This window comes from Hypanus sabinus, chromosome 12 (genome assembly GCF_030144855.1).
Source record: "Hypanus sabinus isolate sHypSab1 chromosome 12, sHypSab1.hap1, whole genome shotgun sequence".
In the NCBI taxonomy this organism is placed as follows: domain Eukaryota; kingdom Metazoa; phylum Chordata; class Chondrichthyes; order Myliobatiformes; family Dasyatidae; genus Hypanus; species Hypanus sabinus.
Genome location: NC_082717.1, coordinates 110,723,724 through 110,795,812, shown reverse-complemented (window position 1 = coordinate 110,795,812; position 72,089 = coordinate 110,723,724). Strand labels below are relative to the sequence as shown.

The window sequence follows — 72,089 nt, the reverse complement described above, 5'->3', positions numbered from 1 at the left end:
GGAGTATTCTGTGCAGTTTTGGTCATCTATCTACAGGGTAGATGCAAATAAGTTTAAATGAGTACAGAGTAAAATGTTGCCAGCAATGGAAGACTTGAGTTATCAGGACAGATTAAATACGTTCGGTCTTTATTGCTTGGAAGATAGAACATTGAGAGTGTATTTGATAGTTATTCAAAATTATGAGGGGTATAGATAGAGTAAACACAAGCAAGCGTTTTTCTCCACTGAAGTAAGGTGAGACTACAGCTTTTGTCATTGGTTAAGGGTGGAGGTGAGGTTTAAGAGGGACATGAGAGGAATTTTTTTTCACAGACAGTCATGACTGTATGAAATATGATGCCAGCATAGTGTTTGCACGCAAGCTCTATTTCTATTTTTAAGAGATAGTTTAGATAGTAGGGGTGTGGAAGCCTATAACCCTCCTTTCAACATTCAAAAATGTTTCAAAAAATGGGGCAGAATGTTATGTGTCTCCAGGAAACATTCCTGACATGGTATGTGGATGGGCCAGCTAGATGAGATGCCATACTGTGTCTAGTACTAGGCAGTGAACCTGGTTCGGCGCCAGACCTCTTGGTGGGCTTCCTCTTTGGCGGTAGAGCCCAAACTGAGGTTTATGGTGGGAGGGGGGATATTTAAAAGGGATATGATTCACAACATTTTCACCCAGAGCTTGGTGATTATGTATAGTCAGCTGCCAGAGGAAGTGCTGAGGCACTTGCCATTATGCAGTATTATTTAAGATTCTGTTTGAATTGGGACATAGAGGGTTGAGACCCTGAGCGCTTTGGGACCATCACAGGAAGTTGGGACCATCTCAGTGGTCGTTATGGTCAGAATAGTCTAATTGGGCTGAAGGGACTGTATACGTGCTCTATGACACTATCATTGGGATGTGAACAGACATGGTTTGGAAGAAGGAACTTAATAGGAGAGGAGAGTGGACAATAGGAGAATGGGAAGGAGGCGGGGCCCTGAGATGCTGGAAATCAAAGTGATATACATAAAATGGAAGAGAAACTCAGCAGACCAGGCAGCTTCTACGGAAAAGAGTAAACAGAAACAATCGAACAGTTACAGCACAGGGACGTGGTAAAGAAAATGGTCGAAACACTCTGTAAAGCCTTACCTGTGTGAACAGAACAGGAGGTTCTGAATCGGATGGATGGAGATGAAACACAGACAGGCATAGAACCACAGTTCTGTGAACAATGTCAGAGTCCAGAGAATAGACAGCATCTGTTTCACCCCCACACTGCTCCTAAAGGGAACAGTGCCTCCAACTTGCAATTATAAAAGGCAGCGGATGATGCCTGCAACAATGCCAGGAGTTCACAAATGTGAGAGTATAGTTCAGGTTTTGGAGGGGCGACAATCAATTTCCCATCGGATCTCCTGGTTCCTGTTCGGTGAACATCAGGGGAGTTCCCTGGAGGTGTTTTCTCTGCCGAGCTCAGCACGTTTCCAGTGTAGGGAATTGGGAGTGAAGGCTGGACGGAAGACAATGGGTGAAGCCAGGTAGGTGGGATTGAGAAGCCAGGGCTCGAGAAGAAGGAATCTAATAGGAGAGGAGAGTGGAAAACAGGATAATGGGAAGAAGGCGGGGCCCTGAAGGAAGTTACAGGTCGATGACACGAGGCAAAAAGTCAGAGTGAGGAATAGAGCGGGATTTGTTTATCGGAAGTAGTTGTAGTGTGTAGGCCTCCATTAGTCTCAATAGACCATGGATTTGCACCTTGGAAAGTTTCCAGGGCGCAAGCCTGGGCAAGGGTTTTTTTTAATGGAATACTGGCAGTTACCCAAACTGCAAGTCTCCCCTCTCCACGCAACCGATATTGTCCAAAGGAAGGGCATTAGTATTGGAAGTAGAAATCGATAATCATGCACTCTGTTGAAGGCTAACAAATTGAATAGAAGGTGGAATCAGAAACAAGAGAAAATCTGTAGATGCTGGACATCAAAGTAATATACATAAAACATTATTGGAGCCCAGCCAGACAAGACAGCATCTACAGAAAGAATAAACAGTCGAGGTTTCGGGCCGAGACCTGGAGTCATGATGATGGATTGTCTAATGTTGGAGGTATCTTCAGATCAGTTAACAACAGCCATTGGTTTAATGGTAGTAAATTACAAGAATGGCCATGTTTCTCGATGCCTGTGACATGTCCATGGACCATGTTCCTCACTGCAACAGTCGCTGTGTCTGAACTTCACAACCTCTTTATGTTCAGGGCCAGGAGAGGGAGAGGAATACATCTGTGGCATTCTGCTCACCCCGTCCCCCTTCCTTCCGCCATGAGTTACTATCATCACTCTCTCCTGCAAGACTCTTGTCATTCCCACCACACCAGTCACCTGGATTCCTTGTCTCTTCATTGTCATTTGAATGATCCACTTCCCCATCCCCCTCCACTTGTGAGATCACTTTTTCTCAATCCTCTCCCTCCTGTGGGGATCTCCCTTCCCCATCACCCCCTCCTGCAGAATCCCTGTTATCCATCCCTCTCCTGTGTGAAAAATCCCCTGCGTCCTGTGGATTATTTCCCACCCATATCTCACCCTCTGTAGGACTTTCTCGCATCCGTCCCTCCAGTCCCCTCTGACCCTCTCATGTCAGAAATATTTCCTTCCAACAGGGCATCAGTTTACCGAGCACACTGAAGCTGGGGTGTGAGGGGCATTTACCGTGATGGAAACTTCAGACGGTCATTTCCAGAAAGTTTAATGTTTCATGAATTTTACTTTATTACGTTATAAAGATATAGAAGAGGAAAAGGACTTTTAGGTACAACAATTCCATGCTATCCAATTACACCAATATGGGAAATTAATGTACGAAACTGTACATCTTTGGGAAATGGGAGGAACCTGGAGCACCCGAAGGAAACCCACACAGTCACGGGGAGAATGTACAAACGGACAGTCTCGGAAATTGATCCAGTTGTTGGTGCTTTAATAGTGGATTGCTTACTGCTACACTACTGCTCAGATCCCAAATCATCCAAGACAGAGAATCTCCCTCAGACCCAGGGTTTGAGTCACTTTGTTCCTTTCTTTTCTGTCTGTTTGGAATTGGTCAGGATGACCTGGGTGGTTCAGAGTGGAACCCGACCGAGTCTGTCCCTGGGGGGATCCCAGAATGCAAAATACAGACACTGTGGTTAGCACCAGACTGTGGGAGATTGTGTTTAAAGTCACTGAGTGTATGACACTGAACATCAATGTGATCAGTAACTGTGTTGCTGATAAACACTGGGGATTTGTACCATCTCCTGCCTCTCTGTGTCCTTCACCCTCACTCTCTCTCATCTCCAGGCTCACTGGGGTCAGTCTCTCAGATTCTGGTGCCGAGGATCTCGCCTCCACTCTCAGTACAAACCCATCACTGACGGAGCTGTACCTGAGTCATAATGAACTGGGAGATTCAGGAGCTGAACTGGTGTCTGTGGCTCTGAGAAACCTGGAGTGTGAAATACAGAAACTGGGGTAAGTACCAGACTGTGGGAGATTGTGTTTACAGTCACTGGGTGTCTGACACTGAACATTAATGTGATCAGTCATTGTGTTACTGATAAAACCTCAAGGCTTTATCTCTTCCAGGCTTCAGTGTGGAGAGCCTTCTTTCTGAAAAACAAACATAAATCTGTAGGTAGAATTTTTGCCACATGTTAGTTATAGTTTTTTCTACCATTGTATTTGCTGAGTTAGAACTTATGGATCCCAGGCAGGATCCCCTTACATTGTCTCTTGGGTCCATCATACCTCCGACTGAGTCCTCAGCATTCTTAAATGGGAGGATGTACAGCCAGAAGTTGTGGGCCATGTAGCTACCCATGGTGTAGTTAGGAAGAATGACCAAGTTCTGCAAAGTCTGTTCAGTGAGTTGGGTGCTAAGTTAAAGAGCAGGCCCTCCAGGGCTGTGATCTCAGGATTGCTACTTTGCCACGCGGTATTGAGACCAGAACGTGGCTAAGGAGTTAGTGTAAGATGGAGGGCATAAGATCTTTCAATCATCAGGCTCTCTTCCAGGGAAGGTTGGAATTGTACAGAAAAGTCAGTTTGTACTTGAACTGCAGGTGGAGGGGTGGTGGAATGTGTTTTCTAGAGCTGCAAGGAGCAGTGGGTTGTGGTGGGTGGGAAGGTTTTTAACTGGAGTTTCGGGGCATGGGGACCAGAGTGCTAGAACAGATAGAGGGGATATTCTGGAGACATGTCGTTATGGCCTCAGACAAAGTCAGGAGTCAAAAAGATTAGACTGGTGTGACTTGTGTCCTGAGCTGCATATATTTCAATGGATGACGTAGCAAAGGCAGGTAAATTCAGTTTATGGGTTACCACATGGAATTAAGGTAATGTGGCCATTACAGATGCTTAGTTGCAGGAGGGACTTCACTAACAGCTCAATATTCCCTGGTTTTGTTGTTTTAGGTGCAACAGAGGAGAAGGGAGTTAAGCAGAGGGGGGAGGGGTGGTGGGCGTTACTAGTCAGAGAAAATATCAGACCATTCCTCAGTCAGGACGAACTGAAGAACTTGGCTAATGATGCACTATCGGCAGAGCTGAGATATAAGAATGGCTATGTTACAGACGACCCAGTAGTCCACAGGATTTGTAGAGATTGCAGACTGTTGCAAAAAGCACAAGTTTGTGACAGTATATGAATTATAACTTTCCAGATATCGACTGGGAATCCCATACTGTAAAAGGTCTAAATTGGATGTGTTCAAGAGACTTCTCTTAATCAGAACTGTAGAAGTCCCAACGAGCGAGTGTGAGATACTTCATCTGCTATGAGGGAATGAGACAGGGCGGGTGACCGAAGTTTGTGCTGGGGTACAATTTGAATCCATTGATTATGATTCCATTAGTCTCAATGGAAATATGGAAGAAATAGGTCTAGTGCGTGGGCTGAGATTCTAAGTTGGAGAAAGGCCAATTTTGAAGACATCAGAAAGGATCTGGCAAGTGTGCAACAGGACAGATTGCTTTATTGTAAAGGCGCATGAATAAATGGCAGGCCTTTAAAAGTGAAATTATGAGAGTAAAATGCATGTATGTTCCTGTCAGAGTAAAAGGCAAGGGTAACTGGTTTAGAGAATGTTGTTTTTTTGAGTGATATGGAGGCTCGGTATAAGAAAAAATGGAGGCGTCTATTAGGTATTTACATTTTTTTCCTTTCAGTTGTCCATCGGAATCCGATGACGATGTCCACTCCTGTAACAGTGAGATCTTTGATGACTACACAGTCCTAACCTGGACCCACAAGTTCTATTACAGGAGGAACATATATGTGTGGTAGTGGTGTTAGTGATGGCAACCATGGCTGCATTTCTCCTGGCTCTCTTTTGCTGTCTTCTGGTTGTTCTTTCCATCTCCAGAATACAAACCCCATCCCCACACAACTGTCGCCTAGTGATACGGTCAGCAGCAACATCCTCCATGTCCTCAGGTCTGATCTTGCACTTCCTTAAAGCATTCTTCATCTGATAGCGTTTCTTCGGCCCTCCAGCTGAGCGTCGACCATGATGTAGCTGGCTGTATAACACTCTGCGGGGTAGCCGACATGGGGGCATCCTTATCATGTGCCCCAGCTACTGCAGCTGACACTGGGTGATCATGGCCTCGATACTTCTGCAGTTGGTCTTTACAAGTATTTCAGTGTGAGGCACCTGCTCACGCCAGGTAATTCCCAGGATGCGCTGAAGGCAGCTTATGTGGAAGCGCTCCAAGGACTTGATGTGAGGGCTGTAGGTTACCCAAGCTTCACAGCTATAAAGGAGGGTGGTGACACAGACTGCTTGGTATGCAGCGACCTTTGTGGAGGGACGAAGGCTCCTGTTCTGAAAGACTCTACGTTGAAGTCTCCCAAAGGCATCTGATGCCTATTTAATGTGGCTCTGGATGTCGTTGTCAATGTCGCTATCCTCAGAGAGAATCCTCCCCAGATATTTGAAAGATGGCACAACTGACATCTCTTCATCACCAACAGTGAAGGCAGGTAGGGTGGGTGGGACACTAGCACTCCATTGGCAAACCACTTCTGTCTTGGTGGTATTGACGGTCAGCCCCATCCTGCTGTACGCTCTCACCGCCACAGCAAGGACAGTCTGAAGATCCTCCGGAGTGTGGGCTGCAAGAGCACAGTCATCTGCATACTGCAGCTCCAGGACCCACTCTCTACGGAGTTTGATACTAGGTATAGGCAAGTAGGGAACAGCAAAGGAAGATGGGGGTGGGGGGAGAAGAGGCTAGATCATTGATTCATTTGGAAGATGTGGGTTTCTGTTCTGTGAGACTTGGTGCTCAGTTCTGTGTGTAAACAGCTGCCTATCTGCACACATTCCTCTGGACAAGGAGCAGCCTTTCTGCTGATATCAAATCAAACCGGTTCAATACTTCACCCTAATTTGGGAGTGAACAAAGTCACTTCACCATTGTATCTAACCATGTATCTACAGCGTACAGTGATAGAGAATTTAACGTGATATATAAAAAAACAAATATGTCTTTCCTGATTCCTTTAAAATAATCAGTCCATGGCATTTCCAGCTGCGATATTCCTCAACATAAAGAGCATTACCTCGGGTATGGAGCCCTACAACATTCCCAGTTATAGTTGGTACTAACCTTTTAAATGGCGATGATAAGGGACTGGAGCAGAGTGCAGTGGAGAGTGAGGAGTGATCAAGGGGATGGGAAGGGGCAGGGTGAGTTGGAGAGGGGGAAGCTGAAGGTGATAGAACCATAGAACACTACAGCACAGTACAGACCCTTCAGCCCTCCATGTTGTGCTGACCCATAGAATCATTAAAAAAAAGTACTAATCCCACACTACCCCTTAACCCTCCATTTTTCTTTCATCAATGTGCCTGTGCAAAAGGCGCTTAAATACCCCTAATGTTTTAGCCTCCACCACCATCCCTGGCAAGTCATTCCAGGCACTCAGAACCCTCTGTGTAAAAAAACTTACCCTTGATGTCTTCCCTAAACTTCCCTCCCTTAATTTTGTACATATGCCCTCTGGCATTTGCTATTGGTGCCCTGGGAAACAGGTACTGACTATCCACCCTAACTATGCTGCTCAAAATCTTGTAGACTTCTATCAAGTCCCCTCTCATTCTTCTACACTCCAAAGAGAGAAATCCCAGCTCTGCTAACCTTGCTTCATATGACTTGTTCTTCAAACCAGGCAACATCCTGGTAAATCTCCTCTGCACCCTCTCCACATCCTTCCTATAATGAGGTGACCGGAATTGAACACAATACTCTAAGTGCGGTCTCACCAGAGATTTGCAACATGACCTCTCTACTCTTGAACTCAATCCCTTTGTTAATGAAGCCTAGCATCCCATAGGCCTTCTTAACCACCCTATGATGGTGAATGATTTGAACAGTCATAGGTGGGGAGAGCAGAAGAAGGGAAAATAGATGGGAAGAGCGTGAGTCATGGGTAAAGAGGGTAGGTGGGATAGGAGAGAGAAAGCTGGGCAGAAAGGAGAGAGTGGAGGGAGAGGGTGAAGGAGAGAGTGGGGGATAGGACTGGAGGGTTCGGCAGGATAGGATAGATGAGAATGAAGAAGGTTGCAAGGAGGGTTGGGTGAGAGAGAGGAGTGAGGAAGGAGGGGTGTGCACGAGGGGCAAGTGGGATGGGTGAGTGAGAAGAGCAATGAACAAGGAGCGTAGCGGCTCTCAAGATGGCGCTTATTGGGTGACGCTGCTTTAGGCTTTGCTCCAATCCTTTTACTTTTCTTTTACCCACAATCACCCCCTAACTGACCTATTTATTTCTACTCTAAAGGGGTTGATATTTATGAATTATTTTTCGACATTTTGAATTATTTTTCAACACATCAAAATGTCTAAATCATGAGAAACTGAAGAATCGAAACTGACTAAAGAACCGTTAACTTTGGACGCAATCAGGAAACTTACGGATGAGAGACTTGAGAGACAGGAGAATAAACTCACCCCAAAGTTTTCTTCGCTTGATGAAACTTTAACGATGGTCGACACAAATCTTCAATCACTTACATCGGAGATTCAACAACAACAAGCAAGAATTTTAGCTCTCGAAGATGCCGCTGGTCAGAGAGATCATAAAATTGAAAGTTTGGAACAAAAGCTATCTTCAACTTCTCAACTGTTGGAACATTATAAATCCAAACTTAGTGATCTTGAAAATCGATCTCGAAGACAGAATCTGAGGATAATCAGGCTCCCGGAAAATTTTGAGAAGCGTGATCCGGTTGTATTTTTCTCTAAATTTTTAATGGATGTCTTCAGCTCAGATGTTCTGGATACCCCTCCAATAATCAACCGTGCACATTGCATCTCTCACTTTAAACCAGTTCCAGGTGGGAAACCACGGCCTGTGATTCTCCAACTTGACTCTTCTCATATTAAAGATTCCCTGATTCGAGCTGCCCGACAGAAGGGTATGATCAGCTTTCAAGATTTCAAGTTTCTTATTCTGGAAGACTACAGTCCCGAAGTTCTGAGGGAAAGAATGGCTTTTAAACTGGTTATGTCGGAATTCCATCGGAAAGGCTACAAACAAGTGTTGTTATCCCCAGCACAACTGAGAGTCACTCTTCCTGATGATACTTGTCGGTTGTTTAAATCTCCAGCGGATGCCCAAAGATTTCTTCCACGAGTTGACTAATGTACTGTATTTTTACTATCCGTTTTTAATGGCTTTTTATTTTCTTTAAGCTAATAATTAGCCTACAGATTCAGACCTTTCATAATTTGTTGATCTTTACGTGAAGGCCGATAGTGTATTTTTTACTCGCTTAAGTAAAGGTCTGTTTTTGGTTTACTTTGAGTTCTTTTTTTTTTCTATTATTCTATTAGTTTTGTAAGCAACTAATTAAATGTTTTAAAGTTTGTATACATTTTTGCCTTATATCTTTTATGCTTAAGTATTAAGGTTTTTTCAAACTTTCCTTTTCCAAGATGTAATTTCTCCTTCCCATAAGGCCTCAGTTCTTGGATACGTCACATCCGTTTGGATCTGTCTGAACAAGACTGAGGACCTTCTTTTGAAATATCAGTATAATGTTATCCACTTCTGGGTTTTAAGGGTTTAGTATTTTTCTTTTTTTAATCTTGTTTTTTTATAATATTAATTTTATAGTTTAATCCTTGTTATACTAACCCTTTATTCTTTTTTGAATATGGGTGGTTTGTGTCTGATTTCTTACTTTTTCTTCTGAGTTGCCGTCTTGAGAGATGGGGGTAAAATTAGTGTTAGTTTGCCTGTTTGCCTCTTTCTGGCTTTTTCTTTGGTTTTTGGGGGTGGGGTGAGAGGGATTCTCTTTTGCTTTTGCTTTTTGCTTAGTTTTCACTTCATGGGCTGACTTGAAACTACCAAAATGGCTGAAGTGTCATAACTTCCTGTTCCCTCTTTGTGTTTATGCTTCAAATATTGACTGTCCTGAATTATTTAAGTGTTTATTTACATCCTTCCCTAATTTAAATGAGTATATGTTGATAATGGGTGGGGATTTTAACTGTTGTTTAAATCCCTCAATGGACAGATCTAAATCCACTCAAGTTCTTCTGAATAAATCGACCTCTCTTATTAACCCCTTTATGGTTGATTCTGGAATCTCTGAAATTTGGCAATTTTTACACCCCAACAACAAAAAATTTTCATATTTCTCTCATGTTTATCATAATTACTCAAGACTTGACTACTTCTTTATTGATCATCATTTACTTACAGACATTATTGATTGTAAAGATGATTCTATTACTATCTCTGATCACTCACCTCTGAAGCTATCTATTAAGACAACGGATTCATCCTCAAGTGTTAATTCACAGCAGTTCAACTCTACTTTACTTCAGGACTCAGACTTTCTCAACTTTATTAAACAACAAATTGATTTGTTTTTTTCAACAAACCTTACAGAAGAGATTTCTAGTGGAATATTATGGGACACTTTTAAAGCATTTATCTGTGGACAAATTATTTCATACTCTGCTGGAGTCAGGAAATGAATTAACACTGAAATATTTACATTGGTGGATAAAATTAAAGAAATTGATGACTTACTCTGTGACCCCTAGTAAAGAACTTTATAAAAAGAGACTAGAACTTCAAATGGAGCACAGTTTGTTATTATCCTCCTCGACTGAAAGTCAGTTAATTAAATCTAGAACTCAGTTTTACGTACATGGAGACAAATCTGATAAATTACTGGCCAATCAATTGAAAACTGCTTCGGTTAAACGGCAAATCATTAAGAATCATAAACCAGATGGCACTTTGACGATTGATCATGAAGGGATAAATAAAGCCTTTCAAGATTTCTATAACTCTCTATATCAATCAGAATTTTCTGAAGATTCTTCCAAAATGGATGAATTTTTAAGAAAATTGAATATCCCGAAATTAACAGCTAAAGATTGTATATTACTAGATACACCTATTACAGAAACCGAAATAAAAGGTGGCTATTTTTTAAATGAATTCAGGTAAAGCCCCTGGTCTGGACGGTTATACTGCAGAATTCTTTAAACTTTTGTCTTCTATACTTTCTCCTTGGCTATGTAAAATTTTTAAAGATGCATTAACTGTAGATAAACTACCATAATCTTTTTACGATGCCTCCATTTCTCTAATTCTTAAAAAAGACAAAAACCCTATTGAATGTGCATCCTATTGGCCTATATCTTTGCTGAATATGGATTCCAAGATTTTTATCAAAATTTTGGCCACTAGATTGGAAAATATATTACCTTAAATTATTTCTGAAGACCAGACTGGATTTATTAAAAATCATTATTCATCCTTTAACATTAGAAAATTAATTAATATAGTTTATACTCCTTCATCTAAAATTCCAGAATGTGTAATTTCCTTAGATGTTGAAAAAGCATTTGATAGAGTTGAATCGTCATTTTTATTTAATACACTGTGGAATTTTAATTTCAGCCTGAAATTTATATCATGGATTAAATTAATATATTATAAGCCTTTGGCTTCAGTTCTTACCAATAATCAAAGATCTCCCTTTTTTCAGCTGTTTTGTGGTACGAGGCAAGGCAGTCCTTTAAGTCCACTACTATTTGATATTGCTTTGGAACCCTTAGCCATTGCTATTTGTGACTCACCTAATATTTTTGGTATTACCCATAGGGAAGGGACTTACTAGCTATCACTATATGACAATGATTTGTTACTATTCATCTCTGACCCTGAGAGATCTATTCCTATTATTTTATCCTTGCTTGCTCAGTTTAGTAGCTTTTCTGGCTACAAACTGAATCTTAATAAGAGTGAATTATTCCCATTAAATACATGTTCCAATCTATAATCACTTACCATTTAAAGTTGTCACAGATAACTTTACTTATTTGGTTTTAAAATCACCAAGAAACATAAGGATTTATTTAAAGTTAACTTTTTACCTTTAATTGACCAAATCAAGCAACTTATTACTAGATGGTCCCCATTATCTTTGTCATTGTCTGGTCGAATTAATGCTATTAAGATGATAGTTTTACCCAAATTTTTATATCTATTTCAAGCATTACCAATTTTTATTCCTAAATCTTTTTTTGACATTATTGACTCCAAAATATCCTCATATGTGTGGCAGAATAAAAATCCTAGATGAAGTAACAAAGTATTTGCAGAAGCCTAAGAAGGAAGGTGGTTTGGCTTTGCCAACCCTAAGATTTTACTATTGGGCAGTTAACATTTGATACTTAATACTTTGGACACAAGAATCGGTCACATTACCAAGCCCGCAATGGGTAAATTTGGAATGCAATCTGTACAAGACTTTTCATTGTTTGCTATTTTAGGATCTTTGCTTCCTTTTGTTTTATCTAAATTGAATAAACAAATAACTAATTCGATAGTTAAATATACATTACAAATATGGTTTCAATTCATGGGCTTGAATAAGTTTAACTTATCAAGCCCTATTTTGTCTAACTTCTTTTTTCAGCCCTCTTTTATGGACCAAGCCTTTGAGTTATGGAAAACCAAGGTATAACATGTTTTCGTGATGTATTTTTAGATAATACCTTTATATCCTTTGAACAGTTGTCCAATAAATATAATTTTCCTAAAACCCATTTTTTTAGATACTTACAAATTAGAAAGTTTTTGAATAATATGTTACAGTCCTTTCTGAATTTATGTCCAATGGATATTACGAAAAAAATTCTAGCTCTGAATCCTTGTCAGAAGGGCTTAGTAGCTGTAATTTATAATATGATCATGAAAATACAAGCGGGGTATCAGATAAAATTAAGAAGGAATGGGAAAAAGAACTTCATTGTCTTTTACCCACAGAGCAGTGGGAGAAAATTTTACAGTTAGTTAACTCCTCTTCCATTTGCACTAAACATGCCCTAAAACAATTCAAGGTTGTCCGTAGGGCTCATATGTCCGAGGACAAACTTGCTCAATTTTATTCTCATGTTAATCTGATCTGTGACAGATATTACTCTGAAGTTGCCTCATTGACTCGCATGTTTTGGTCTTGCCCCTGTTTGCAAAATTACTGGAAAGATATTTTTGGTATTATTTCAACAGTTTTGAATATCAAATTTCAGCCTCATCCTATGACTGCAATTTTCGATTTGCCAATGGTGGATAATAGGTTTATCCCCTTCAGCCTGGCGGATGATTGCATTTTTGTCACATTAATGGCTAGAACATCTATCCTATTGAACTGGAAAGAAATTAGTCCTCCAACCACAGTTCAGTGGTTCTCCCAAACTATTTCCTGTTTGAGTTTAGAAATAATTAGAAGTGTAATTTTTGACCCTTCAGTTAAATTTGAAGAAACCTGGAGACCATTTATCCAACATTTTCATATGAGTTGAACTGACCTTTCCCAAACCTTATTCTTATCATCTTTAGTTATTTGGATAGAGGTGCGGAGTTATTGACACTACTGTGTGTTCTTGATATAATGCAATAGCCTATGTCAGTTAGGTTAGTTGTGTTTTTTTTGTTTTTTTTTCTTATTTTTCTATTCTTTGTAACCTTCTATGGGTCTGGGAGGCTATTATATGTAGATTACTTACTGTTTGTATTTGTATTTTAACCTATTAATTATGTACTCTCAAGCTCTCTGTACTTGATGTTTTTCTTATTATGCTTGTTTGAAAATTAATAAAAAGATCTAAAAGGAAAGAAAAGAGCAAGGAGTGCAAGTGACTGGGCAGCATAGGAGAGAGGAATGAGTGAAATGGGAAGCAGGAAGAGGAGGAGGGGTGTGTGGGGAATATGCAGTGAAGAAAGAGGGGTGACTGTGTTCTTCTACGGCTGTCCATTGATTTCGATGTTGACTGTGCTGAGAGTTTAGTCTCTGTAGGCATGTTTATGGGCCACAAGACCAGCATTCGATTGGCACTGTCTCCCACATCGGTTGCATTTGTCATTTGACTGGTCTAGCACCGAATGTCTGTGATCATGACCTGCTTCATATTTCTTCTGCCTTTTCTCTTCGACAGCTGGGATTGACTTCATGACAATGCAGAGCCAACTTTTTCTGTCCAAAGCATCTTCCTCCCAGGTGTTGACATTCATGTCAGTGTTCTTCATATGGTGCTTGAGCACATCTTTGTAGTGCAGCTTCTGACCATCATGCTTCCTCTTTCCTTCATGTAGCTCGCCATAGAAAACAGCTTTGGGTAAATGATCATCGCTCATTCTTGTGACATGACCAGTCCAACGCAGCTGAGAAGCTGTGATGGGCGATTCTGTGTTGACTGTCCCTCCACATCTGGCACCCTCTCTTGCCACTTGATGTGTAATATTTGGGGTAAATGCCTGAGTTGTGTCTTGGTCAATTTCTTGATGTGCTTCCAATACAATGTCATCGTTTCAGTTGAATAAAGCAGAGATGGTAAAACAGTCATGTTATACACTTTGACCTTGGTTGTCATTCTAATGTCGTGGCAAGGCCAGCTGTAGGATGATGAGGAAGGATGAGTGAGTGAGAAGGGCGTGAATGAGAGAGGGGTGAATTTTGAGCCGGAAGGAGGGAAAGTGTGGGATGTGCATGAGGTAGTGCAGAGACAGGACGAGTGACAATGACGGGTGGCGAGGAGTTGGAAGCGGTGAGGGAGAGGTATGGAGAAGCACAGGCAGCAGGAAAGTGGCGGTGAGGCGGCATTGGTGAGTGTGAGAGGCGCTGTGTCTGGTCAGCATTATTAGACTAACCATTTATGCATTCACAGTGTCAAGGATGCTGATCACGTCAGCGAGCAAATCCACTGTGAGAATACGGTTCCTGGTCTCTATTACCCAAACTGGGAACATAAGAACATAAGACATAGGAGCAGGAGTAGGCCAATCGGCCCCTCAAGCCTGTGCCATTCAACAAGATCATGGCTGATCCAATCTTAACTCTAGTTTTCACCGAATCCCACAAGGCAACAGTGCCAACCAACAGGGCACCATGCCGCCCATTTTACTTTATTATTCATCCCGCCCAAACCCATGTGATCACCCGGGGAAAAAAAAAACGATTTGCCAATTGAGGAGAAAAAATCTGGAAAATTCATTTCTGACCCATCCTGGCTATCGAAAACTGGTCCAGGAGATCACATGGCTGATCTAAACCTAGCCTCATGTCCATTTACCTGCTTGCTCACCGTATCCCCTAATGCCATTTTTATCCAGGAAAATGTCTATCTCCATTTTGAATTTATTGAGTGTAGTAGCTTCCACAGCTCTCTGGGGCAGTAAATTCCACAGCCCCACTACCCTCTGAGTGAAGAAATTTCTCCTCATCTTAGTCCTGGAATGGCATCCCCTTATTTTAAGATTATGCCCCCTAGTCCTAGTTTCACCCATCATTGGGAACATTCTCCCCGTATAACGTTCTCCTTCGCGTGTAATGAAACGCCGAATTAAACGTCGAGATAAACCACAGTTAATAAGAACCAGATCGCAGTAAGATTAACCATTTACTGTTCACTCTTCACATTAACATATGGTGAAAACTGTTGATAAAACAATACAAGATTGATACAGTATTTGTTCCTTCCTTAATATCACATTTCAAGTGTAAATACTTGCAAAGGTGACTATAACTACATTACACTAAGGTGCAGTATACAGGGAGAGTTTACCTGCTCCATTGACTACTTTAAATACACTTCCATGCAAACTATCCGCGACTCTTTAACTAACGAAAGCATAAACATTATCTACCGTCGTTACTTCTAACAGGATCGGCATTAACATCTTAGTTCAATATATCGATTATCTATTAACTTACAGCGTTGCTCTCACTGTGATTTCTCATGCCTGCAAAACAACTTCTGCTCGGGTCTGCCTCGTGGTGAGCCCCCACCCTCGCGCTAATTTCAAACCGGTATTTTCCCACAAGACGCGGCGAAACCGGATGTGACGTCATCGCATGCCGATATATATTACATGCAATGAATATACTTTAAACACTTCTAATTCTAACTAGAAAATACTATCGAATGAATTACTAAGCGGAAATATTATAAACTAAATAACTGTCGTAAAGACAGCACACCCCACATCCACCCGATCAAGCCCCTTCACAATCTTATATGTTTCAATAAGATCACCTCTCATTCTTCGGAACTCCAATGAGTAGAGTCCCAATTTACTCACCCTCTCATCATACATCAACCCACCCATCCCCGGAATTAACCTAGTGAACCTTCTCTGCACTGCCTTGAGAGCCAGTATGTCCTTTCTTAAATATGGACACCAGAACTGCACGCAGTACTCCAGGTGCGGTTTCACCAATACCCGGTACAACTGCAGTAAGACCTCCCTGTTCTTATACTCCATCCCCCTAGCAATAAAAGCCAGCATTCCATTGGCCTTCTTGACCACCTGCTGCACTTGCATATTAACTTTTTGTGTTTCCTGCACCAGGACCCCTAGATCCCTTTGTACAGAAGCACTTTCCAGTTTCTCTCCATTTAGATAATAACTTGCTCTATTATTTTTCCTGCCAAAGTGCAAGACCTCACACTTGTCAGTATTATATTTCATCTGCCAAATGTCTGTCCAATCACTCAGCCTATCTATGTCCCCCTGCAGGGTTTCAATGTCCTCCACACTCATTACACTCCCTCCTATCTTTGTGTCATCAGCAAACTTCGATAAGTTGCACTTAGTCCTTTTCTCCAAATCATTAATATAGATTGTAAAGAGTTGGGGTCCCAACACCGACCCCTGCGGAACACCACTAGTCACCAACTGCCAGTCTGAGAATAAACCATTTATCCCAACTCTCTGTTTTCTGTTAGAAAGCCAATCCTCCACCCATGCCAGGATATTATGGCCAATCCCATGATTTTTTACTTTAAGTAATAATCTTTGGTGTGGCACCTTGTCAAATGCCTTTTGGAAGTCCAAATGCACGACATCCACTGGTTCCCCTTTAGCTACCCTATATGTTATGTCCTCAAAGAACTCCAACAAATTTGTCAAACATGACTTCCCTTTTGTAAAGCCATGCTGACTTTGTCCTATTAAGCTATGTTTATCCAAATGCCCTGTCACTGTTTCCTTAATTAGTTTTACCGTACATGATTCCCAGTCTCCATATCCCATAGCTGCAGTTTTACCCTGCATGGTTCCCAGTCTCAGTGTCGTGCTGTTAATCTGTTGGGCCTCATTGACCTGCCCTCTATCCCCTACTTTCCATGAACATTTCCAAGTTTCTCAAACCGATATTCAAGACCTCAGGCAATGTGAGGAATTAAAGGTGAAACAAGCAGCGACTGGTATTTTGAAGGAAAGGTGGATTACCTCAAGGCCTGGATCAACACATGGAATTATGATATTGTCGTCATTAGTGACACTTTTTTTGCAGGAGAGGCAGGACTGGCAGTTTAATATTTTGGGGTTCCATTGAATTAGATGTGACAAAGTGGGATGGATTAAAGGGGGAGGGCTGGAATTAACAGTCAGGGAAAATGCCCCGGCAATACTCAGTCAGGATAGTCTGGAGAATTCGTCTACTGAGGCTTTGTGGGTGGTACTGAGGAATAAGAAAAATATGATCATGTTAATGAGGCTATGTTACAGTGTGGTGAACTATGTGCCTGTCTGGACACGCCCCCTGCTGACTGCTCCTGTGGCTCCTCCCACAGGCCCCTGTATAAAGGCGATCTGAGGCCTGATGCTCGGCCTCAGTCTCCAGGACATTGTATGATAGACACTCACTCCTGGTTCCTTCTTCCAGTCAATAAAAGCCGATATCTCGCCTTACGTCTCAGTGTGAGTTATTGATGGTGCATCATACAGACCACCCAACAGGCCGTTAGATATAGAGGAAAAAATCTGCAGAGAGATTGCAGACTGTTGCAATGTTGCAAGACACATTGTGTTGTGATGGTTGGTGATTTTAACTTTCCACATATTGACTGAGACACAAAGCGCTAGATGGGATAGAGTTTGTCAAATGTATTCAGGAAAGATTCATTAATCAGTACATTGAAGACCCAATGAGTGAACATGTGATACTTGATCTCCTATTAGGGAATGAGACAGGGCAGCTGACAGAAGTTTATGTAGGGGAACGTTTTGCATCTAGTGATCACAATGCCATCAGATTCAAAGGAAATATGGAAATGGGTATCTCCACTCCATGGCTTGATATTCAAAATTGGAGAAAGGTCAATTCTGATGGTATCAAAACTGACCTAGCAAGTGTGGAAAGAGACAGGTTGTTTACGAGCAAATGTATATGAGTAAATGGGAGGCCTAAAAAAGTGAAATTTTAAGAGTACAAATTCTGTATGTGTCAGAACAAAAGGCAAGAAAAACTGGTTCTGGAAACCTTCTTTTTGAGAGATGTCGAGGCTCTGGTTAAGAGATAAAAGGGGTTCATATCAGGTATAGTCAGGTAGGGAGAAATGAGGTACTTATTGAGTCTGCGAAAAGCAAGAGAACACTTAAGAAATTAGGAGTACTAAAAGAATGAATGAGTTGAAGTCCAATACAAATGGACTTTACAGATAAGAGCAAAAGGATTGCAAGGCATAATATTGGCCCTCTGGATGATCAGAACAGTAATCCATACGTGGAGCCAAAAGAGATGGAGGAGATCTTAAATGGACTTTCTGCATCTGTATTTACTCAGGAGACGGATGCAGAGTCTATATAAGTAGAGAGGTACTGGATCCTATGCAGCTGAGGGAGGAGGAGGTGTTTACTTTCTTCCAGCAAATTAGGGAGGATAAATTTCCAGGGCCTGACAAGATGTTCCCTCGGACTGTGTGGAAGGAAAGTGCAAAAATTGCAGGGGCCCTAGAAGAGGTATTTAAATCATCCTTAGCAATGGGTGAGGTTGTGGAGGATTGGAGGATAGCTAATGTTGTTCTCCTTGTTTCCTAAAGGCTCTAAAGCTCTCTCAGAACATTATAGGCAGGGGAGTCTGATATCAGTAGTGGGAAAAGTTATTTGAAGGTATTCTAAGCACCGGTTATAATGAATATTTCGATAGATATTGACTGATTAAGGGTAGTCAGTATGGTGTCATACATTGTTGGTCGTGTCTCAGCAATCTTATAGATTTTTTTGAGGATGTTACCAGGAATGCTGATATGGTGGATATAATCTATTTGGACTTTAGGAAGGCACTTGTCAAGGTCCCGCATGGGAGGTTCAGTCACTCGACATTCGATAAAGTGGATTGTCTTGCTGGGAGAAGCCAGAAGGTAGCAGCAGATGGTTAACTCTCTGACTGGAGGCCTGTGTCTAGTGAATGGCTTCAGGGATCAGTGCTGGCTCAGTTCTTCTTTGTCATCGAAGCCAACAATCTGGATGATAATATGGTTAACTGGATCAGCAAATTTACAGAGAACGCCAAGATTAGAGGTGTAGTGGACAGCAAGGAAAGTTATCATGACTTGCAGTGGGATGTGGACCAGCTGCAAAAATGGGTTCAAAAAAGGTCAAATGTAATTGAATTGAAAAAAAAAACAAGTGCAAGGTGTTGCACTTCGGTAGGATCAGCCAGGGTAGGATTTAAGCAGTGAACAGTAAGGCATTGAGCAGTGTGGAAGAACGAAATGATCTGGGGTTACAGGTCCATAATTCATTGAAAGCAGCATGGCAGATCGATAGGGAGGTAAAGAAAACATTTGAAAACTTTTCATAAGTCTATTTTTATGTCTTTGGATACAGGAGATGGGATGTTGTGCTGAAGTTGTATAAAACATTGGTGAGGTGGACTTTCGAGTATAGTGTGCAGGTTTGGTCACATATCTGCAGTAAAGATGTGAATAAGGTTGTAGGAGTACTGGGAACTTTTACAAGAATGTTGCCGGGTCAGGAAGACCTGAGTTATAAGGACAGATTGAATAGGTTAGAAGATTGAGAGGACATTTGATTGAGGTATACAAAATTATGAGGGGTATAGGCAGGATAAGTGCAAGCTAGGTTTTGTAACTGAAGGTGAGTGGGACTGCAACCAGGGGTGAAGGGTGAAAGATAAAAAGTTTAAGAGGAACATGAGCAGAAACTTCTTCACTCAGAGGGTTGTGGAATGAGCGGCCAGCAAAAGTAGTGCATGCGAACACGATATAGATGTTTAAGAGATCGTTAGGATGGTCGGGGTGTGGTGGGCTATGGCCCCGGTGCAGGTCGATGGGATTAATTATTTGGGTGGTCGTGATACAGTGGGCTATGCCCCCGTTGCAGGTCGATGGGATTAATCATTTGGATGGTCGGGGTATAGTGGGCTATGGCCTTGGCCCAGGTCGATGGGATTAGGCATTTGGATGGTTGGGGTATAGTGGGCTACGGCCCTGGCCCAGGTCGATGGGATTAGGCATTTGGATGATCGGGGTATAGTGGGCTACGGCCCTGGCACAGGTCGATGGGATTAGGCATTTGGATGGTCGGGGTATAGTGGGCTACGGCCCTGGCCCAAGTCGATGGGATTAGGCATTTTAAATTCCTCAGCCGAAGGACCTGTTTCTGTGCTGTACTATTCTATGACTCTATGACTCCTTGATCTCCGATCCATAATACAGACAACGGGCAGATTAAATGATGGTCCAAAATAAACATCAGAGGTTGAATTATTCACACCTTAATTCCCCAAGAATGTTCCGCAGCAATAGTTCAAAACATGTTTTGAAGTCTTTTCACAATGCCCCACACGTTCCCTCGCGCCGATCATTAGTAACCATAGCAACACTCAAGGTGCACGAGGAACTCAGCAGGTTCGGCAGCATCTAGGGAACTGAACGATAAATCGATGTTTCAGGCCAAGCCCCTCAGTGGAATTCGAAAGGAATGAGGAAGAGGCCGGATCATTGATTTGGGAGATGCGGATTGTTGTTCTGTTTGACTCTGAGCTCAGAGTCTGCGTACAAACAGCTGCTGGTCCGCTCACATTCCTCAGAACGGGGCGTGGCCTTTCTGCTGAAATCAAATCTCATCAGTTCGACAATTCACCCTCATGCGGGTGTGAAAATAAAAGTCACATCAATATTGTATTTGAATATTTCTGCTGCACGGTAATGCGATAGAATCTTTAACATGATTTAAAGAAAATTACCGAGGGTCGTGAATCAGCAAAATTACCAGTAAGAGTTGCAGCCCCATTTGCTGCGAGTTTACAGCATTTTATGTTCACCTCAAGCTCGCATCATCTGCTGCTGTTTTAAAAATTATTTTTCATGATGCCTTTAAATATATCAACCCAACTACGACATTCTACAATATAAATGGGCTGAGCAAATTCTTCTAGTCATCCTCATTCCCCTGCCTTCTCCCTGTACCCTTTGATGCCCTGGTTAATCAAGAATCTATCTATCTCTGCCTTAAATATACCCAATGACTTGGCCTCCACAGCCGCTGGTGGCAACAAATTCCACAGATTTACCACCTCTGACTAAAGTAATTCCTCCGCATCTGATTTTTAAAAGGACGTCCTTCAATCCTGAACTCATGCTCTCTTATCCTAGAATCCCCTGCCATGGGAAATAATTTGGCCATATCTATTATGTTCAGGCCTTTTATCATTCAGAATGTTCTTATGAGACTCCCCCCCACCTCCATTCTGATGATCTCCAGGGAATACAGCCCAAGAGCTGTCAGACATTCCTTATATGGTAACATTTTCATTCCTGGAATCATTCTTGTGCATTTTCTCTGAACCCTCTCCAATGTCAGTATATCCTTTCTAAAATAAGGAGCCCAATATTTATAAAGTTACAATATATCTCCTAACTTTTGAACTCAATGACTCAACTAATATAGGCAAACATTCCATAAAACACACAAAATGCTGGTGGAATGCAGCAGGTCAGGCAGCATCTATAGGGCGAAGCGCTGTCGACGTTGCAGGCCGGTGAGGGCATAATTGATGACGGCAGAAGGGAAACCATGATTCTTAAAGAAAGAGGACATTTGAGATATCCTGGAATGGAAAGCCTCATCCCGGGAGCAGATGATGCCTTCACCCGCATCATCTCCATTTCCCGCACTTCGGCCCTCACTCCATCCTCCCATCACCACAACAGGGACTGTGAATCCTTGTCCTCACCTACCACCCCACCAGCCTCTGGGTCCAGCATATTATCGTCCGCAGCTTCCGCCACCTTCAACAGGACCCCACCACTAAAGACATCTTTCCCTCTCTACCCCTCTCTGCTTTTCGCATGGATTGTTCCCTCCATGACTGTCTGGTCCACACGTCCCTCCCCACAGATCTCCCACTGGCAGTTATCCCTGCAAGCGTAAGTGCTACACCTCATCTCTTACCACCATTCAGGGCCTCAAACAGTCCTTCCAGGTGAGGCAACACTTCACTTGTGAGTCTGTTGGGGTCATCTATTGCATCCAGTGCTCCCGGTGCGGCCTCCTCTACATCGGCGAGACCTGACGCAGATTGGGGGACCGCTTTGTCAAGCACCTCCACTCCGTCTGCCACAGCAGACAGGATCTCCCGGTTGCCACTCACTTCAACTCTGCTTCACATTCCTATTCGGGTATGTCCATACATGACCTCCTCTACTGCCATGATGAGGCCAAACTCAGGTTGGAAGAGGAACACCTCATCTACCATCTGGGTTGTCTCCAGCCCCTTGGTATGAACATCAACTTCTGGTAATTCCCTCCCTCTCCCTTCCACCATCCCCACTTTCACTCTGCCTCCTGTTCTAGCTGCCTATCACCTCTCTCATGATTTTGTCTTCTTCTACTACCCATAGTACTTTCCCCTTTCATTCCTTCTTCACCTCTCCAGTCTATCCCTTCCCCCACCACTTTATAGTAGGGATGTTGAAATCTACCATGACAACAACTATTATTATTTCCATACAGTTCCGTAATCTGATTATCTGTCTGTGCCTCGATGTCCCAGTGGCTATGAGGGGTCTGCACTATATCAGTATGATCACACCCTCCCTCTTCCTGAGATCCACCGAAATGGACGCAGTGTCAGACTCCTCTATTATATCTCCCCTGAGTGCAGTTGTGATATTGTCCCTGATTCATCGCGCAACCCCCCTCCCCCCAATTTCACCACCTCCTCTATCTTTTCTAAAACTTGGCTACAATATCTTCGTCGATTCTGAATAGCATCAGCAAACCAACCGGCCAGGATATGGGTTCCCCTTCATTTCAGGTGCAACCCGTCCCTCTTGCACTGGTCTTCCCTTCCCAAGAAAAGGTTCCAATGGTCAAAGAACTTGAAACCCTGTGCCCTGCACCATCTCCCCAACCACTCATTAATCCATGCAATCATCCCATTCCTACCCACAGTAGCCATGGCACAGGGAGTAATCCTGAGATTACAAGCTTGGAGGTCCTTCGCATCTGCCTGTTTCCAACTCTATGTACTCAGTGTGTAAGATCTCTTTCTCATCTCTGACTATGTAATTGGTTCCAATGTGCACCATGTGCTCTGGGATTCTCCTTACCTCCACCTTCAGAATATCCTGCAGATGCTCTGATACATCATGGACCCGAGCAGCTGGGAAGCAACACACCATCACGCTGGCTCATTTCTTGTTCCTTTCCACACTTTGCGGCACATCGGGCGGCTTTTTGTGCTGCTTCCTTAGAACCTGATTGTTTTTTACTTCTATGAGGCCGAGTTGCTAGGTTAATGCTCAAAGCAGCATGGATGGAAAGCGTCCATGGAACCGGAGGGATTGGACTTTAGGACCATTTGCCACAAAGTCCGATCCGATGCTAGTGTCACGACACCATCTGCTGTGTCTTTGGCGGTCACAAAATCTCCTTTCTGCCACCTAAGTATAGAATCTAATGATGCTTTATGACTGTAACTGAGGAATAAAAAATACGTATGTTAATCGGGCTATATTACAGACCATTCAACATTCCACGGGCTTAGAGAGACACATTTGCAGAGGGATCACATTTTTACAATAACCATAACTTGTTATAGTAGATTTTAATTTTCCACGATGGACTGGGACTCCCATACTGTAAAGTAACTAGATGTTATAGAGATTTGTTAGGGGTTTAGAAATGTTTCCTTAATTAGTGTGTTCTACGAGAGAGAATGTGATACAAAACAGGACACCTGGCAAAGGCTTATATAGGGGATCACAAAGTTTTTAGACTGAAAGGAAATGTAGAAATGTAGAAAGGATACTTTGTTTCGTGAGTTGAGCTTTTAAATTGGAGAAAGGACAATTTTGACGACATTAGAAAGTACAGATTGGAAAAGGCTGTTTTCTGGCGAAGGTGTACTGTGTCAGCAGGAGAACATCAAATTTGACATTTTGAGAGTGCCTGTCAGAACAAAAATTAATGTACCAGTTTTGAAGGAATCTTCATTTTCAAGGGATATTGAGCCCTGTTAAAGAGGAAAAAATGAGGTGTGTCGCATGTAGCGGCAGTTGGGAATAAATGAGGTACCTACAGATTATGGAAAATTCCAGAAAACACTTAATAAAAAAATCAGGACGGCTATAAGAAGGTACGAGGTTGTTCTAGAAGACAATGTGATGGAGAGTCCAATGAGACTCTACAGATATTTTAGGAACCAAGGGATTGAAAGGGGGAAAATTCACTCTGGATTTTCAGTATGGCAATTAACTCGTGGAGACAGAAAAATGATTGGGCAGTCTTAAATGGAGTTTTTATATCTGTATTTACTCGGGAAATGGATAGAACCAGAGTAGAAGTAGGTCATGGACGTGATTACAAAGGAGGACGTGGTTGCCGACTTGAGGCGAATTAGGGTCGATAAATTCCAAGCAGCTGGGGACCCAGGACCCCGAGGGAGGCAAGTGCAGAAATTGCAGGGACATAGTCAATATATTAGAATTATGTTTAGGGACGGGTGAGGTCCTGAGGATTGGAGGATAGCTATTTTTTGTTCCACTGTTTAAGAAAACTTCCAAAATATTAAGCGGGAAATTATGAGCCGGTGTGCCTGATATTAGTATTGATAGGAGTGAATATATTTGAATACTTGAGGACAGTTATGGAATTGTCAGCATGACCTTGTGCTTTCCAGGCCATCTTCCAGATTTGCTCGAGGAAGTTACGAGGAATGTTACCAGGAAAGTTGATGAAAGCAAGGCAGTTAATGTTGTCTACTTTGCATTTGACAAGTGCACACGTGAGACATTGATCAGGAAAATTAATTTGCTAGGCATTCAGAGTGAGGTAATAAATAAGAGTAGATATTGACATTCTTGGAGAAGGCAGAGAATGATAATAGATGGCTGACTCTACTACGACGGCCTATGACTAGTTGAATACCGCAGGAATCGCTGCTGTTTGTCGTGTATATCAAAGATTTGGTTAATTAAATCAGCACATTTGCTGATGACGCGAAGATTGGGGATGTAGTTAACACCGAGGAAGACTATTAGCTTGCAGTGGGATCTGTACCAGCTGGAAAAGTGGGCTGAATATGGCAGAAAAAAATCAACGCAGACAAGTCTGAGGTGTTGCACCACTGTAGGATCAACCAAGGTAGTCTTATTCAGTGAGCGGTAGGGTACTGAGGAGTGCGGTAGAGCAAATGCGTCTGGACTACAGATCCATAATTCATTGAAAGTGGCGGCACACCTTGATGAGGTGGTAAATAAATCTTTTGGCACATTGGCCTTCATAAATTGTTTAGTACAGAAGATTGCCAACAGGAAAGATTTAAATAAGGCTGAGAGAGTACAACCAAAATTTACAAGGATGTCGCCCCGACTGCAGGACCCAAGTTATAAGGGAAAATTGAATACATTACGACTCAGTTCCATGAAACGCAGAAGATTTGGGTGAGATTTGATGGAGGTCTGTAAATTAATGGTGGATGTAGATGGGGAGAGTGAGGGTTAGGTGAAGGGATAGAGGGGAGTGATGTTCCATTTTTACACGTGACACTATTCCGTCCCAGCGCTCTTTTTTGATCAGTACGTCACTCCCTGCCAGGCGGCTATTTTGACAGTAGACTTACTTAAGTTCTTGCATCACTCCGTCAATAGCGCCCATTTTCAAACAGCCCATCACTCCCCCCCGCCGCCCCCCCCCCAACCCCGGTAAATCTTCTGGCCATTTGGAACAGATGGATTTTAAGAGAAACAAGTTCCACAAGTATTTCCGGCCGGATGCGGATCCACAATCACTGCTTGTGAAATGGAACCCCCTGTTAACCATGGGCCAGGGGATTTCTTGTGACAATAGTTGTCCGGAGGGAAATACAAAAATCTCTCAATGATAGAGTCAATAAGTGATTGCTAGCAAACTCGCCTGAATCGAGAGGCGCTTGTGGTGAACTACATATACCTGTCTGGACACGCCCCCCTGCTGACTGCTCCTGTGGCTCCTCCCATAGACCCCTGTATAAAGGCGATTGGAGGCACTGCTCCTCCCTCAGTCTCCAGGATGTTGTGTGATGGTTTCTTGCTGCTGATAGTGCTTTCTTCCAGCTAATAAAAGCCTATCTCTCGCCTCGCGTCTCCGGGAGTTATTGATGGTGCATCAGCGCTGATAAAATTTTTGACCAGATTTATTCCAGCTGAGTGCGAATATATATAATCGAACTTGTTTGGTGTAATTTCAGCTGAAAGAGAGCTCCCAGAGCCTGGACGGGGGAAGGACCTGAGCAAGTGAGGGACGTTTGAGCTGGAACTCTCTCCAAGTCAGGTAGTCTTTTTTACATTGAGGGCGGAGCTCAGACCCACCCAGAACCTAGACTGGATCAAATCCACGCCCTGGGACTCGCGGAGTTAAACATAGAAACTCCACCCCACTGGTTGCGGTGAAAGAAAAAGTAGAGATCTACGCGGAAATCCGGACAGAAAGGTTAACGCAGCCTGTTTGTTTTCCTCTTTAGGGTTGCTACATTGATCCCACTCCCACCTCCTCCCGCTGTCAGACCTGTCCTGAGCCGGTGAGAGTCAGTGTGACCCGGACGGCGGCAGTCCCGCTCTACCCCGGCTCACCCGGCCCCGTCCATCTGTAATCAGTGACTGACACTTTACAGCCGAGAGGCCTTGGGAACAGCAGCTCAGACTCAACTCCGCGTACAGGGTGAACACAGCGGTGCAGGACCATTGTCGGTCACCCGGGAAGTCAGACTGTGATTTCCTGGGACCACACTGAATGCCGTCTGGTTACAACATCAGAGGTAAGTGTGGTCTATGATTCTGCACAACTATTCAGCATTTACACCGAGGCTCGGCCTTGCTCAGGATAGGGGGTGAATTTAGTGGGAGAAGGGAGTCCTGACATGTTCATGCTAACAAGTCAATTATTAGCCAAATTGATTATGAGAAACGACGTTGTTGCCGTCAACCAGAAATACTCTCCAGGGTGGTTTCTACTGAGTGCGAGCAGAAACTATCTTTTACACTGGTGGTAACATATGAAATATCCCACGGGGCTATGACCCTTCACCAATCTCTCTCAAACAAGAGAAAACAAATGCTGGAAATCAGAGCAACACACACAAAATGCTGGAGGAACACTGCAGGCCAGGCAGCATCTATGGAAAACAGTACAGTCGACCTTCGAGAAACCAGGTAATGTCCTTTACATCGCGTCATTTCTAACATTGCTCTTCCCTGCAGCAGAAAGGTTTAAAAAGGTTACGACTTTCTTCACACTTGACTGGCAGTGTTTTGTCGAACCAGCTTGGATTTGATTTCAGCAAAAGGGCTGCTCCCTGTTCCGAGGAATGCCAGCAGGCAGCTGCTTACACGCAGACCCTGAGCACCGAGTCTCACAGAATGGGTATACATTTCGATTTATACGCATCCATAGAGCTGCCTGATCTGCTGAGTTCCTCCAGCATTGTGCGTGTTGCCATGGTTACGGGAGATCTGTGTGGGACGGTGGACGGGGTATTTGTAAGAAACGATGCACTTGTCCACACTATCAGAATATTCTTGGGGAATGAACGTGAAAATAATTCGGTTTCTGATATTTATTTCGGATCTTTATTTCCAAACAACCAGTTGTCTGTGCATTGGATCGCCGATCAAGGAGTCATTTGTTTTTTTTAAGCCATTTCTGATGGCAGTGATTTGTTGGTTCCTACTGTGTTGTTACCTCTTTGCATGATTGATGTTTTCCACAGGTTAGGTGACGATTAAGAACAATGGCCTTCTGTTTCAAAGCAAGGGTGTGAGGATCTGTACAGATATGGTTGTTCACTGTCTGCATTAGCAATTTATCTGAGGAAATTGCTAATACAGATAAGGAACAACCATGCTCCAAGTGTCTGTCCCCAGAATGCAACATTTACAATTCTGTTATGGACTGAAAACATTCATATTTACTGTGCTCCAAGTGTCTGTCCCCAGAATGCAACATTTACAATTCTGTTATAGACTGAAAACATTCATATTTACTGTATTCTGTATTTGGTTTATGATGCAGTCATTGTCCAATTTATGTTCAAGTTTAATAGTCATTCAAAACATACATGGCAACCCATGAACACAGCCAAAAACCACAGTGTTATTGCACATGAAGACTCGTTGGAAACAGCCTATCTAAGATCCCCCAAGGGCATACACATTGTCTGAGTAACATTAACTATTCATCATAGCCTCTCCTGAACTCTCTTTCTATTACTTTGTTTTACCGAACATGAGAGTCTTCTACAAGGAATCTTGTCTTCTCATGATGTGGCCAAAAAAATTTGAGCCTTTCAAGCCTCCTCGTGAGCACTCTGGCTGTATTTCTTCAGCTATTGACTTGTTGGCTCTTCTTGCTGTCCAACAAACTCGGAGCACTTTCCTTCAGCATGCAAGTTCAAAGGCGTTGATTCTTTTGATTTCAGCCTTACTAATAGTCCAGTTCTCACAGCCATACATCACAACTGGAAATACCATAGACTTTACTCTACGGTCCGTCGTAGACAATGTTATGCCTCTGCATTTCAGTATTTTATCTAAATTTGTCATTGCTGCCCTCCCTAGAAGTAAGTGCTGTTTAATATTTTGGTTGTAGTTGCCAGTTATAGAAATCTTTGAACCAAGGAAGACAAAATCCATCACTGCTTCCACTTTCTTTCCATTTATTACCACGGGGTTAATGGGGCTGGTCGACATAATCTTAGTTTTCTTAATATTGAGCAACAAGCCAGCTTTTGCACTTTCTTCTTTCACTTTGAGTAGAAGTTTCCACCGATCCTGCTCACTTTCAGCCATTGGAGGAATGCCATCTGCATATCTAAGGTTGCTAATAGTTCGTCTGGTATTTTTAATTGCAACATTTGAGTCCTCTAGAGCAGCATTCCCCATGACATGTTCAGTATACAGATTAAATACGTAGGGTGACAGTATGCAGCTTGGTCATACTTCTTTCTCAATCTTGAACTATTTTGTACTGTTGCTTCTTGATCTTCGTACAAGTTTCCAATAAGGTAGATCAGATGTTCAGGTATCCCAATTTCTCTACGGATTTGCTATAGTTTATTATGGCCCACATTGTCGAAGGTTTTAGAGTAGTCAATTAAACAGATAAAAACTTTTCTGGAATTCCCTTTATTTCTATATTATCCAGCGTAGGTTAGCAATTTGGTCTCTGGTGCCTCCTCTTCTAAAACCAAGTTGCACATCTGGCAGTTCCGGATTCATATATTGATGGTGTCTTGCTTGCACGTTAACTTGCTAACGTGTGGAATTAGTGAAATTGTTCGGTAATTTGAACATTCCTTTGCATTACTTTTCTTGGGAATTGGGATATAAGCTGTTTTTTTTTACAGTCTAAAGCCCATTGTTGCGTTTTCTTGTTCTGATGGCAAATTGCATGCAACACTTTTACTGCATCACCTTTTAAACTTTTAAACAATTGAACTGGAATCCTGTCACATCCTGCAGTCTGATTATTGGCAATGTTTTCTATCGCCCATTCGACGTCACTTTCTAGAATGTCCGGCTCTCGGTCAGTGAGGGAGTCATTGCAGGTGTCCTTGCTGTTGGGATTTTTCCTGTACAATTCTTCCTTGTATTCCTGCCACTCTACGTCTTCACTCCCTGGAATGTAGGAGACTCAGCAGCGACCTTACAGAAGTGTTTTATATTGAAGGGCAGAGTAACTGACTCATTCTATTTTATTGGTGTAATTCAGATAATCGCCAGCAGGTGGTACTTTTTTCCAGGCGGACGGCAGGCAAGCGGACGATAATCAACTAACGTCAGTCTGAGTCAGAATGAACACAGGTATGCTCACTGGATTCTTTCTCATTAAAACTCTGTCCTGATGGTGCACGTGTAGTCAGATCATCAGAGGAATAAACTTGGGTGCTGAAGGAACACTGAAAAATTGCCATCAAACGGGGTCATTGATCCTACTTGTAAAGTGACCTTGAGCACTGGAACAATCCAGCGCAGGCACCTAACAATGGGAATGGTCGAATCACTCCGCTCATCATGCAAATCTTCACCTGAGCGAAAAGAAAAGGAACTCCTGAATAAGGTGGGTGTGGGAGAAACTCAAACATGAATACAGCAGCGGGCAATGTAACTGTCCAGGGAACAGACAGAATTTCTGTTACTATTCGGTACATCCTGATGTGAGAAATGCCTCCGACAGTCCGTGAGAGAAACAGATGTTGTTTTCTGTTTGGAAGGGCAATGGTGAATTCTCCCCTGATTTTCAGGTTGTTGCACAATGGAGGTGAGGGGAGTTTCCGGGTGTCTGTTTTCTGTGGCCGAGTTAAAGAACGTTATATTGTGGGAGAACGGGCTGGGTGCAGGAGACTGAACAGGGAATTTGAGTGGGCTCCCGAGACAATGAAATATCCTTGGCGAATAAGATTAAAGTGAAACTAAGAAGATAAATAGAGAGGGCACAGCACAAAATGCTGGAGGAGTTCAACAGGTCAGGAAAATCTATAGAGAGAAATCAACAATCAACATTTCGGGTTGAGGACTCTTCAGTGGAGACTTTGTCCATTGATTTTAATGTTGTCTTAGTCACATAAAGTAGAGTTAAGACTGGAGGAGACTTCTTCTAGCTGAAGGTCTGTAACCAATAGTCTCCGGAAGGATCACTATATGTACTTTGTAAAACCACATAGGTGGATTGGTCGATTTACAGATTTGGCGGAGTTGTGTAAATTTGGAATTTGTTGTCAAAGTGTTCAACATTCAATTAGAAACAAGAAAAGAAAAATACCAAGTACAGTTAATTCCGGCAAATGTGAGGAGTTTTACGTTGGGAGGTCAAGTTCGCGAACGATGTGCATAATGAATGCTTGGACCGTTAGGAAGATTGATGTACGGACGGGTCTTATGATGAATGTGCATACCGCCCTGAAAGTAGCAACACAATTGGTAGTGTGCTAATGAGTATGTATTTTTGAAAGTTGTTCTGTAACTGGATGAACGTTGGTTAAGAGACAATTTCAGTACTGTGCGCACACCTGATATCCACATCATGTGGAGGCTCTGGGGAGGGTGCAGATGAGTTTCACTATGATTACATTGAATTGGTTTCTGGGAGAGTTCGATCAAGTTTGGCTTGCTTTCTTTGGAACGTCGGAGACTGAGGCCTTACCTTGGAGAATTCATAAATTTGAGAGGTACAGCAAAGTTCGATAGTCTATGACTCGGTGCAAATATCAAGCTCTGGAGTGAATAAGTTTAAAGCTAATGGGGGAAGTTTAAAGGGGATTTAGGACGCATGTTTTCCGCAGAGAGCGATCAGTGTCTAGAATGAGCTGGCGAGGAAAGGGTTGGAAACGGACACTGAGCAGCATGTGAGAAGCGTTTGAACTCATGAGTAGGCCTGGAGCGGAGGGATATTGACCATGTTCCTGAAGATGTGATTGGTTTAAATTGGCATCGTGTCCGCATACGCATGGTACACTCTCCTATTTTATGCTCTATGCCTGACTGTAGATCTGAACTCCGCAATCTCCGCCTTCCTGTCAAATTGTGAGGATCGCCAACTGTTCCGGCTGACGAGATTCTACATGGAGCGACTGGAGCAGGCGATTGAGGAGGGTGTGGAGGGAATCAGCTTCATGTTAATGGGCGAGGATCACTTCACTGGGCCAGAGTATCACGTAAGTGGAAGGAACATAGACTGAGTGTAGATTCTACTGAATCAATCACAGACCGACAGAATTGGAGTAACGGCACCTCTGGGCTATGAAAATCCCAAGATGCTTGTGGTCAACATGAAGCAAAGAATTTTCGTTTGCAGAAACCCTGAACCTTTATTCACCATACAAGCCTCTGTCCGGTTTTCTGAGCACATTCAGTTTTGGACAGATTAGGATACAGACAGTGATTGAGAGTTGAATTTAGTAATGTAATTCTTAACGGACATTGTAATTGGACAGAGAACCACTTTGCACCACTCAGTCTGACGTCACATCATGTTCCCAATGCTCGACCTTAATGGCCATTCAGCAGTCTGTGTTCTCTTGATTACCCCCGGGTTTCCCACAAATCAAACTTATTTCTCAGATTATTTCTCGAGTCAACCTTCAACCACATTGCTAATTGACCAGGCGGTACTGAATATTGTCTCTGTTGAACTGCTGACCCTTTTTTGATGAATATCCCAACATACTTCATGGTTCTGTCACCTTCTGTTCCTGGTGACTATTCCATTTTGAGTAGGTAGTTACCACAGCATCTACTGTTAACATTGAGAAGTGCAAAATTAGTATCACTGAAAATATTCCAAGCCTCTACAGCTAAAACCAAATTACAAATAATAGCTTTCCAATAGACCTTGTGCTACTGGAGTGGATTCATCTAATGCCACCCAGATTGAATTTTAGTGAGGAGCCACACACCATGCAAACCCTACATTCCACGTGAGGCAGCTGACAATTTCAGTCCGAAATTCTTTCTCACCATTACTACCAGTTGGCTTTGGTCTGTCACACATGCACAGAAGTCCAGAATTTGCTGCCTGTTCCTCACTACCAACTCCCACCTGTAGGCTGATGCTGGACCCCTCATGGAACCTGGCAGAGAAGTGTGAACCTGCAGCAGTTCACCAGCAATTACCCTATAGAAAATCGACAGTGACCCTGTCATAGTTCGACCTAGTTATAGTCATCAAACTCTACAGCAACTGGCTCTTCGGCTCATTTAGTCCACACCGACCTATTACAGTATATGCCTAGTCCCTTCCATCCATGTACTTATCCAAACTGTTCTTTTTTTATTAAACTTTTTTTATTGAGTTTTCAAATAATTACAGAAATAAAAGAAAATATATGAAAAAAATATATATATACCCTACCCCCCTCCCCTTAACCCCTCCCCCCTAACATCCCTATATAAAAAAGAAAGAAAGAAAGGAAAAAATAAAAGAAAGAAAGAGTGCCTGGATATCGGAAGATCCCCACATGCGCCATGGAGTTCGTAATAACTTTAGTATATATATTTATTTCTTTCCCCAAATAACCAATTATTTCATCTTTGGAGCACGTATATATTTAGTCCTGTCTTTTGTAAATAAGGGCGCCAAATTTTCAAAAAAGTTTCATATTTATCTCTTAAATTGTAAGTAATTTTTTCAAGTGGAATACAGCCATAAATTTCCTTCTTCCAACGATCTATACTTAAGTATGTATCCGATTTCCAAGTAACTGCAATAGCCTTTTTGGCTACTGCCAATGCAATTTTTATAAATTCTTTCTGATATTTATTCAATTTGGGTTTCGGTTTTATCCCTTTAATATCGCCTAGTAAAAATAATATTGGATTATGTGGAAGTTGTGTTCCAATAATTTGTTCCAATAAAACTCTTAAATTTGTCCAAAAAGGTTGAACTTTAGAACAAGACCAAGTAGAATGTAAAAAAGTATCGATGTCTTGTTTACATCGGAAACAGTGATCGGATAAATTTGGGTTTAATTTATTTATTTTTTGTGGTGTAATATATAATTGATGTAAAAATTATATTGCACTAATCTTAACCGGACATTTATTGTATTTGTCATACTATCAAGACATAGTCTTGACCAATTTGTTTCTTCAATTTTAATATTCAAGTCACTTTCCCATTTTGTCTTGACTTATAGGACTCCTTCTTTAATTGCCTGTTTTTGTATCAAGTTATACATACAAGAGTTAAATTTTTTAATTAAAGTTTCTATTTCATTAGATTTCGGCAATAACATTGTTTGACCTAATTTTTCTCTTAAATAAGCTCTTAGTTGGAAGTAACAAAAAAAGAGTATTGTTTGATACTTTATATTTATTCTTTAATTGATCAAATGACATTAGCATACCTCCTTAAAAACAATCTCCTATTTATCTAATCCCTTTTTGAAACCAACTATATAAAAGTTGATTATCCATTGTAAAAGGAATAAATCTATTTTGAATTAAAGATCTCTTTGCTAATAAAGATTTCTTTGTCTCATCATCAACATTTATCTTATTCCATAAGTCAATCAAATGTTTTAATATAGGAGATTCTTTCTTTTCCCGTATCCATTCAGATTCCCATTTATATATAAAATCTTCTGGTGTATTTTCTCCTGTTTTATCTAGTTCTATTCTAATTCATGCCGGTTTATCTTTCTCAAAAAAAAAAGATGCAATAAATCTAAATTGGTTTGCTTTATAATAATTCTTAAAATTTGGAAATTGTAACCCTCCTAGATCAAATTTCCATGTCAATTTTTCCAATGATATTCTTCACATCTTACCTTTCCAAAGAAACTTCCTCACATATTTGTTTAACTCTTGAAAAAACTTCTGAGGTAGTTGTATTGGTAGTGATTGAAATAAGTATTGTAGTCTAGGGAATATATTCATTTTTATGGTATTTACTCTGCCTACTAATGTTATTGGTAATACCATCCATTTATCAAGATCTTCTTGAATTTTTTTTTCAGTAATGGTAAGTAATTTAATTTATACAAGCTCTTTATATCATTATCAACTCTTATACCTAAATATTTTATACCATTTGTCGGCCATCTAAATTGAGTTATTAATCGACATTGACTATAATCTCCTTTAGTAAGAGGTAAAATTTCACTTTTATCTCAATTTATTTTATAACCTGATATTTTCCCATATTCTTCTAATCTATAGGATAATTTACGCAACGAGTGCAATGGGTTTGTTAAAGAAAGCAGAACATCATCAGCAAATAAGTTAATCTTGTATTCTTCCTGATTAACTCGAAAACCCTTAATATATCCAAACTGTTCTTAAATCGAATTCACTTGAACCACTTCTCATGGCAGATCATTCCACACTCTCACCAGTCTCTGAGTGAGGAAGTGCCCCCTCATTTTCCCTTTCACCTTTCATCCTTAACCCATGACCTCTAATTCTGGTCTCACCCAACCTCAGTAAAAGATGCCTGTTCGCATCTACCCTATCTATACATTTTATAAACTGGTATACCTGTCAGTACCTCCAGTTGAACTTTGTATTTTTGTGAGTTTTCCTTCTAGCTGTCAGTCTGTGGTTTTGTATTGCCATGTGCTCCTGTCGCCACTCCTGCTCTACTCTGGCTCTTGTATCACCAAGTACTCCGTCTCTCATCTATTTCTCATTATTACTTGTATTGCTGCCACCTGCGTCTCACTGTGCTCCACTTACCATCAGCCTCTCTGTTTATGGCTCAGTGAATTTCAGTCCTGTGTTTTCACCTGTTTGTTGCCAGATTGTGGTAGTGAATTTTGCTGAGCGTTTCCAGCATTTGTAACTGTACTTTATCCATCTGAATATCGACTCTGCCTGTTTCCCGATTCTGGTTTTTGGATTTCTCTGCATGTTTTGATCTCTGCCTGAACTTTGACGCCGACTTTGTTTGCACCTTATTACTCAATTAATATCAATGTGTGCACAGAACTGGGTCTGCGATTGGATCCCTGCTCCAATGTCCTGACAGTACCTCTATCATGTCTCTCCTGATCCTCCTACACTCTATGGAATAAAGTCCTAACCTATTCAAGCTTTCCCTATATCTCAGGACCTCAAGACGTGGCAACATTATGTATTTTTTCTTTTCTATTTAAATCTTGATGATATCCTTCTGAGAGGTATGTGCTCACCTTGCTCCAAATTAAGCCTCTACAAAATCAATTTCGACATAATATCCCAAATTCTGTATTCAATATTTTGATTTATGAAGGCCCATGTACTAAAAGTGTTACAACACCATCTACCTTCAACAAAACTTACAAGAAATTTTGGATCTGTATTCCCTGATATCTTGGTTTTACCGCACTGTTCAATGTCCTACCACTCAATGTCTTAGCGCTAGCATGGCTTGTCCTCAAAAAGTGCAACACCTCACACTTGTCTTCATTCAATTCTATCTGCCTTTTTCCATTCCACACTTTTCCAGCTGGTCCAAGTCCCGCTGTAAGCTCTGATAACCTTCTTCGCTGTCAGTACCTTGGTGTCATTCATGTATTTGCTGATCCAGTTAACCACATTATCATCCAGAGTATTGATATATGTGACAGACAACACCAGACCCAGTACAGAGCCCTGAAGTACACCACTACTCTTTGACCTCCAGTCAGAGAAGCAAACTTCTACTACTTCTCTTAGCTTCTCTCACGAATACAATATCTGAACTAACTTACTACCATGTCATGAATGCCAAGCGACCTAATCTTACTGACCAAGCTCTCATAAGGGACCTTGTCAAAGGCCTTGCCGAAGTCCATGCAGACAACATCCACTGCTTTGTTTTCTTTGCTTGCTTGGTACATTCTTCGAGGATCTATAAGATGGGTTAGACTGAATATACCAGGTACAAATCAGTGCTGACTATCACTAATCAATCCTTGTCTATCCAAATATTCATATCCAGTCCCTTAGAATTCCTCCCATTAACCTTATCACCAGTGGTGTCTAGCTCACTAGCCTGTAATTTCCTGGCTTATTCTTACAGCCTTTTCAAACAGCAGAAAAACATTAGCTGTCCTCCAACACTACTGCATCTGAAGTTTTAAATATCTTTGCTGGAGCACCTGCAATCTCTGAACTAGGCTCAAACAAGTTGTGAAGGAAAACCCTAGGGATTTATCCACCCTATTCTGCTCAAGAGAGAAACACTTCTTCTTCAATCTGTATAGAGTCCATGATCTCACTGAAGTTTTTCCTCACTCTAAAGACTCTGTATGTTCCCTGGTAAATATAAATACAAAAAATCCAATTTAAAATCTCCCCCACCGTTTTCAGCTTCATGCATAAAGGCCCACTCTGAACTTCAAGAGGACCAGTTTTTTTTCCATTGGTGTACTTTTCTTCTGAATATTTTTGATGAAGGGTTTTGGGTTCTCTTTTTCCTTGTCTGCTAGAGCAAACTCATGCTGTACTTTAGCCCTCATGATATCCTCCTTTAGTAACTCTTGTATTTCCTGTACTCATCAAGTACCCCATTTGTGCTTGAGATGCGCTCAGGGCCTCAATATCTCAATATCTGTTACCCTTGCCTTTTATCTGTCAGGAACATTCAAACTTTGTACCTGGGGTCATTTATGCATTGGAACTCTGTACTCTCAAAATATCAGTTTAGAAGGCCTCACACTTAGTAAGCACATCTGCTACCAGAAAACAATCTGTTCCAATCCACTTTTGTCAGACCCTTTCTGATATCATTAAAATTGGTCTTCCTCCAATTTTAGTTCTTAACCTGATGACCAGACCAACCCTTTTCCATAATGATCTTTACACTGATGGCATTATGATCACCAGATCAACAGTGTTACCCTGCACACACCTCTATCACCTGTCCTGTCTTGTTCGCTAATGGAATTCAAATATGTACTGTCTATAGTTATGACCTCAATATACTGATTACGTGAAGTTACCTGGACATATTTGATCAAAAATATCTCATCCAGCCTTTTAAAATATGGGTGTTCCAGTCAATAAGTGGAAAGTTAAAGTTATCTACCATAAATACCTCGTGTTTCTTATAACTGTCTGTGATCTCTTGTCAAATTTGATCCTCTGAATCCCATTGACTATTGGGTGCTCTACAACATCATTGCACTAACGTGGTCATCCCTTTCTGATTCCGTAGTTTCACCAATGTAGTCTCAGTGGAACAGTTATCAACTTTGTCCTGTCTGGGCAATACAGTGACATTTTCTCTAACTAGTTACACCACCACTCGTTCTTTAATCCCTTCTGCTCTATCGAATTGTGTCTAACGCAACTGAGCCCTGGAATGCTGAGCTGCCAGTCCTGTACCTCCTCCAACCAAATCATGTCAATAGTTTCAATGCTGTAATTCAATGTGCTGATCGATGCTCTAAGCTCATCCGTTTTTCCTACCAATACTCCTTGCATTGAGATAATATACATTTTGGAACATTAGTTTCACCAAGTTCATAATTTAGTTTCCTTACTTTTTAAGTTGGCTTAACAAAATCTTTCCCACACAACCACTCCACTAAACACTCCGGTCCTTCAACCCCTGAAACTCTAGTTTAACACTTCTTCCTCCCCATGCAACGCTAACAACCCTTCCCACAAGTCCATCAGTCCTCCTCCAGATCGGGTCCAAAACGATCACGTCTGTCCAGGTCACATCTTCTTTAGAAAAGTTCCCAATCATCCAAATATCTGAAGCCCTCCATTATGCACCATCTTATCAGCCACACTTTAGACTGTATTTTCATCCAATTTCAGGTCTGACTAGCATGTGGTACGGGTAGGAATCCTGACAATGCAACCCTGGAGGTTGTGTCCTTCAGCTTAGCATCTAACACAATGAACTCATCTTGCAGGACCTCATCACCCTTCCTATTCTTGTTATTCGTACCGACGTGGACTATGACTTCTAGATGATCACCCTGCTTTTAAGATAGTTTCAGACTCGATGGGAGATATCTCTGCCCTCGACAACACGCCATCCAGAGATGTTGTTCTCGTCAACAGAATCTCCAGTCTGTTCTCCTAACCATTGAACTCCCACTGTCAATGCAGCTGACCTCTTCTCACCCCTTTTGAGTCACAAAGCCAAACTGAGTGCCAGAGGCATTATCACTGTGTATCTGCTTTGTTAGCTCATACCCCACAACTCTAAGCCTTATACCAGTTATAGAGAGGTTTCTTGTATTGAGTCATTCCGATTTCCCCCACCCCCCCACCCCCCCCGACGGTCACCCAGTATCCTGGGTCTAGCTTCCTCCTTGTATAGCCTCTCAGCCTATTGAATGATCCTAGGTTCAAACAGCTCCAGCTCCAATTCTTGAGCACTGTCTGTAAGAAGCTGCAGCTGGATGAAGTTCCTGAAGGTGCAGTTTTCAGAGAACTGGGACCCACTGTCTTGCCACACCCTATAGGGAGAGCATTCCACTATTCTGCCTGGCATTCGCACTGTTCTAACTGTAAACAATAGAATGGAAAATATCCAAAATCTACCTATAGCCTCTGCCTCTCCTCACTGAATCATCTCTGACACAAAGACTCTTCTCTCCAATCTATCACTGGCTCACTCACACTGTGTCTGCTCTGCTTAAACCTTGCCAAGTGGATAATTCCCCGCAATATGTGGCGTTTGAAAAGTTCCGACTGACCCCGCTCGCTTCCTTTTAAAATCTTTCCCATGCTATGAACACTTCAATGGTTGTTAGTGATCTGCAGCGAGCAGAATGTACTGGGTCAGTCCATGCTCAAGGTAGATTTACACCCATCCCTCCGCTCCTCAATATATTCTCCATTGTTTATTACAGAGCGTGACTGAGCTCGCGGAGAAGGGAAACCGAGTGGGCGCTTCCAAACTCCTCCTGGATCTGGTGATGGAGAAGGGCTCCGGGGCCCGGAGGGTGATGTGGGAATCCTTTGTGAAACTACATCACCATTTACCAAAACTGAGCAGACTATTGAATGAAATACGGGAACGCGGTACGGTGAACAATACACTGTTTTGCAAATGCTGATGAATTTACAGTATTACACAGAACAAAATTCATGCAGGTTAATCTGTTTGAACAGGTGACAGTCAGTTTGCCTACATGGACACTGAGCGGGGTTTATCTGTAATGCCTGCGCATCTGAAAGGTAAGCGATGGACTGGAAACCTCGAAGTCTTTATTTCACTCTAAGGGTCTGAATTGTTGTCTTTAGAGGCCTGCTTAGAGCCTGTCAGAAATGAGGAGACAGGTTGTTGTTGCTGTGACTGGAGGACAAAAAAGTATTTGCATTTGTCTCAACACCCAGCACATTCCGAGTTTCAGGCTGTGAACCCAGAGGCTCCTATGAGTTTTATAAAAGACAATCCCATCGGTCAGAGAGGAATCCTCTGTGTTCCCCTTTCTCTAGCACTGAATATCTGGAGATTTGACAAAACTGAAGCCAAACCATTCCAACTGGAACATCCAACACCAGCAAGGGAAATCTCACACCTCGGATCCAAAGTGGAGCCGAGATTTGCTGTTATTCCTCCATAAGAACATAAGACCACAAGACATAGGAGCAACTTTATGCCATTCAGCCCATCCACTCTGCTCCACCATTCCATCATGGATGTTCCCGGATCAAACTCAATTCAACACATCTGCTTTCTCAACATACCCTTTGATGCTCTGACAAATCAAGAAATGGTCTTAAATATACCCATGGTCTGTGGCAGAGCATTCAACAGATTTAGTACTCTGGCTAATAATAAAAAAAAATCCTCATTACATGTTCTAAAGGGTGGCCCACTAATTTTGAGGGTTTTGTCCTCTAGTTCTGGATACACCCACCATAGGAAATATCGTCTCCATATCCATCCTATCTGGTCCTTTCAAGGAGAACCCCCTCCCCGCATTCTTCTAAAAACCAGTGAGTACGGGCACAAAGTTTCCAAAACGTTCCTCAGACGTTCAATCCTTCATTCAGGGAATTATCCTTGTGAATTTCCTCTGGACTCTGTCCAATGACAACACATCCTTTCTGAGATATGGGGCCATAAACTGCTGACAATACTCCAAGTGCGGCCTGACTAATGTCTTATAAATGCTCAGCATTATCTCCTTGCTTGGGTATTCGATTCCCCTTGAAATAAATGCCAAAATTCGCCTTCTTTACCACAGACTTGACCTGTAAATTAACCTTCTAGGAGTCTTGCACGAGGACTTCCAAGTCCCTGTGTACCTCTGAGGTTTGAACCCTCTTCCCATTTAGATAATGGTCTGCACTATTCCTTTTACCAAAATACATTATCATACATTTCCCAACACTGTATTCCATCTGCCACTTTTTTTTGCCCTCTCTTGTCCTGCTGCAATCATATTGCTTTTTCAGCAGTATCTACCCATCCACCTATCTTTGTATCATCTGCAAACTTTGCCACAAAACCATCAATTACATTGTCTAAATCATTGGCAAACAATGTGAAAAGTAGTCATCCTAATACTGAACCCTGAGGAACGCCACTAGTCACTGGCAGCAAACCAGAAAAGGCCCCTTTTATTCACACTCACTGCCTCCTGCTGCCAGTATCTTTGCTGTAACGCCGTAGGATTTTATCTTGCTCAGCATTCACATATGCGGCAACTTATCAATTGTATTCTGAAAATCTAAGTAAATGGCATCCACTTACTCTCTTTTATTGAGCCTGCTTGTTACCTCCTCAACTTGTTAGGCATGACTTTCCTTCACAGAAACTATGCCGACTTTGACTTATTTTGTCATTAGTCTCCAGGTACCTCAAAACCTCAACCTTAATACTAGACTCCAACATTTTCCCAACCATTGAGGTTTGGCTAACTGGCCTATAATTTCCTTTCTTCTTCCTCCCTTCTCAAAGAATGGAGTGACATTTGCAATCCCCCACTCCTCCGGGACAACGCCAGAATCAAGTGATCGCTCAAAGATCATGACCAATGCATCCGTTATCTCTCCAGCAGCCTCTCTTAGGACTCTGGGACGTAGTCCATCTGGATCAGCTGACTTAAACACGTTAAGACCTTTCAGTGTGCTGAGTACTTTTTCTTTTGTAATAGCAATGGCACTTACTCCTACTGCCCATCACTCACGGGCAACAGCACGCTGCACAGTGAAGCCATATGCAAAATACCCATTGTTCATCTGTCATTTCTTTGTTCCCCATTTCAAACTTGCCAGCATCATTTTCCAGTTGTCCAATACGAACTCTCATTTCTCATTTACTCTTTATATAACTGAAAAGAAGTGTTTATTATCCTGATTTATATTTTTGGCTTGTTTGCTCTCATATTTCATCTTTTCCCTTCTCATAGCCTTTTTAGTTGCCTTTTGATGGATTTTAAAAGTTTTCCATTCATCCAACTTACGACTCACTTTTGCTACCTTATATGCCCTTTACTTGGCTTTTATGCAGTCCTTAACTTTCTTTGTCAACCACAGTGGCGTACCCCTGCCATTTGTGAACTTCTTCCTCTGTGGGCCATGACTATCCTATATAGTATTGATCTATTCCCAGAAACTTAGAAACAGAGAAAAGCATTGACGAAACAACAGTACAGTACAGGCCCTTTGGCCCACAAAGCTGTGGCGAACATGTACTTACTTTAGAAATTACCTAAGGTTACCCATAGTCTTCTATGTTTCTAAGTTTCCTATACAGGAGTCTCTCAAAAGACCCTATCGTATCCGCCTCCACTACCATTGCCAGCAGCCCAATCCATGCACTCACCACTCTCTGCATAAAAAAACTTACCCTGACATCTGATCTGTACCTACTTCCAAGCACATTAAAACTGTGCCCTGTCGTGTTAGCCATTTCAGCCCGAGGGAAAAGCCCCTGACTATCCACATGATCAAAGCCTCTGATAATCTTATACACCTCTATCAGGTCACCAATCATTCTCCACAGCTCCAAGGAGAAAAGGTCGAGTTCATTCAACCTATTTTTATAAGGCATTCTTCCCAATCCAGGCAACAGCCTTGTAAATCTGCTCTGCACCCCTTCTAGTTTCCATATCCTTCCTGTAGTGAGGTGAGCAGAACTGAGCACAGTACTCCAAGTGGGGTCTGACCAGTGTCCTCTATAGCAGTAACATTACCTCTCGGCTCTTGCAATTAATCCCACTATTAATGAAGGCCAGTGCACCGTATGCATTGTTAACCACAGTCAACCTGCGTAGCTGCTTTGAGTGTCCTATGGACTCGGACCCCAAGATCCCCCTGATCCTCCACACTGCCAACAGTCTTACCACTAATATTATATTCTGCCATCATATTTGACCTACCAAAATGAACCACCTCAAACTTCTATGGGTTGAACTCCAGCTGCCTTTTCTCAACCCAGTGTTGCATCCTATCGATGTCTGACTGCAACCTCTGACAGCCCTCCATACTATCCACCCCCAACCTTTCTGTCATCAGCATATTTACTAATCCATCCCACCACTTCCTCATCAAGATAATTCATAAAAGTACGGAAGAGAAGGGGTCCCAGAACGGATCCCTGAGGTACACCACTGGTCACCGACCTCCATGCAGAATACAACCCTTCTACAACCACTCTTTGCCTTCTGTGGGCAAGCTAGTTCTGAATCCACAAAGCAATGTCCCCTTAGATCCCATGCCTCTTAACTTTCACAATATGCCTTGCATGGAGTACCATATCAAATGCCTTGAGGAAATCCAGATACACTACATCCACTGCTCTACCTTCATCAATACGTTATTCACATCCTGAAAATATTCAATCAGGCTCGTAAAGCATGACCTGCATTTGACAAAGCCATGCTAACTATTCCTAATCATATTATGCCTCTGCAAATGTAGATACATCTGTCCTCTATAATTTCCTGGGCTATCTCTACTGTCCTTGAATATGGGAAAACATCTGCAATCCACCATTCCTCTGGAACATCTCCCATCCAATTGATGATTCAAAGATCATTGCCAGAGGCTCAGCAATTTCCTCCCATGACTCCTACTGTAGACTGGGGTACATGTCGTCCAGTCCCGGAGACTTATTCATTTTGATGTTTTCCAAAAGCTCTAGCACATGCTCTTTGTTAATGTCAATATGTTCAAGCTCCAGCACACCCTTTTCCTCATGTCAGCATATTGTGTCAAGAAACCTTCCTGAACACACCTAACAAGCTCCACCCCATCTAAGCCGCTTTCTCTAGGAAGATGCCAATCAATATTTGGGAACTTAAAAGCTCCCACCACAATAACCCTGTTATTATTACACCTTTCCTGAATCTGTCTCCTTATCTGCTCTTCGATGTTCCTATTATATTGGGTGGTCAATTAAAAACACCCAGGAGAGTTATTGACCCCAATCTGTTTCTAACTTCCACCCACAGAGACTCAGTATACAATCTTACATGACTTCCTCCTTTTCTGCAGTCGTGACACTATCTCTGATCAACTCCGCAACACTCCAACCTCTTCTAGCTCCCTCCCTCTCCTTTCTGAAGCTTCTAAAGCCTGGTACTCCTGTAGCCATTCCTGCCCCTGAGCCATCCAAGTTTCTGTAAAGGCCCCAACCTCATAGCTGCAAGTGCTGTTCTTGCTCTAAGCTCATCCGCTTTATTTATGACACTCCTTGCATGAAAATAGACAGATCTCAAACCATTGGACTGAGCGCGTCCCTTCTCTATCAACTCCCTTTCACACTGCCTTCAAACTTAATTTATTTGTGAGCTAAGCTCCCTTTCCTCAGTCACTTTAGTTCGGTTCCCAGCCCCAGCATTTCTAGTTTAAACTCACCCTAACAGCCTAAGCAAACCTTCCTGCCAGGATATTAGTCCTCCTCAGATTCAAGTACAACCTGTCCTTTTTGTACAGGTCACACCTGCCCCAGAAGAGATCTCAATGATCCAGAAATTTCAATCCCTGCCCCCTGCTCCAATCCCTCAGCCACGCATTTACCCTACACCTTATTTTATTCCTATACTCACTGTCACATGGCATAGGCAGTAATCCCGATAATACTACCTTTGAGGTCCTGCTTCTCAACTTCATCTCCCTGTAGCCTTTTTTCAGGACATCCTCACTTGTCCTACCTATGTCGTTAGTATCAATATGTACCACAACCTCTGGTTGTTCTCCTTCCCACTTCAAGATACTATGGACACGATCAGAAACGTCCCGGACCCTGGTACCTGGGAGGCAAACTAAAATCCGCGTTTCTTCACTGCGTCAACAGAATCGACTGTCTCACCCCCTATAACTGCTACCATCCTCTTCCTTTTCCTACCCCTCTGAGCCTAAGAACATCTATTTCCAATTTAAGCCTTCAATTTCCTGCCTGATATCCTCATAATTCCCCTTACTCCAATTAAACGCTTTTCTAACTTGTCTGTTCCTATCTCTTCCTAATGCTATTGTAAAAGAGATAGAATTATGATCACTATCTCCAAGTGCTCTCTCACTGAGAGATCTGACACCTGACCAGGTTCATTTCCCAATGCCAAATCAAGTACAGCCTCTGCTCTTGTAGGCTTATCTCCATATAGTGTCAAGAAACCTTGCTGAACACACCTAACAAACTCCACCTTATCTAAACCCTGTTCTCTAGGGAGATGCCAATCGATATTTGGGAAATTAAAATCTCCCATCTCGACAACTCTGTTATTATTACACCTTTCCAGGATCTGTTTCACTATCTGCTCCTTGATATCCCTGTTTCTATTGGGCAGCCTATAAAAAACACACCCAGTAAAGTTATTGACCCCTCCACCCACAGAGACTCCGTAGACAATCCCTCCATGGCGTCCACCTTTTCTGCAGCCGTCACACTATCTCTGATCAACAGTGCCACGCCCTCACCACTTTTGCCTCCCTCACTGTCCTTTCTGAAACATCTAAAACCCGGCACTTGAAGTAACCAATCCTGAGCCATCTAAGTTTCTGTAATGGCCACCACATCATAGCTCCAAGGACTGATCCACACTCTAAGCTCATCCGCTTTGTTCAGAACACTCCTTGCATTAAAATAGACACATTTCTAGCCTTCGGTCTAACCACGTCCCTTCTCTATCACCTGCCTATCCTCCCTCTCGCACTGTCTACAAGCTTTCTCTATTTGTGAGCTAACCTCCTCTTCCCCAGTCTCTTCAGTCCGGTTCCCTCCCCCCAGCAATTCTAGTTTACACTCTCCCCAGTAGACTGAGCAATCTCCCCGCCAGGATATTGGTCCCCCTGGGATTCAAGAGAAATCCGTCCTTTTTGTACAGATCACAATTGCCCCAAAAGAGGTCCTAATGATTCAGAAATCTGAATCCCTGCCCCCTGTTCCATTCCCTCAGCCACGCATTTATCCTCCACCTCATTCTACGACTATTCTCACTGTCGCGTGGCACAGACAGTAATCCCAAGACTATTATCTTTGCAGTCCTGCTTCTCAATTTCCTTCTAACTCACTGGAGTCTTTTTTCAGGACCTCTTCCCTTTTCCTACCTATGTCATTGGTACCAATATGTAGCACGACCTCTGGCTGTTCTCCCTCCCACTGCAGGATCTCTTGGAAGCGATCTGAAACATCCCGGACCCTGGCATCTGGGAGGCAAACTACCATTGGAGTTTCTTTCCTGCATCCACAGAATTGCCTGTCTGACCCCTTAACTATAGAGTCCCCTATCACTACTGCCTTTCCTCTTCCCTCCCTACCCTTCTGAGCCACAGGGCCAGACTCACTGCCAGAGACGCGGCCACTGTTGCTTCCCCCAGCTAGGCTGTCCCCCCAACAGTACTCAAGCACGAGTACTTATTATTAAGGGGCAGTCACTGGGGTACTCTCTCGTCTCTGTCTCTTGCCCCTCTCACTGTTGACTGTTACCCACTTATCTGTCTCCCGAGGCTCCAGTGTGAGTACTTGCCTATAGCTCCTCTCTATCACCTATTCACTCTCCCTGCCTGCCCTTTCAATACAAAGTATAAATTTTGATGTTGAACTCCCAACTATGGCCTTCATTCAGCCATGACTCAGTGATGCTCACAATGTCATACCGACCAATCTCTCAATGTGCCAAGAATTCATCCACCTTATTCCAAATACTACTCGTATTTGAATACTGCGCTTTCACTTCTGCATCTGTGAATTCAACAGTTTGCTCTATTTTCATTTGAGCACAATCATTGGCTTGTCCTTCCATACATTCATGTTACACCCATCATCTACTTGTAAACCTGCTGCCTCAGCCTCAGGTCGAACATTCTAGTTCCAATCCCCCTGCCATATTAGTTTTAAACACTCCCAGTTACTACATTAAGTCTGCCTGCAGGAATATTGGCCCCTTGGATTCAAGTGCAACCTGTCCCTTTTGGACAGGCCCCACCTGCCCCAGAAGTGGTCCCAATTATCCAGAAACCTGAATCCCTGACCCCTGCTGCAATTCTTCAGCCACGCATTTATCTGTCACCTCATTCTGTTCTGAACCTCACTGTTGCGTGGAACTGGCAGCAATCCCGAGATTACTATCTTTGAGTTCCTGCCTCTCAGCTTCCTTCCTAACTACCTATGTTCTGTTGTCCAGCCCTCTTCCCTTTTCACTTCCTGTCTCTTTGGTACTCATCCTCTGTCCAATATGTACCACAACGTCTGGCTCTGCACCCTCCCTTTTCAGTATTGTGGATATGTCACCTGGCACCTGGGACGCAAAGTACCATCGCTGTCTCATTCTTGTGTCCACAGAATTGCCTACCTGTCCCCCTGACTATAGAGTCCCCTATTACTGCAGCCATCCTCTTCAGTTTCCTGCTCTCCTGCGCAAATTCGGGGAATTGTCTGAGTTCGTGTACCAGCTCCTCAGTGCAGAGGTGACAATAGAGCTGTGGTGGGGGCATATTTACCAGCGTCTCAGACCATAAGAGTCTGTAGTGTAGTGCGGGGGCGCGTTACATCGTTACTGGCTCAGCTTGGAAAAACAAACAGCAAGTATGTTCTTTTTCTGTGGCTCAGTACGGACAGCTTAAAACTAAAGGGACGTCAGAAGCATCAGGTCCGTTGTGAGAAAAGCAAAAGTAGGTAGAGCAAGTAAATTCTTCCCCCTCCACTGTTACCCTCTGCAGTGTTGCACAGTTCAGTAGAAGCTGAGCAGTGAAACGATCCGCTTCACACAACACTCTTCTATCCTGAATCACGTGTGCACTTGATGCTCAATGGAACACCGGGGAATCTGCAAACTACGAACAGAGGGGAGAGTGGAGCCTTTGACAGCGGATCTGAATCAGAGCAGAAATGTTTCTGGGCCATCCGTTATTTTCAGACACTCTTACTGCTGATCTCTGGATTTCACCCAAACACTGTCTTTAACAAGTTTTTTTTGTTTAATTAAATAACGTATGACGTGTGCTCCATGTTCATCAGATTAGGCATTGACAACTTATCTCTGTCTGTCCTAAGATGTTCGAAGGAAACACATGGAGACTCTACGGACACAGACTGAAAAACTAAGAGTGAACACGATCCTGATGAGGGAGAAGGTGAAGGTTTTTCAGCTGGTTGATCGATACGCTGAGCTCACGGTCATTTCTACTGTTCGAGATCGGACACTGGTGGAACATGAGCTGCTGGCAATAGGCAGAGACCACGAGGAGCACAGAAAAACTCATCTCCGCGGAAAGCTGGAAAAAATCCGGACTGATCAGTTATTCGAGAAGAGTTTTGCGCAAAAATGGAAAAAACTTGTCTTTGGAAACAAAACAGGTATGTCTGCAGCAGTGGCCGGAGTCCCGGGAATCGGGAAAACAACAATGGTACAAAAGATTGTTTATGATTGGGCCACGGGGAAAATATTCCAACAATTCCAGTTTGTCTTCAGTTTCAAATTCCGGGATTTAAACTCCATTAACTGTAGAATAAACCTGAGGGAACTGATTCTGGATCGGTATCCATACCTTGGGAATTTACTTAGACATGTCTGGAAGAACCCAGAGGGATTGCTGTTTATATTTGATGGTTTGGATGAATTCAAACACAGAATTGATTTTGCTGACAGCCGGAGAGACACAGAACCCAAGCACCAGTGCCCAGATCCCGAGTGGTGGTGTGAAGTGTCGGACATTGTGTACAGTTTAATCCAGGGCAAGCTGCTCCCAGGGTGTTCAGTGCTGGTGACCACCCGCCCCACTGCATTACATTTATTGGAAAAGGCGGATATCAGTGTCTGGGCTGAAATCCTGGGATTTGTTGGGGAGGAACGGAACGAATATTTCAATAGGCATTTTGAAGATCAGACGGTGGCAGCAGCTGTTGTCAAACATGTGGAGGAGAATGGTATCCTCTACGCCATGAGTTACAACCCCTCCTACTGCTGGATCCTCGCTCTGGCACTGGGCCCCTTCTTCAAACAAAGAGTCAGGGACCCGCAGAGAGTTCCCAAGACCATCACCCAACTGTACTCCTACTATATTTACAACATCCTGAAAAACCACAGCTATGAGACTGAGAACCCCCATGATGTGTTACACAGGGTTGGTAGGATGGCCTTCAGAGGGGTGTCTGAGAAGAAGGTTGTGTTTACGAATGGAGATTTAATCAAGCACAATCTGGAACCTTCCCAGTTCCTGTCTGGGTTCCTGATGGAGCTTTTGGAGAGAGAAGATTCTGCCCAGAGCGTGGTGTACACATTCCCACACCTCACCATCCAAGAGTTTGTAGCTGCAGTCGCACAATTCCTGAATCCACATCCCTGGGATATCCCGAATTTCCTCACAGAAGCCCACAACACAATAGATGGGCGATTCGAGGTATTTCTCCGTTTTGTTGCTGGTCTCTCCTCCCCAATGGCAGCTCGCGGACTGGAAGAGTTTCTAGGTCCTTTTCCTCATCAAACTACCTGCCGGGTTATTGACTGGGTGAAGGAGGAGGTTAAACGCCAGAGTGGAAACACAAAGAATGAAGATGGTAAAAAGAGCTTCCTGAACACATTGCACTACCTGTTTGAGTCTCAGAATCGTAGACTGGCTCAGGCCGCACTGGGTTCTGTGGAAGCACTTTCATTCTGTGGAATGACACTGACCACGATTGACTGCGCGGTCCTGTCTCATGTCATCGGACTCTGTGATGCAATAAAACACCTGGACCTGTGGGACTGCCACATTCAGTGTGAAGGAATCCAGCGGCTGGGATCTGGGCTGCACAAGTGCCAGGAGCTGAGGTAACTTGATTTGTCTCTCACTCTGAACTGTGAAACTGTTCCATTGTGATTTGGGTAAAACTGGTTAATCAGATTGTGAAGAATTGTGAAAACTGACCAGGGAATCGGTCAGTAATTCCCCAAAGTTGGGAGGTTTCTGTGGTTCTTTGTTGAGGGTTGTTGGAGACTTCAGATCAGTGAACAACGGCCATTGGTTTAATGGTAGTAAATCACAGAAATGACTGTGACTGCAGCAGGTGGGACAGATATTCACACCCTCTTCCCAGTGAGGGAGAATAGACCGTCAGCAGACTGTCCCAGTGAGAGGGTAAGAATTACCATTGTGAGATTGTCCTCCCCTGCCCTTCCCCGTGTGTGACTATCACTATTACTCCAGCTGTGTGACTGTGCTCACTACCAGATATCCAGACCCCATGGGTGTATTTCCTCTCCCGGTTGTGGGTCACAGTTCAGACCCACCCCTCCCGTGCAATCTATTTCTGAAATCCTTCATCTTGATAGATTATCTTTTCCCATCGGTTTCCTCCTATGGGACCTCTCTTGCACATTCATCTTCCCGTTGTGGGATCTTTCCCCCTCCTCCTTCCTCCTCTGGGATCCTTCTTCCACAATCACCTTCCTCCTGCAGGATCGGTCTCCCTCTCCTTTTGCCTCAGGTGGTTTCACTTTCAACATCTCCCATTCTTCTGCCCTGTCCCTTCTGAACCCGACAGGTTAGGAACACTTTTCTAACCGTCGGGGAATGAGGCAGACTATGTGGCCTTTACAGGGTCACACCAACAGACTAAATTACTGACATTCCGTGAACACTCTGGAGATGGGCAGTGAGGGGCATTGACAGTGATGGGAACTCCGATCAGTGATTTATTGAAGGGTTTAATATTTACTGAAATATCCCAGTCTGAGAAATTTCCTCAGGCTTACGGTTTGACTCACTTTGTTCATCAATTTGTCTGTTTGTGTTTAGACTGAGTGACAATAATCTGGGAGATTCAGGAGTGAAACTGGTGTCTGCGGCTCTGAGGGACCCGGAGTGTAAAATACAGAAACTACGGTAAGTACCAGACTGTGGGAGATTGTGTTTACAGTCACTGGGTGTCTGACACTGAACATTAATGTGATCAGTCATTGTGTTACTGACAAATACTGGGGATTTGTACTGCTTTCTGAACAGTGACAATCCGAAGCGTGAGAAGACGTAGCTCTCTCAGGTTCGCCGATACAGTAGGTAAAGCATCAGATCTTTAGCAGCGGTCACTCAGCGATCGAGATTGATTGGCAAAAACAAATTAAACTAAGCCGGAACAAGTGGAACATCCATTTTTTGGAGTGGCCATATTTTGAAGTGAATAGCTTTAGAGTTGGGACTTGGAGGCTTCAGCTCTTCAATGTGGAGTGCCTTCTTTCAGGAAAAAAAGCGTAAATCTGTAGGTAGAATTTTCCCCACACGTTTCTGTCGATTGTACCGTCTCCTGTCTTTCTGTGTCCTTTACCTTCACTCTCGCTCATCTCCAGGTTGTTCAATGTCGGTCTCACAGATTCTGGTGCCGAGGATCTCGCCTCCGCTCTCAGTACAAACCCATCACTGACGGAGCTGAACCTGAGTCATAATGAACTGGGAGATTCAGGAATGAAACTGGTGTCTGCGGCTCTGAGGAACCCAGAGTGTAAAATAGAGAAATTGTGGTAAGTTCCATACTGTGGGAGATTGTGTTTAAAGTCACTGGGTGTCTGACACTAAACATTAATGTGATCAGTTATTGTGTTACTGATAAACACTGGTGATTTGTACTGTCTCCTGTCTCTCTGTGTCCTTCGCCCTCACTCTCTCTCATCTCCAGGCTGGAGAGAGTCGGTCTCAAAGATTCTGGTGCTGAGGATCTCGTCTCCGCTCTCAGTACAAAACCATCACTGATGTGGCTGGACCTGATGTTAAACTCGCTCACAGACCAATCCGTCCCCGCTCTCCGCCATCTCATACTGACCCTCCCGAGTCTGGAGTGGATCTGGTGAGTGTTTGTGTTGATGCTCAATCTGATAATCCGCGGATCCGCGGGTTATCTGGTGATATTTGTCTGTGAGTGTTGTTGAAACGTTAACCCTGGTCCCCTGTTACTGACACTGTTGTGTAATCTCTTTATTTCATCTTTATTCTTCCATCTGTTTCAGGCTGGAGGACAATCAGTTCAGTAACACAGGGAAGAAGGACCTGAGATCTCTGCTGGAACGAAGACCCGGGGTGGCAGTGAAGGTGTGAACAACCCCACCCCGGGGCTGACGACATTTTGTCCGATTTCCCGCCCTCCTCTTTAACTCCCGCCCTTAGGGAATGGCCGCGTGCCAGATTTGATTCCCAACCGTTCTAATGGAGCTGGCTCCAGCCTTGCGCTCTGTGACATCGGAACTGGACCCGCAGTTACGTTTCTCCGCCTGTTGTCCACGGCGCAGCTTCCGCTGAATGTGTGGGTTCGAGACTCCCCCACGTGAGACCCGGCGGATGTACACAGACATGAGGAACCCGGGGGCCGGTGCTCAGTCTGGGACACCAGTGACCCGGGGCGGCATTATCCAGGAATGAATGGTTTTGCTTCGTTTGCTGAGGACGGTGCATTCGGCAGTCTGGCCGACATAATGTTAAATTTACAATACCTCGGTAGTGATCCTGGACATGGCCCTGAAGTGTGATTTTATAATCATCAGTTCCCTGATGCAGACTGTCGCTGAGAAACAGGACGGATTATTCAACCTGTCACCCGTTGTCATTGATCAGTTAATTGTGTGTGACTGTGATTGAGTCGGGAGCAGTTTATTTATTCCCGCACATCAGCAGCCCACCTATTGTTTAACTTACATTTGTCATGATGAGATCAATAAACCGCTGTAACTTACTGTCTTGGGGTCGGACATGAGTCTCATTAGAGGGGAAACAGTGACCGGTGGCTACTGCTGCCCCCCCCCCCAACCCGGTGATCTGCAATAATGGGTCTGAGCTCCTCACACTGGTACACCTGTAGTGTCTGGTCCCCAGGACCTCTTCACTCCCCATCCCCATCCAGGCGGACCACCGCTTCCTTGCACCCCAGATACGCGCACTATCCTGACCCACACACTGCTGGGATCAAACACAGAGTGGAGCTCCCTCCACACCATGCCATCATACACCCCTGCGGTCAGACACAGCGCGGGGCTGTTCTGAATGAGCTGGGAGAAATTGAGGAAAATCCGTTTCGTAAACTTCGTGAGATACTTTGGAGGTAGTTCGAAACGTCTCTTGGACATGGGAGTGAGTGGCTGTTTTAGTGTGGAAGCTTCGTTTGGAGTTTTTTTGCCAGTTTGGACTGGGTTTGTTGGCAATTGCTAACTGCGTAGCTCCCAGTTGTGGCTGCTGGCAACTCACCAGGAAGTCTTTCCGCTCCAAAAACCGGAGACAAACGCCATTGCTCCCCCACGAACATCGGGAAAACGTCCTTCCACCTTCATTGCAGTGAGTCTTTCAGTGCAGGAGCAGAAGCATTATTTGAGACGTCTCGACCTCTCACGGCCTGGGAGTTCTTTAGGACAGATGGAGCCTTTCCTGACGCCGAGGCAGCAATGTCCTGTCGAGTGCCAACTTTTCAGGCCTGTTACTCAATTCGCTCCAGGACTTATAACCGGCAGCGCATAATATTTCTAGATTTGTTGCCACGGAGTCGCAGGCCTTCGGGGAGTTAAGCAACTGCGGCTGCCTCTGCAGCCTCAGACAATGCCCTGTTTCTGTCGGTGGAAGAGGAACGCGGGATGCAATGTACCTTACGTCCTGGAATCACTCCGGAAAAGTGTGCAGAGGCGATGGAGGATTTGGTTGAGAAAGGTGGTATTTTGGCCACCGAGAAAGAGTTCGGGAAGGCAGTGTTTTATCTGGAGAATGCTGAGTTAATGCACCGGGCTCTGAGCGGGAGGATCACAGTATAAAACATGGTTTTACAGATGGAGCTGGTGACAGCTCCCACTCAACGAATCATCCTCGGTCACGTCAAGCCTTTCATTCTCAACCAGGTCCTGCTTCCCCCACGAGCCCACTTGGGACAAGAAAGGTCACAGATAATTGCTATAAGACACAAATTTAAGAGACACTCCCTCCGCAAAGTAATCTCTTTCCGGCGTCAGGTTTTCATGCAGCTGGAAAGGTAGGACGACGTTGAGGGCTGGTTTACTGTCCAGCACTAGGGGGTAGACCATCAGGTGTATTGCAGCCCTGACGCCAAGCTGCAATGCGTGCAGGGAGGTGGGGCACTTTCGGAGGGACTGTCCTAACACACGAAACACCAGGGAATCCACTTCGGGCACCAGTGCTCCCGCTACCTCTGCCCCTGATCCTATACCTTCATCTGCCCCTGCACCTGCCCCTGACTCTGCCCCTACCCCTATCTCTATTCCTACGCCTGTTTCAGACCCTGCTCCTACCCCTGTGGTTCAGGTGAGAGATCATGAGGCTACATATAGCGAGGTTCAGGTGGGGGACGGTCTGGAGCCTGTGTGGGGCAAGAAAGCGAAGAAGAAATCAAACACCTTAAGAAGTCTGCCCCCGAGAACGCAGAGCTCACGCCCATTTGCACTGAAGTGGAACGGGAGGCTCGGGGAAGTGCGCAGTTGGACGTGGTGATGGAAGCGGAGAGTACTGCACTGTTGGTGAATCCTACACCTGTGTGCTCCTCCGGCTCGAAGAGGAGAAGGGAATATTCCCCCAAGAGGGCAGGGAATGTAGATGCGCGGGAGTCCCAGGAAGGGGTGGGAATCCGGGTGGAGGTTGGTTCTAACGCTGAATCCCCAGATGTAGCCAGTCCTTTGGTAGGTGGTGTGGTTGTGCAGAAAGGTAGTGCCAGCTCTGTTTGTACAAGTGAGACAGCCCTGGAGTCCTCCATCCAGGACTTAGTAGTAAGCGCCTCCCTGGAGGCAGGTGTATCGAATAATATGAGCAGAGCGGAGACCAAGCTCTCTGACTCTCAGCATCAGGCTGCCGGTGGGGTCCCCCTCATACCTGTTTCCTGGGCTGAGTGATATACTCTCCCCCCATTCTTGTAACTGTGGATAAGAGTGATGCGACGATGGAGGATGCAAGTATGAGTGAGTTACCAGCTGCGCAGTGTGAGTTACAAGTGCAGCCATCTATTAGAGTACATGGGGAGGAAGATGGGGGATGTATTTATAGTGAGGGGTTGGAGGGAGACTCCTTTGATAGCAAGACAATGGACATCCTCACCCCTCCTGAGAAATCCCCATCAATACCTGTGGAGGAAATCACCTCTGAGTGTGCAAAGCATCGGCCTAAACTAGCCTCTCTACGCTGGTCTAGCATGCCGTTGTTGGTGAAGTCCCTGAGGGTCATCCTCGGACAGAAGGGGAAGGGGAAGAGAATTGTTGTGTCAGCTGAAATCCTTCCTGGATGACCTGGTGAGCGACATCAGAGTGACAAACAGCCTCACTCTTTCGGGAGACGGTGGGTCACAGGGTGGCGTTGGCACCACTCTGGCCCAGAAAGCAAAAAGCATTCTTGCTGTTTTTTTTTGGGATAGTGTGGTTGAGGACTCGTCCGCTCTCACCGGAAAGGGTACTGGTGCTGAGGCCTAGTCTACTCCCACATGAAGCTCACTGTAGTTAGTCTAAATTTTAATGGTTGCAGGGGTTCTCTCCGCAGATAAAACAATCCTGCACTCTTCAGGGATGAGAAATATGTGGTGAATTTCCTGTAGGGAACCCATAACATCCTGGGGGAAGAGTCCGCTTGGCTCCGGGGAATGCAGGATGGGGTATACATGAGCCACCTCAGCTCCAACTCTAGCAGGGTGGCGATCCTGTTGGCCTCAACCTTCCAGCCAGAAATTTTAAAAGCTCAGGATGTCATGCCAGGCCATCTGCTCCATCTGGCTGTGCGCCTGGATGGTCTACTTTTCATTTCATCAACATATATGCCCTGAGGGGTAGGGTGATGCAGACGTGCCTATTCCCTATTCCGTCATCTGCTTACTCTGCAGAGCTCCATAGATCCTGGGGTTGGGGACTTCAAATGTACCTTCAAGGTGGAGAACCTTTGTAGTCTCCAGCGCGACGCAGCATCGGCAAAGAAGTTGAAGAAGTTAGTCTGCTTGGTGGACACCTGACGGAATCTAAATCCTGTCTCCAGAACCTTCACCAGCCACCTGCCAATCAAGTTTTGACCCCTCCTCGCCTATCAATGCACACCTAATCATTGGCCCCTTTAATTAGCATTGTACCTGGCTTCCAGCAATTGGCCTTTGTAATCAACTTAACTCTGCTGGCACCAAGACATTGGCCCCACCTGTGAATCATCTGGGCGGGACCCTCCAGTCCTGCTGAAATATAAAGGGTGCCACGTGTGCTGGACCCTTTCTCTTTGCCATCTCCAAGGGACCACCCTGCTTCACTCCAGGCTGAGAACCATGGAACGGCGCTGGAGAAATTGTTGGTGAGCTGTGCATTGGGTCGAGTTGTGAGCGTTGATTGTTGTCCCTAATAGCATAGTCCCATGCCTGCCCAGGGTCAAGGGGTGGTGGGTATCATATTGACTTTTCCCTTGGTTGTATGTGTGTGTGTGCGCACGAGCGTGTATGTGTACTTTGTTCCCAGGCGATTTTTCCACGTTCACTAGTAATTGGCCGCGTGTGTTTTATTTCCGATCCGACTTTCCTCACGACTGCTGTAAATTGTGCGTTCGTGCGTGTTGCTTCTGTTGCCATTTTCCCACGTTTGTCTTCTGTAAATAAAATCCGTTACTACCAATACTGTGTGTCCAAAGTCCTTGCCCTTGAGACCTATCGAATCTGTTTTCCCACTTATAACACTTGCTCAGCCAATTTACGCTTCTCTACGTTCATACGATATGGGTGTTGTTTCTCCTCACCACGATCTATGCCCTGTACCGCGACTGTGGTTTGCTTGGGATCATCGGGAAATAAATCTTTAAACGTCAGAATTAATTCCTTCAGCCTTTGTTGTTGCTTTCGCTGCAATTAGCCAACTTGTTATCAATGGTTCCTAGAACAATCAAGTTCATTAGCTTGTGAAAAGTCTCAGACGAGTCAATGGTTTCATTCTTTGGGTTGCCAGATTCACATGTTTTGACAACAACACTCACAGATGGCGCCTCCTTGTCAAAATAAGGCTTTGTCATATTTATGTGTACCACCTGTGTTAGTTGACGACGGTCGGGTGTTTTAACAACATAATTCACATCATTAGTTTAATAACCATATAACAATTACAGGACGGAAACAGGCCATCTCGGCCCTTCCAGTCCGTGCCGACGCTTACACTCACCTAGTTCCCGTGACCCGCACTCAGCGGGTCCTGTGACCAGCACTCCTCTCCTGTCCATATATCTATCCAATTTTACTTTAAATGACAATACCGAACCTGCCTCTACCAGTTCTACTGGAAGCTCATTCCACACAGCTACCACTCTCTGAGTAAAGAAATTCCTCCTCGTGCTACCCTTAAACTTTTGCCCCCTAACTCTCAAATCATGTCCTCTTGTTTGAATCTCCCCTACTCTCAATGGAAAAAGCCTATCCACGTCAACTCGATCTATCCCCCTCATTATTTTAAATACCTCTATCAAGTCCCCCTCAACCTTCTACGCTCCACAGAATAAAGACCTAACTTGTTCAGCCTTTCCATGTAACTTAGGTGCTGAAACCCAGGTAATATTCTAGTAAATCCTTTCTGTACTCTCTCTATTTTCTTGATATCTTTCCTATAATTCGGTGACCAGAACTACACAATACTCCAAATTCGGCCTTACCAATGCTTTGTACAATTTTAACATTACATCCGAACTCCTATACTCAATGCTCTGACTTATAACGACCAGCATACAAAAAGCTTTCTTCACCACCCTATCCACATGAGATTCCACCTTCAGGGAACTATGCACCATTATTCCTAGATCACTCTGTTCTACTGCTTTCTTCAATGCCCTGCCATTTACGATGTACGTTCTTGTCAGGGTCCGGTCCGGAATCCGCGTTCCGGGTTTTGATCCGGGCCGAGGGCTCCGGACTCCGGGTTCTGTAGTTGGCCCTCCCGTCACCCGTGAGCTAGTTAGGACCCTCCTGGCTCAAGGAGGCACACCTGTAACTCATTGAGCTGCAGGTGTTTATAAGGGTCCTTGGGACTGGGACCAGGGCGTGGTCGTTTTGTTCTGTTTCTCCACCGGCTCTGAACTCTTCTCTGCATTCTGTTATCCTGTCCGGGCTCAGACCTACTCTTCATCATGCTTCTCTGCCCCGTACCAGTACTGCCAGGTTGGTCCACGCGGTCGCGCTGTCTGCCGGCCGTTTCCGATTCTTCCTGTTATCATGTCTGTTGTGTTGGTCACCCTGGACCTATGCCCGTTCCTACCCCTTGCCTTCGTCCTCTACCTGTCCCTGGTCGTCCCTGGTCACACATCGTCCTAGACGTCGTCACCGGTCTACCCCCTTTCCGCGGAAACACAACTGTCCTCACCGTCGGTAGACCGATTCTCCAAGGTGGTGCACTTTGTGGCCCTCCCGAAACTCCCATCCTCTCAGGAAAACGCAGATCTTCTCGTCCGCCACGTCTTCCGCCTCCACGGAATCCCCGCGGACATGATCTCCGATCGAGGTCCCCAGTTCGTCTCGCAGGTATGGAAGGCCTTCTGTCAAGCCGAGCAACGGTTAGCCTGTCATCCGGCTTCCACCCCCAGACGAACGGGCAGACGGAACGGGTCAACCAAGACCTGGAGGCAACGTTACATTGTGTAACGGCAAACCACCCGTCAACCTGGAGCGACCACCTCCCATGGTTTGAGTACGCCCACAAATCCCTGGTGAGCTCTGCCATTGGGAGGTCCCCGTTCGAGTGCTCCCTTGGGTACTAATCCCCGCTGTTCCCCACACAGGAAGAAGAGATCGCGGTACCGTCGGTTCGGGATCAGTGCCGGAAGATTTAGGAGGAGACTCACACGGCCCTACTCAAATCAACAAATCGAAATAAGAAAGCGGCCAACCGATACCGGACTCCAGCGCCGGAGTACCAACCGGGGCAGATGGTGTGGCTTTCCTCCAGGGACATCCCGCTCAAATGCGAACATAGGAAACTCGCCCCCTCGCTTCCTGGGACCATTCAAGGTCGATAGGATTATCAATCCCGCAGCGGTCCGCCTCACACTGCCAAAGTCCATGTGTATTCGCCCAACCTTTCATATGTCCCAGATAAATCAGTCTCCGTCAGCACTTTGTGTCCCCCAGCTGAGACTCCTCCCCCTGCCCGGCTTATCGACAACCATCCGGCATACACCGTCCGATGACTGCTAGATGTACGCCGTTTGGGCAGGGACCACCAATACCTGGTGGACTGGAAGGGGTACGGTCCTGAAGAGCGTTCCTGGATCCCCCGCCCCTTTATCCTAGAGTCTAGACCCTTCCCCCATCCAGGACTTCCATCGGGACCATCCAGACAGGCCTGGAGGAACGCCGGGAGGCTCCCACTGGGGGGGGGGGGGGTTACTGTCATGGTTCCGGTTGGCGGTTCCTCTTTAACCTTTCTCCCTGATCATGCCCCAATTTCAGTCAATTGCTGCTAGTCACCCAATTACCGTACATCTGGCCTTCATCAGAGACTGGGAAATAAATACAATGGCGTCACTATCACAGGTTGCCAGTTCGCTGGTCGATTCTCGTATGATATTTCGTTCCCTGATCCGATTAGAACCGGAAGTTCTAAGTTCCGCTCTAGTTTCTAGAGAGTCTCTGTGAATCCCGTCTCCTTGTCAAGATCCCTCTGGTTTCCTGCTCTACGTTCAGGTCTTCGCCAGCCTCCCCAGCTGAGTCGTCGTCCTACATTTGGGTTCTCCTCCGTCGCCCCTGTGTAACAGGTTATATGGAATATGAGTGGGATTTCCTTCACTCAGAGGGTGGTGAGCATGTGGGAAGAGCTGTCAGTGGAAGTTATGGATTTCATTACAGAGAAGTTTGGATAAGTACATGGACGGGAGGAGTATTGAGGGCCATGGTCTAGCTGCAGTTATGGGACTCGGGAGAATACAAATTCCGTACCAACTCAATGGGCAAAAGGATTTGTTTCTTCGTTACAGTGCTCTTTTACTCCAAATAAAATGTCGATGAAGGGAAATTGGTTGGGCCTGTTGTTGGGAAGAAATCGATATGCTTTAAGGCTTCCCTGATGGGAATGGAAGTGAATAAGTACTGGATATCCATGGTCAAAGTGAGGCGGTTAGGGCTGGGGATTTTTAAGTTTTTGAAGAGCAAGCAGACACAGACACCCACATGCATACAGGTAGGTACACACACAGACAAACACAAACACACACGTGCTCCCTCCATATTCCTATTGCCCATCACCCCGCTTCCCAGTAATCGCTCGTTCCTCCTCTTTGCCTCAAACTCTCCCTGCTCCCCTGCTCCCATTTTCACCTCTTCCCACTCTTGCCACTTCTTCTACCCCGTTCCATCACCGTCTCTTTCTGTCTAGCGCTTGTCTCCCACTCCCCCCTCCTTTCACTTCCTCCTCTCCCCACAACTATTGTCTTCTCTTCCACACACTCTTTCTCTCTCCTCTCTTCTTTCATTCCCTTCACCGCTTCCCCACTTTTCCTCCGCAAATACTTTCCTACCCAATCTTTCCTGCCCTTACTCTTTCCCATATGGTCTCTTCCTGCCGTTTTACCCAACTCTTCACCTCTCGCCTTCTCCCCAAATCCCCCTTTTCTGTCGCCCGCTTTCCCCAACACCCACCCGTCCGCGCACCTCCCCCCCACCCACCACCCCGCACTGTGATGACGGGTTTGACACACTCACTGAATTGTAGATGTTGTGGAATTCTTCGTTGTTTGGAAAGATCCAATGTTCTCTGAGAAGATAAAGGTCCCCTTTTGTGAGAGATGCAGAACAGGCTGGGGAGGGGAGTGTGCAGAAGACAGGAGGGAGAGGGAGGGGAGGGGGAGAAGGGGAGGGGGAGATAGAGAGACTATACATATAGTTGCTCTCACTTTCTCTCTCTCCTCTCTTTATCCGTTCTCTTCCCCACGGCCCCAATCTATCTTCCGCACATTCCTTCCTACCCTTACCCATTCACTGCCCTTCTTCTTTCCCTTATTGACAATAGGGCCATAGTACTCCCCACGCTGCTTTACACCTGCGAAACATGGACATTGAACCAACAGCATGCCAGGAAACTGCGTGACTGGACTGTGCTGCTGCGGCTAGGGGTGGAAATAGATACGGTAAAGGTGTTTAAGAGAATTTTAGACAGATACTTGAATATGCAGGGAACAGAAGGATGTGGATATTGTGTTGGGAAAAGGGATTAGAGTAATTAGGCTGCGTTAGATTAATTTCTTCGGCAGAACATCGCGGGGTTCAGGGCCTTTTCCTTTACCGTATCATTCATTTCTCCAAACATTCCCCATGAATCTCCGCGCTCTCTGGCTTTCTCACAGCCTTCCTGTTGCTGAAACGCCAGAACCACACACAACACTCCCAGTGCCACCTCAGCGACACCTTGTACTGCTGTCATAAGATGCCCGAATCCTGTATTACGTCTGCCTCCTTCACCGCCCTGTCTATCAATGTTTACCTGTCCGTGTACTCCACGAGGGCGTGTCATTCACCGTGATTGTCCGACTCCACATTGACTTCTGTTCTCTACCTCTCCCTCTCCGTGTCTTCCGTTTTGTATCTCTCTTTCTCTACGTTTCTTTTCTCTCTCCACCCCGCTTACCCAAAAATTGCTCGTCCTTCCTCTTTGTCTCAAACTCTCTCCGCTCCACTGATTCCATTTTCAACCTTTCCCACTCTTTCCATATGACCATATAACCATATAACAATTACAGCACAGGCCATCTAGGCCCTTCTAGTCAATGCTGAACGCTAACTCTCACCTAGTCCCACGGGCCTGCACTCAGCCCATAACCCTCAATTTCTTTTCTGTCCGTATACCTATCCGATGTTTTCTAAAATGACAATATCTAACCTGCCTCTACCACTTCTACTGGAAGCTCGTTCCACACAGCTACCACTCTCTGAGTAAAGAAGTTCCACCTTGTGTTACCCCTAAACTTTTGCCCTTTAACACTCAACTCATGTCCTCTTGTTTGAATCTCCCCTACTCTCAATGGAAAAAACCTATCCACATAAACTCTATCTATCCCACTCATAATTTTAAATACCTTTGTCAATTCCCCCCACACCTTCTAGGCTCCAAAGAATAAAGACCTAATTTGTTCAACCCTTCTCTGTAACTCAGGTGCTGAAACCCAGGTAACATTCTAGTAAATCTCCTCTGTACTCTCATTATTTTGTTGACATCTTTACTATAATTAAGTGACCAGAACTGTACACAATACTCCAAATTTGGCCTCACCAATACGTTGTACAATTTCAACATTACATCCCAACTCCTATACTCAATGCCCTGATTTATAAAGGCTAGCATACCAAAAGCTTTCTTCACCACCCTATCCACATGAGATTCCACCTTCAGGGAACTATGCACCTTTATTCCAAGATCACTCTATTCTACTGCATTCCTGAATGCCCTACCACTTACCATGTATGTCCTATTTTGATTAGTCCTACCAAAATATGGCACCTCACACTTATCAGCATTAAACTCCATCTGCTACCTTTCAGCTCACTCTTCTAACTGGCCTAAATCTCTCTGAAAGCTTTGAAAACCTAATGCATTACCCACAATGTCACCTAGCTTAGTATCATCTGCATATTTACTAATCCAATTTACCACACCATCACCCAGATCATTAATGTATATGACAAACAACATTGAACCCAGTACAGATCTCTGAGACAAACCAGTAATCACCGGCCTCCAACCTGACAAACTGTTATCCACTTCTACACTCTGGCATCTCCCATCCAGCCACTGTTGAATCCATTTTACTACTTCAATATTAATACCTAACGATTCAACCTTCTGAACTAACCTTCCATGTGGAACCTTGTCAAAGGCCTTACTGAAGTCCATATAGACAAAATCCACTGCTTCACCCTCGTCAACCTTCCTAGTAACACTGTCAAAAAATTCAATAGGATTTGTCAAAATTTTCATTTCACACACAAATCCATGTTGAATATTCCTAAACAAACCCTGTCTATCCAGATAATTATATTTTTAGATTATGAGGACACTCAGTCCTCGTTTATTTTCATTTAGTAATGCATGCATTAAGAAATTATACAATGTACCTCCAGTATGATATCACAGAAAAACAAGGCAGACCAAGACTAACTGACAAAAAACACATAATTATAACATATAACCATATAACAATTACAACATGGAAACAGGCTATCTCGGCCCTTCTAGTCCGTGCCGACGCTTACACGCACTTAGTCCCACTAACCCGCACTCAGCCCGTGACCCCCCATTCCTTTCCTGTCCATGTACCTATCCAATTTTATTTTAAATGACAATACCGAACCTACCTCTACCACCTCTACTGGAAGCTCAGTCCACACAGCTACACCCTCTTAGTATCATCTGCATACTTACCACCCAATCATATAGACACCATCCACTGCTTTATCATCGTCAACTTTCCTGGTAACCTCTTCAAAAGATTCAATAAGATTTGTCAAACATGACCTTCCACGTACAAATCCATGCTGACTATTCCTAATCAGATCCTGGCTATCCAGATAATTATATATACCATCTCTAAGAATACTTTCCATTAATATACCCACCACTGACGTCAAACTGACAGGCCTATAATTACTAGGTTTACTCTTAGAACCCTTTTTAAATAATGGAACCACATGAGTAATACGCCAATCCTCCAGCACCATCCCTGTTTCTAATGACATTTGAAATATTTCTGTCAGAACCCCTGCTATTTCTACACCAACTTCCCTCAAGGTCTCAGGGAATATCCTGTCAGGACAAGGAGATTTATCCAGTTTTATATTCCTTAAAAGTGTCAGTACTTCCTCCTCTTTATTTGTCATAGTTGCCATAACTTCCCTACTTTTCCCTTACCTTACACAATTCAATATCCTTCACCTTAGTGAATACTGAAGATAAGAAATTGTTCAAAATACCCCCCATCTCTTTCGGCTCCACACATAGCTGTCCACTCTGATTCTCTCAGCGACCAATTTTATCCCTCACTATCCTTTTGCTATTAATATAACTGTAGAAACATTTCGGATTTATTTTCACCTTACTTGCCAAAGCAACCTCGTATCATCTTGGAATATAGAATGTTCCACCAGCATTTTGTGTTGTTGTTAAAATTTCCAGCATCTGCAGATTTCCTCGCGTTTGCTCATATCATCTTTTAGCTTTTCTAATTTCTTTCCTAAGATTCTTTTTACATTCTTTATATTCCTCGAGCACCTCATTTACTCCATGCTGCCTATATTTATTATAGATTTCTCTCTTTTTCCGAACCAAGTTTCCAATATCCCTTGAAAACCATGGCACTCTCAAACTTTTAACCTTTCATTTCAACCTAACAGGAACACAAAGTTTCTGTACCCTCAAAATTTCACCTCCATTTCTCTATTACATCCTTCCCATAAAACAAATGGTCCCAATCCACTCCTTCTAAATGTTTTCGCATTTAGAAAGCTAGCCTTTCTCCAATCAAAAATCTGAACACTGGGTCCACTCCTATCCTTCTCCATAATTATATTGAAACTAATGGTATTGTGATCACTGGACCTGAAGTGCTCTCCAACACATACGTCCATCACCTGACCTATCTCATTCCTTAACAGGAGATCCAACACTGCCCCTTCTCTAGTCGGTACCTCTATGTATTGCTGCAAAAAACTATCCTGCACACATTTTACAAACTCCAAACCATCCAGCCCTTTTACAGAATGGGCTTCCCAGTATATGTGTGGAAAATTAAAATTTCCCACAATTACAACCTTGTGCTTACTACAAATATCTGCTATCTCCTTACAAATTTGCTCCTCCAATTCTCGCTCCCCATTAGCTGGTTAAGTGTTACTACGCCTTTTCCATTCCTCAATTCCATCCAAATAACCTCCCTAGATGAGCCCTCTAATCCATCCTGCCAAAGCACCGCTGTAATATTTTCTCGGACAAGCAATGCGACACCTCCTCCTCTTGCCCCTCCGATTCTATCGCACCTGGAGCAACGAAATCCAGGAATATTTAGTTGCCAATCGCACCCCTCCTGCAAACATATTTCACTAATAGCTACAACAGCATATTTCCAGGTATCAATCCATGCTCTAAGCTCATCCACCTTTCTTACAATGCTCCTAGCATTAAGATAGATGCATTTAAGAAACTCTCCACCTCTTCCTCTCTGCTTATGCCTAACAATGCGATCAACTTTATTATCTTTTTCTGCCTTCTCCCCTACATCTTCGGTCTGAGAGCTCCCCTTCTCTATCACCTGCCTATCCTCCCTCACACACTGTCTACTAGATTTCTCTATTTGTGAACTAACCTCCTTTCCCCTAGTCTCTTCAAATTGATTCCCACTCCTCCAACCATTCTAGTTTAAAGTCTCCCCAGTAGCCTTAGCAAATCTCCCCGCCAGGATATTGGTCCCCCTAGGATTCAAGTGTAAGCCATCCTCTTTGTACAGGTCACACCTGCCCCAAACGAGGTCCCAATGATCCAGAAACTTGAATCCATGCCCCCTGCTCCAATCCCTCAGCCACACATTTATCCTCCCCCCTCATTACATTCCTACTCTCACTGTCACGTGGCACAGGCAGTAACCCTGCGATTACTACCTTTGTGGTCCTTCTCAATTGTCTTCCTAACTCCCTATATTCTTCTTTCAGGACATCTTCCCTTTTGGTACCTATATGTACCACGACCTTTGGCTCTTCACCTTCCCACTTCAGGATATCTTGGACGTGATCAGAAACATCCCGGCCCCTAGCACCAGGGAGGCAAACTACCATTCGGGTCTCCTGCTCACGTCCACAGAATCGCCGATCTGACCGCCTAACTATCGAGTCCCCTATTACTACTGCCTTCCTCTTCCTTTCCCTACCCCCTCTGTGCTGGAGGCACGGCCACTGTTGTTTCCCCCAGGTAGGCTGTTCCCCCCCCCCAACAGTACTCAAACAGGAGTACTTATTGTCAAGGGGTACAGCCACTGGGGTATTCTTTAGTACCTGACTCTTCCCCTTCCCCCTCCTAACCATAACCCACCTGTCTGCCTCCTCTGGCCCTGGTGTAACCACCTGTCTGTAACTCCCCTCTATCAACTCCTCACTCTCCCTGACCAGACGAAGATCATCGAGCTGCAGCTCCAGTTCCCTAACACGGTCACTTAGGAGCTGCAGCTCGGTGCACCTGGTGCAAATGTAGATTTCCGGGAGGCGAGGAGACTCCAGGACCTCCCACATCCAACACCGAGAACAACAAGCTGCCCTCACACTCATACTTCCCCTTTCAGGAAACAGTTGAGGCCGGTTCATTGGCTATATTTAAGAGGAAGTTAGATATGGCCCTTGTGGCTAAAGGGATCAGGGGGTATGGAGAGAAAGCCGGTTCTGAGTTGGATGATCAGCCATGATCATACTGAATGGTGGTGCAGGCTCGAAGGGCCGAATGGCCTACTCCTGCACCTATTTTCTATGTTTCTATGTTTCTTAGACAGGAAAAACTGAAACCTAAACCTACCTTGCCTTGTCTTTTTCTGCCTAGTTACAACAGTGCAAATCAATACCGTGATTTGATACGTGCAGACCATGGGCACGGTAAAAAAAAAGTCTTAAGGTCCCCAACAGCCCATCATCTCACGCAGATGGTAGAAGGAAGAAAAACTCTTCCTGCCATGAACCTCCAGCGCCGCAAAACTTCCCGATGCAGCCTCTGGAAGCATCGGACCACAGCCAAGTCCGAGACCGTCCGAAAACTTCGAGCCTCCGACCAGCCCTCCGACACCGAGCACCATCTCTGCCGAGCGCTTCGACCCCGACCCCGGCCCCAGCCGCCAAGCAACAGGCAAAGCCGAGGATTCGGGGCCTTCTTCTCCAGAGATTTTCAATCGCACAGTAGCAGCGGCATCGAAACAGGCATGTCAGAAGTTTCACCAGATGGTCCCCCGTGCTTCTCACGTCCGTCCCAATCAAATCAGGATTGTGCACGGCATCCTACTTAACAGATGACAGTTATTCATCCTGGAGTGGCGGCGCAAGCTGCCGTCGCGCCGCCATCTTCTCTTCAAGAAACATCTCTTATATATACCATCTCTTTAAATATACCATCTCTTAGAATACTTTCAATTAATTTACCAACCACTGACGTCAAATTTACAGGCCGATAATTGCTATGTTTACTCTTAGAACCCTAATATATATTAGCCATATATATGGCTCCCCCACTCTTTTCTCCACACATTCCTCCCTACCCTGCCCACTCACTGGCCCTTATCCCCTTCTTTCCTTTATTGTCTATTTCTCCCGTTCTTCCACTTGCTTTCTCCACCACCCACACGTCCCCACATCCCCCACTCCGCATTGGGATAACGGTTGACACGCACAGTGAATAATCTGCTGTTGTATCATTTTTCATTGTTTGTAAAGTGACACTGTTCCCTCAGAAGATAAAGGCTTGTGGTTTCCGGAAGAGGAGGTGTGTTCACCTTTTGTGTTCTAGAGAATAGGCGGAGAAGGGGAGTGTCAAGAAAACAGGATAGTTACAGTGGTACGCAAACGTTTGGGCACCCCTAGTCAAAACTTCTGTTACTGTGAATAGTTAAGTGAGTAGAATATGAACTGATCTCCAAAAGTCATAAACTTAAAGATGAAACATTCTGTTCAACAATTTAAGCAATATTAGTGTATTATTTTTGGTTTGTACAATTTTAGAGTGGAAAAAAAGGAAAGGAACATCATGCAAAAGTTTGAGCACCCCAAGATATTTAACCTCTCTGATATTTTTTACCAAGGTCTCTGACCTTAATTAGCTTGTTTGGGCTATGACTTGTTCACAGTCATCGTTAGTGAAGGCCAGCTTTATAAATACCCTGACTCCTCAAACCCTTTCCCAGCAATCAGCAGCCATGGGCTCCTCTAAGCAGCTGCGTAGCACTCTGAAAATTAAAATAAATCATGCCCACAAAGCAGGAGAAGGCTATAAGAAGGTAGCAAAGCGTTTTTAGGTAGCCGTTCCCTCAGTTCGTAACGTAATTAATAAATGGCAGTTAATAGAAACGTTTGTGGTCAAGTTGACGTCTGGAGGACCACGAAAACTTTCTGAGAGAACTGCTCGTAGGATTGCTAGAAAGCCAAATAAAAACCCCAGGTTTGACTGCAAAAGACCTTCAGGAAGATTTAGCAGACTCTGGAGTGGTGGTGCACTCTCCTACTCTGCAGCGACACCTGCACAAATATGACCTTCATGGAAGAGTCATCGGAAGAAATTCTTCCCTGCCTCCTCACCACAAAATTCAGCTTCAGAAGTCTGCAATGGAATATCTAAACAAGCCTGACTCATTTTGGAAACAGGTCCTGTGGACTGATGAATTTAAAATATAACTTTTTGACCACAATGTTTGGAGAAAAAGGGCGCAGAATTTCATGAAAACAACACCTCTTGAACTGTTAAGCACAGGGGTGGATCGATCACACTTTGGGTTTGCTTTGCAGCCAGTGGCATGAGGAACATTTCACTGGTAGAGGGAAGAAAGAATTCAATTAAATACCAGCAAATTCTGGAAGCAAACATCATACCATCTCTAAAAAAAAAAAGCCGAAGATGAAACGAGGACCTAAACATCATCGAAAATCTGTAGATAGACCTCAACAGATCAGTGTATGCAAAACAGTCCAAGAATCTCAAAGAACTAGAAGCCTTCTGAAAGGAAGAATGGGTGAAAATCCCCCAAACACGAATTGAAAGACTCTTACCTGGCTACAGAAAGCGTTTTACCAGCTGTGATACTTGCCAAAGGGGTATTATTAAGTACTGACCATGCAGGATGCCCAAACCTTTACTTCGGTCCTTTTTCCCTTACATACTCCTTATTATGCCCAACGCTTTGCCTGCCTCTCGCCTTCACCTCTTGTCCCCCTTTTCTGTAGCTCGCTTTCCTCGCCATCCACCTGTTCCCACATTCCCATCCCCCCACCCCCGCACTGTGATGACGGGTTGACACGTACAGTGAATTATCTGATGTTGTATCATTCGTCGTTGTTTGGAAAGCGACAGTGTCGTGATTTCCGGGAGAAGCCTTGTTTTTTCTTTTTATGTGCTAGAGAATAGGCGAGAGAGCGAGGGAGAGCGACTAAATATGTAGCCTCACTCTTTCTCTCTGTCCTCCCTTTCTCTTCCCCACTGCCCCACTCTTTCCTCCCCACACACACACACACACACACACACACACACACACACACACACACACACACACACACACACACACACACACACACACACACACACACACACACACACTTTCGCATTTCCCTCCCAGGTCTCCACTCTGTTCTGTGTGTATTCAATGTTCGATAGGTTTCAAACTGATTTCTCCCTTATTTTTCTAACTTCTTCGGGTTCAGGCCTGGAGCCATAAAGTGTTCCTCACAGGTTCAGTCTCTCATTCCCTTTTCAGCCTCCCCAATACATTGCGAAGAGAGTGTCCGAGCTCTCCCCTCTTCAGAATTAAGCCCATGATATTTCTGTATCACTGACAAACAATGTAATGCTATCCAGTTCCTTGAGCCAGTGTCCACACATCCCTCTAGTGTCCTGAAGGGTTTCTTCCACACTCGCCATTTGTTGTCAGTAGTCACACCATCGCGACAAAGACTGAGAGCTGTCTGCTCGCTGGTCCCCGACAAACACACTCACAGACACACCGAGATGGACAGACACACATACTGACACAGATAAACACATAGAAATGCAGGCACACAGAGATATTTTAATATGGAATGCATTTGAAACTTTGAAATTCTTAAGATGGGGGCAGCTATTTTGCAAATAGTTTCAAATGATTCTTACTCGGGAAAATGTCATGTGCATGTGGGGATGTCGTTGGGTTTGTGGGTGCACATGGAAATGGGGCACATTGATTTCCGGATCTGCGCATACTTCAGGATGTGTCGGTGCATTTGGGGGTACACACGGATTTCGGAGTGTTGATGAATTTGGGGGTGCACACTGAATTGGGGGTTGCATGTGCATTTTAGGGTGCACATGGATTTGGGTTTGCACCCAGATTTGAGCGTGTCGGCAGATTTGGAGATGCACACTGTTTTGGGTAGTCTGTCGATTTGGGAGTGTGATGATTCTCAAAGTTGTTTCATTATAGATATTTTAATAACAAATGCGCTGTGAAATTTGATTTTGCTATTTAAGCAGCTATTCTGTGCATTGTTTGAAATGAGTCTTGCTTTGGGATAATCTAATATGCCTGTGGGGGTATTGTGGGAATGGAGTGCGAACAGATCTGTGTATGTCGTTGGATTTTAGGGTGTTGGCTGGTTCGGGGTGAGCATGGCATTGGGGACGCAGACTGATTTGAAGATTGGGATGATTTAGGGGCGTTTAGCGAACATGGGGGTGCAGAGGTATTTGTGGATGTGCGCAGAAATATGGGTTTGTCAGCGAGTATGGGGGTGTCAGTGGATTTGGGGGCACCTACTGACATGAATATGGGTTTGTAGAGGTGCGCAGATTTGGAAATGTCAGTGGATTTGGGGTTGCACCCGGAGTTTGGGATTTGGTAGTCTTAGAGGTGTTCATGGATTTGGGGTGCACGCGTATTTCAAGGTTCGCAGAATGTGGCGGTGTGGTGAATCAAAAAGTTGTTTCATTTATAGATAATTTTGACAATAAATGCAGTTTGAACGTTGAATTTTGTTCTTGCTAAATTATTAATGTGGACCTGCTTGAAATGATGCTTGACTTGTAAAATCTGATGTGTATGTCGGGGTGTCAGTGGTTTTAGTTTGCACATGGAATTGGGGTGCACACTGATTCGCTGGATACAGATTTGGGATTGTGAACTGATTTAAGGGGACGTCAGCGACTATGCGGGTGAACACGCATGTGGACGTGTTTGGTCTTTGAACTTTGTTCTTGCTATTTTTAAGATGGTGGTAGCTATTTTGTGAAGTGTTTGAAATTTTCCTGCTCTGCGATAGACTCGAGTAGCTGTACCATGGATTTGGGGTGCACTAGGATTTGAGGATGTGCAGATATTTCGGAGTTTGTCAGTGAATGTGTGAGTACACAGGGAGTTTGGCTTGACAGTTGCTTTGGGGGTGCACACTGATTTGAGAGTTGAATACGGGCTTGCCAGTGAGCAGAGATTTATGAGTGCATACTGATTTGCAGATATATGCAGAGTTGGGTGTTTCGGCGGATTCGGCAGTGAACACTGACTTTGAGGGCTGTTGGATTTGGAGGTGTGTCGAATCTCAAGGTTCTTTCGTTATAGATAAACGCGATATGAACTTTGACCTTTGTTCTTGTTCTGTGAACCGGAGCAGCCATTTTGTTAACTACTTGAAATGATTCTTGTGCTGGGATAACCTAATGAGCATGTGCAAGAATCAGCGGTTTCGGGTGCGCAACGGAATCGGGGGTGCAGACAGATTAGAGGGTGCAGGCGGATTTGAAAAATCCGTCTTTTTAGGAGTGCTTTCGGGAGAATCAGGGGTCCTCATGGATTAGGGAAAGTGGCCAGGAATGTGTGCTTGCCAGCTAATATTAGGGGTGCATGATGATTGAAAAATTAAATGCACATTGATTTTGGGGCGCACACGTATTTGTGTCGGTGCGAATTTGAGTATGTGCAGAGATTTGGGAATGTCGGAGGATTTCGTCGTGCATACGGATTTTGGGAGTTCAGTGGTTTTATTGCGAGTGTGTATTTATTTCAGGGTTCTGAGGATTTGGAGATGTGATGACTATCAGACTTGTTTTATTTAGAGATAATTTAACAATAAATGCATTTTGAAAGTTGAAGTTTGTTCTTGCTATTTTCTAAAGTGGAGGAAGCCATTTTGTCAACTATTTGAAATGATTTTGCTCTGAGATGATCCAATGTGCAAGTGTGTCTGCTGATCTGGAGCTTTGACGAATCTCAAGGTTGTTTCATTTCCACATAGATTAATAATGAATGCAATTTGAATTTTGACCTCTGCTCTTGACATTTATGGTTCAGGCAGCCTTTTTGTGAAGTGTTTGAAATGGGAGTTCGAGAGCATGTGCGGTTTTTGGAGACAGATGGGAAGGGACTGAGCCGAGAGGATAAATTGAACTCGAGGTCTATGGATACGTGTATAGTCAGGCAGAGACAATGGGTTGATCCACACAGAAACAGGCTACACAGAACTGCACTTTCCAATCCGCCTCTCCGTTGCTCCGCCGTGTTCTTTAGCACATATGGGTGATATGATTAAAACATACTCAACCCCCTGCTAGATTGCTGAGTTTTGTGGCCATGTATTAGGGTTAAGGGTGGATCCTGGATGAGGACCGAAATGCTCTGTCTGTGACGAAGTCACTGAAGAGGTTGGAGGGCTTTGTGGATATTAAAGTGTTTATCCATCTTCAGAAGCAGATATTTTCTTGGCGACCGCCCCCCCCCCCGTAATTGTCCCCTAAACACAA

The 72,089-nt window shown here is 44.1% G+C and overlaps 1 protein-coding gene across 3 annotated transcripts; it reads left to right on the top strand.

The window, feature by feature from the left end:
• The first annotated feature begins 25,828 nt into the window (after nt 1-25,828).
• On the top strand, nt 25,829-52,375 carry LOC132403292 (NACHT, LRR and PYD domains-containing protein 3-like). 3 transcript variants are annotated; one of them, XM_059986737.1, is made up of 11 exons: nt 25,829-25,946; nt 26,034-26,116; nt 26,307-29,643; nt 31,327-31,493; nt 39,114-39,285; nt 39,376-39,441; nt 47,714-49,469; nt 50,437-50,523; nt 50,985-51,155; nt 51,311-51,478; nt 51,639-52,375. In XM_059986737.1, the coding sequence occupies exons 3-11, from the start codon at nt 29,634-29,636 to the stop codon at nt 51,724-51,726; spliced, it is 2,685 nt and encodes an 894-aa protein (XP_059842720.1). In that variant the 5' UTR covers nt 25,829-25,946; nt 26,034-26,116; nt 26,307-29,633; the 3' UTR covers nt 51,727-52,375. The 3 variants fall into 3 exon arrangements, with proteins under 3 accessions (XP_059842720.1, XP_059842721.1, XP_059842722.1); XM_059986738.1 differs by having other exon boundaries at nt 25,857-26,116; nt 26,307-26,600; nt 29,583-29,643; XM_059986739.1 differs by having other exon boundaries at nt 25,857-26,116; nt 26,307-26,600; nt 29,566-29,643.
• The last annotated feature ends 19,714 nt before the right edge of the window (nt 52,376-72,089 follow it).

Excerpts from the sequence above, each read along its gene's own strand:
- LOC132403292 (XM_059986737.1), top strand. Across the intron at positions 39,286-39,375 it reads GAATGAAATACGGGAACGCG|GTGACAGTCAGTTTGCCTAC; the intron begins GTACGGTGAACA and ends CTGTTTGAACAG. Across the intron at positions 49,470-50,436 it reads CACAAGTGCCAGGAGCTGAG|ACTGAGTGACAATAATCTGG; the intron begins GTAACTTGATTT and ends GTTTGTGTTTAG.